This window comes from Oncorhynchus mykiss, chromosome 12, assembly GCF_013265735.2.
Source record: "Oncorhynchus mykiss isolate Arlee chromosome 12, USDA_OmykA_1.1, whole genome shotgun sequence".
NCBI lineage: Eukaryota > Metazoa > Chordata > Actinopteri > Salmoniformes > Salmonidae > Oncorhynchus > Oncorhynchus mykiss.
The window spans coordinates 80872764-80944852 of NC_048576.1; the positions used below are offsets into that span (position 1 = coordinate 80872764).

At 41.7% G+C, this 72089-nt stretch overlaps 3 protein-coding genes across 5 annotated transcripts in view; 2 read left to right on the forward strand and 1 right to left on the reverse strand.

Annotated features, from left to right (window-relative positions):
* Positions 1 to 6788: 6788 nt before the first annotated feature.
* LOC110538588 (cytohesin-3) lies at positions 6789 to 16003 on the reverse strand. 2 transcript variants are annotated; one of them, XM_036938661.1, is made up of 14 exons: positions 15758 to 16003; positions 15335 to 15401; positions 13093 to 13175; positions 12748 to 12812; positions 12060 to 12126; positions 10076 to 10194; positions 9864 to 9944; positions 9629 to 9741; positions 9270 to 9418; positions 9036 to 9147; positions 8779 to 8855; positions 8580 to 8651; positions 8119 to 8267; positions 6789 to 7936 (listed from the first exon to the last, which is right to left on the reverse strand). In XM_036938661.1, the coding sequence occupies exons 1-14, from the start codon at positions 15761 to 15763 to the stop codon at positions 7849 to 7851; spliced, it is 1248 nt and encodes a 415-aa protein (XP_036794556.1). In that variant the 5' UTR covers positions 15764 to 16003; the 3' UTR covers positions 6789 to 7848. The 2 variants fall into 2 exon arrangements, with proteins under 2 accessions (XP_036794556.1, XP_021481170.1); XM_021625495.2 differs by having other exon boundaries at positions 15335 to 15443; positions 15758 to 15954.
* Positions 16004 to 16760: 757 nt separating this feature from the next.
* Positions 16761 to 42430, forward strand: LOC110538589 (ras-related C3 botulinum toxin substrate 2). The gene is made up of 6 exons (XM_021625496.2): positions 16761 to 17029; positions 31343 to 31414; positions 31996 to 32113; positions 32717 to 32779; positions 41058 to 41217; positions 41551 to 42430. Exons 1-6 carry the CDS (start codon positions 16995 to 16997, stop codon positions 41679 to 41681), a joined length of 579 nt encoding a protein of 192 aa, XP_021481171.1. The 5' UTR covers positions 16761 to 16994; the 3' UTR covers positions 41682 to 42430.
* Positions 42431 to 70404: 27974 nt separating this feature from the next.
* The window catches only part of LOC110538590 (somatostatin receptor type 5-like), an 8539-nt gene continuing 6854 nt past the window's right edge, over positions 70405 to 72089 (forward strand). For both annotated transcript variants that reach the window (XM_036938663.1, XM_036938664.1), the window contains exon 1: positions 70405 to 72089. This exon is cut by the window's right edge and continues 4228 nt beyond it. In XM_036938663.1, the coding sequence (XP_036794558.1) occupies positions 71532 to 72089 (558 nt within the window). In that variant the 5' untranslated portion in view covers positions 70405 to 71531.

Here is a 72089-nt window from a genome sequence, read left to right on the forward strand (position 1 = left end):
AGTGATTACATGTCATGGCAGGAGTGTAGTGATCTCATGTCATGGCAGGAGTATAGTAATGACATGTCATGGCAGGAGTATAGTAATTGCATATCATGGCAGGAGTACAGTGATTACATGTCATGGCAGGAGTATAGTAATGACATGTCATGGCAGGAGTATAGTGATGACATGTCATGGCAGGAGTATAGTGATGTATAGTGATTACATGTCATGGCATGAGTATAGTAATGACATGTCATGGCAGAAGTGTAGTAATGATATGCCATGGCAGGAGTATAGTAATTACATGTCATGGCAGGAGTATAGTAAATACATGTCATGGCAGGAGTATAGTAAATACATGTCATGGCATGAGTAGTCATTACATGTCATGGCAGGAGTATAGTAAATACATTTCATGGCCGGAGTATAGTCATTATATGGCATGGCAGGAGTATAGTAATGACATGCCATGGCAGGAGTATAGTAATGACATGTCATGGCAGGAGTATAGTAAATACATGTCACGGCAGGAGTATAGTCATTATATGGCATGGCAGGAGTATAGTGATTCCGTGTCATGGCAGGAGTATAGTAATGACATGTCATGATAGGAGTATAGTAATGACATGCCATGGCAGGAGTATAGTAATGACATGTCATGGCAGGAGTATAGTGATTACATGTCAAGGCAGGACTATAGTAATGACATGTCATGGCAGGAGTATAGTGATTACATGTCAAGGCAGGACTATAGTAATGACATGTCATGGCAGGAGTATAGTAATGACATGTCATGATAGGAGTATAGTGACTCCATGTCATAGCAGGAGTATAGTGATAACATGTCATGGCAGGAGTATAGTAATTCCATGTCATGGCAGGAGTATAGTAATGACATGTAATGATAGGAGTATAGTGACTCCATGTCATAGCAGGAGTATAGTGATAACATGTCATGGCAGGAGTATAGTAATTCCATGTCATGGCAGGAGTATAGTAATTCCATGTCATGGCTGGAGTATAGTGATACCATGTCATGGCAGGAGTATAGTAATTACATGTCATGGCAGGAGTATAGTAATGACATTTCATGGCAGGAGTATAGTAATGACATTTCATGGCAGGAGTATAGTGATGGCAGGAGTATAGTGATGTATAGTGATTACATGTCATGGCAGGAGTATAGTAATTGCATATCATGGCAGGAGTGTAGTAATGAAATGCCATGGCAGGAGTATAGCAATTACATGTCATGGCAGGAGTATATAGTAAATACATGTCATGGCAGGAGTATAGTAATTTCATGTCATGGCAGGAGTGTAGTAATGACATGCCATGGCAGGAGTATAGTAATTACATGTGCTGCTCATTCTATGTACTACTGTCATGTTCCTTAGTGAGACTTGGTGTGAGACTGTGTGGACCGCCACTGCCTTATCAGTTAGAGTAGTGAGAGTCTTCAATGCCAGACCCACTGTTCCTTTAATATGAGCCTAATGTTGTTGTTTAGCAGGGGTGATTTGATACCACATAGCAGTTAGTGTCTCCTGAGTCCTGCCCGTCTCAGATGGCATTCACCACCTGTGTCAGGGAAATGCCAATACAGACTTGATCGTTCAGTCATTCGATGCTTGAAAACTGATCTTATGTTACTGCTCACATGTCATAAGAAATCAACATGTTGTATTGCTCTTCCCTGTATCACTGTCATTGAAACGGCTGCTTTTAAACCTAAATAAATGGATGGCTTTAAAAACACATCTATCCCAGGTATAGATCTATTCTGAATGTGTCTATCCTTCAGGTTACTATGGAGAAGGAAAAGTGATCAGCTCTCTTCTCTCACACAAGGTATCACCTTACCAAGGGCACTTTGTTAAATTGTTAGTGGACCGGCCCTTATCTCCACTGGAGTGTGTAGTGTCTGAATAATGGATGTTGTTTTAACAGATCAGACACCAATCACACACTTCTGCTGTTAACATGCAACAATGCATTGTCTCTAAACCTATGTGACATTATAAACATGTCACTGATCCATGGCTATATCTGTCATCTTAATAAAAAAGAAGCAATAGGGACTAAGACATATTTTGCTTATTTTCTATGCATAGCAATTACAAAGAGCAAAGGACATTTTCTCATTGAAATTATAGTGTGTAGTCTTGTATATAAAAATGCCAAATATGTATGAGACCACACATACTTCATGTAATTGACTGACTTCATATCTCTGATGTGTGACTGTTGTTTTATATGAAATCATAATATAAAAAATAATTTGTCTATTTTGTTTTGCAATCATTTACAGAGGACTTAGATAGTTTTGCTAAATCAAGTTCTCTTCTCCACAGTCATGTGATTTTTTGTTTTTGGAACTTGATAATATTTTTCTTGCGCAACCTTTAGATAACATTTCCTGCCACTATCTTATCTGTAGATTTGTCAAAGAAATGGATGACTGTGCAGGAGCTCCGCTTAATCATAACTCTGCTAGTTGTAGATATGGTTTGGGTGGTATACAAATGTTTTGGCTGGCGGTATAATAAGTGCAATTGATAGCTGTTTTTTGTTTTTTTTTCCTCTGGGTGCATCAGTGTTTTTATTCTCTCTCTCTGGGTGCATCAGTGTTTTTATTCTCTCTCTCTGGGTGCATCAGTGTTTTTATTCTCTCTCTCTGGGTGCATCAGTGTTTTTATTCTCTCTCTGGGTGCATCAGTGTTTTTATTCTCTCTCTCTGGGTGCATCAGTGTTTTTATTCTCTCTCTCTGGGTGCATCAGTGTTTTTATTCTCTCTCTCTGGGTGCATCAGTGTTTTTATTCTCTCTCTCTGGGTGCATCAGTGTTTTTATTCTCTCTCGCTGGGTGCATCAGTGTTTTTATTCTCTCTCTCTGGGTGCATCAGTGTTTTTATTCTCTCTCTCTGGGTGCATCAGTGTTTTTATTCTCTCTCTGGGTGCATCAGTGTTTTTATTCTCTCTCTCTCTGGGTGCATCAGTGTTTTTATTCTCTCTCTGGGTGCATCAGTGTTTTTATTCTCTCTTTCTGAGTGCATCAGTGTTTTTATTCTCTCTCTGGGTGCATCAGTGTTTTTATTCTCTCTCTGGGTGCATCAGTGTTTTTATTCTCTCTCTGTGGGTGCATCAGTGTTTTTATTCTCTCTCTGGGTGCATCAGTGTTTTTATTCTCTCTCTGTGGGTGCATCAGTGTTTTTATTCTCTCTCTGGGTGCATCAGTGTTTTTATTCTCTCTCTGTGGGTGCATCAGTGTTTTTATTCTCTCTCTGGGTGCATCAGTGTTTTTATTCTCTCTCTCTCTGGGTGCATCGGTGTTTTTATCCTCTCTCTCTGGGTGCATCAGTGTTTTTATTCTCTCTCTCTGGGTGCATCAGTGTTTTTATTCTCTCTCTGGGTGCATCAGTGTTTTTATTCTCTCTCTGGGTGCATCAGTGTTTTTATTCTCTCTCTCTGGGTGCATCAGTGTTTTTATTCTCTCTCTCTGGGTGCATCAGTGTTTTTATTCTCTCTCTCTGGGTGCATCAGTGTTTTTATTCTCTCTCTCTGGGTGCATCAGTGTTTTTATTCTCTCTCTCTGGGTGCATCAGTGTTTTTATTCTCTCTCTCGGGGTGCATCAGTGTTTTTATTCTCTCTCTGGGTGCATCAGTGTTTTTATTCTCTCTCTCTGGGTGCATCAGTGTTTTTATTCTCTCTCTGGGTGCATCAGTGTTTTTATTCTCTCTCTCTGGGTGCATCAGTGTTTTTATTCTCTCTCTCTGGGTGCATCAGTGTTTTTATTCTCTCTCTCTGGGTGCATCAGTGTTTTTATTCTCTCTCTCTGGGTGCATCAGTGTTTTTATTCTCTCTTTCTGAGTGCATCAGTGTTTTTATTCTCTCTCTGGGTGCATCAGTGTTTTTATTCTCTCTCTGGGTGCATCAGTGTTTTTATTCTCTCTCTCGGGGTGCATCAATGTTTTTATTCTCTCTCTCTGGGTGCATCAGTGTTTATATTCTCTCTCTGTGGGTGCATCAGTGTTTTTATTCTCTCTCTCTGGGTGCATCAGTGTTTTTATTCTCTCTCTCTCTGGGTGCATCTGTGTTTTTATTCTCTCTCTGTGGGTGCATCAGTGTTTTTATTCTCTCTCTCTGGGTGCATCAGTGTTTTTATTCTCTCTCTCTCTGGGTGCATCCGTGTTTTTATTCTCTCTCTGTGGGTGCATCAGTGTTTTTATTCTCTCTCTCTGGGTGCATCAGTGTTTTTATTCTCTCTCTCTCTGGGTGCATCCGTGTTTTTATTCTCTCTCTGTGGGTGCATCAGTGTTTTTATTCTCTCTCTCTGGGTGCATCAGTGTTTTTATTATCTCTCTCTGGGTGCATCAGTGTTTTTATTATCTCTCTCTGGGTGCATCAATGTTTTTATTCTCTCTCTCTGGGTGCATCAGTGTTTTTATTCTCTCTCTCTGGGTGCATCAGTGTTTATATTCCCACCCTTGTTTGAAGAGAAATTTATGCGAGAATTCACTTTTACAAAAAGCACATAGACATTTCTTTGGTTCACTCTTGCCTGTAAAGCTTTAGGGAAAGGTTTCATAAGATTGTAGCCTATGCTTACTGTACCTTCACTCAAACGGTGTACTGCATATTGTGTGTGGACATACAGTACTGTATATTTAACTGTGAGTGAGAGAGGACTTACAACATATACATACTGTGTATATTACAGTAGCCCTCTTCATGGATATTGCTGTCACATGTGGGGAGGGTTAGTGTATCACTCCCTGCATCAACTCTCTCCTCCCTGTATGTTTTGTCTCTCATATCTGCATAAGGGCTATAGTAACCTCAGAGCAGAACCACAGCCCTATGACAGACACACATGCACACAGGAACTGATGTGCACAGGAAGGATGCTTGTGTTTTTCATACCACAGGTGCAGGCCTCATTTCACAGTAGAAATACAGCACTTAAAGGAAAACCCCATCCAAAAACAATATTTTGTTATTTGTTTCATTAGTCCATTTCTAGTCCCAAAATGTCCCAAAAAGTTTTCAAAATGAATAACTTTCAAAATAGAGAAACACAGCCAGTATGATGCATCTTTCATCACATGATGCTAAAAACAACGCAGCACCTCAGTACACAGTACCTCAGGATGACCACATGACATGATTCAATGTTTCTTCATTAGGAGCTGTGCATATGGGTTGCTAAAGTATATTTTCCCATGTCATGGGAGACATAAAGCATATTGATGAGTGGTTATTAAACTCTGACACCTAATATGTATTGAAAACTGAAAACCAACAACAGATTATAATCTGGCACCATCTACTGGACATTTTAGAAATTCAAATAGTGATTCCTTTGATAATATCTTTGTGTTTTTCCTTATTTGTGTTGAACAAAATCAGATTGATTACATTTGTATCACTAAATAATAAAAATGGTTTAAAACTACTTAATTTGATTTTACACTGAACAAAAATATAAACGAAACATGCAACAATTTCAAAGATTTTACTGAGTTACAGTTCATAAAAGTAAATCAGTCAATTGAAATACATTTATTACGCACTAATCTATGGATTTCACACGATTGGGAATGAAGATACGCATATGTCAGTCACAGGTGTTTATCAGAAAACCATCAAATCTGGTGTGACCACCATTTGCCTCATGCAGCATGACAAAACTCCTTCGCATAGTTTTTAAAGCTGTTGATTGTGGCCTGTGGAATTTTGTCCCACTCCTCTGCTGTGCTAAATTGCTGGATATTAATGGGAACTGGATCACGCTGTTGGACACATCAATCCAGAGCGTCCCAAACTCATGCTCAATGGGTGACATGTCTGGTTAGTATGCAAATCATGTAAGAACAGGGACATTTTCAGCTTCCAGGAGTTGTGTGCAGATCCTTGCAACATGTGGCCGTGCATTATCCTGCTGAAACATGAGGTGATGGCGGTGGATGAATGGCACGACAATGGGCCTCAGGATCTCATCATGGTATCTCTGTGTATTCAAATTGACATTGATAAAAATGCAATCGTGTTCGTTGTCTGTAGCTTATGCCTGCCCATACCATAAACCCACTGCCATGGGGCACTGTACCCACACGACGCCATATGTCTGCCATCTGCCCAGTACAGTTGAAAATGGGATTTATCCGTGAAGAGCACACTTTTCCAGTGTGCCTGTGGCCATCGAAGGTGAGCATTTACCACTGAAGTTGGTTAAGATGCCAAACTGCAGTCAGGTCAAGACCCTGGTGAGGACGACGAGCACGCAGATGAGCTTCCCTAAAATGGTTTCTGACAGTTTGTGCAGAAACTATTTGGTTGTGCAAACCCATAGTTTCATCAGCTGTCCAGGTGGCTGGTCTCAGACGATCCCGCAGGTGTAGAAGCCGGATGTGGAGGTCCTGGTCTGGCGTGGTTACACGTGGTCTGCGGTTGTGAGGCCGGTTGAACGTACTGCCAAAATCTCTAAAACGACATTGGAGGCGGCTTATGGTAGAGAAACAAGCATTCAATCCTCTGGCAACAGCTCTGGTGGACATTCCTGCAGTCAGCATGCCAATTGCATGCTCCCTCAAAACTTGAAACATCTGTGGCATTGTGTTGTGTAGCAAATTATAGAGTGGCCTTTTATTGTCCCCAGCACAAGGTTCACCTGTGTAATGATCATGCTGTTTAATCAGCTTCTTGATATGCCCCACCTGTCAGGTGGATAGATTATCTTGGCAAAGAAGAAATGCCCACTAACAGTGATGTAAACCAATTTGTAAAAATAAAAATGTAGAACATTTTGAACTTTTCTGCAATCTTTTATTTCTTGACGCTACAAGGGACAATGAAACCAATGAGCAGTGCAATCAACATAGAGCCCTCCTGAAGAGAAAGGTCTTCAGTCCCACTTTTTAGGCTCGATTGATGTAATTATAATCTGCTACTATCTGTCATCTGTTGTGAAAGAAGTACACACATATTTATAATAAAATAAGCATGTATTATTTATTATTTATTCAACATTATTAAGGCATGTATACAGACGTGTGTATTATCACTGTCTGTACTTTAAAGGCAATGTGCAAAATAACTTTCTATTATAATACAGTATTTACAAAATACATATTTCAAAAAATATTTACACAATGCCTCTAAGGCAATGGAAGAACATCGCAACACTGAATCAGTGTTGAAGTTTTGTGTCCACGTAACAGGAATTCTATAGGCTTGGGAGAGGAAAAGGCTAGTAGTACTGAGGCTTACTGGGAACTGAAATCCTGAGCCTGGTGCAAGGTGAAAAGGTGGAGCATTTCCGTAATGCTTACCTGATAGTTCCTTTGTTCTATGCTCATGGTACAGAATCAACTATAACTATATACAACTACATTTTAGTAACTTTGCGTTATACATTACATGTTCAAATCTGCCCTTATAGAATGATGCATTATTCTTACAGTGCTACACACTTATTTTGGTTTGCAACTGTCTCCCACGTACTTTTAAATTCTTATTCTTATTCTTATTCTTCTTCTAAGAAATATTGACAGAAATCACTTTCTATTAGTAATTGAACAGACTGAGTGACTCTAACTTCAACCATAAAATTAGACCTACAGTATGAGGTATGGGGAGTTTCTGGTTTGACAGCTTTAAACCACACACAGGTCACAATGATCTTTTTTCATTCTGAGTTACAGTATTACACTAATGCTGTACTGTACAGCACTGTAACGTTAAGTGCCATGTCTATGTACTTGAACCAGTCTATCATTTCCAAGCATTTCTGCTACAGAGAAGGACCTCTACAGATCATTACCGGGCTCAATTCCCATGATGCTTTATATCATGTCTGATGTCTCAGTCCTGTGAAGCATTGTTGTTGTTGATGACTTTCCTCTTGCGCAATGACACCAGGTCATAGAAGGGATCCTTGGTGATACTTGCTCTGAGGGAAAGACAGAGAGAAGAATAAGACAAGTGTCCAAATGATAATCATCAAGTTCACTTTATCCTATTGATTGCCAGTTGTGTCCTGGTGCCCGGACACAACTGTCATTTGGGATGTCATGTGTGAAGTGTATGGCGTGTAGTACAGGTATGTGTTAAGCCTGGGTTGAGGTGTCTGACCTGATGGAGCCTATCCAGTCATCTCTCTCATCTGCTGTGGCTGCACTCATCCTGTAGTACTGGTGTTTCCCCTCCACCACCCTGCCTCCGTTCTCTGTCTTGCACGCCTTGATCTTCTGCCCTCTGGGGTTGTAGATCTCTAGACAATACTGCTCACAATGAAGCACACACATGCATACAAATGTTCACAAAACACCTGCCCAAGCCAAATTACTGGTAATAACTTCTTTTTTTTTTAAAGGAAATGATCCCATAGTATATTGGTCTAATTACTCCTAATCTTCCAGTTAAAACCTTCCTTTCTCATACGGAGGCTATGAGTCATACAGTGCCGTGACAGCTAAGAGAGTAGCTTCTGTAAATGTGACTTCTGCACAGACTATGAGACTGAAACACCATAGAACAGGTGGCACTGCCATAAACCTTAGAAAGAAGTATGCAGTCAGTGGAATACACTGTACCTGTTTGGTAGAGTCTTCTATCTCTCTTACACTGAGGTTCTCAAGGGGAATGATCCCAATGGGGTCTTTATCCTGAGGGAGGAGGAGAGAGAGATGCGTTGGTCAAGAACTATCACTTAGCAGTAACTACTAACATCTTTTATCCTAAATTACATTACTGGCAAACCCTATAACAAAGTTGGGGGTATAGCATACTCACTGTGGTATACTCAAAGTAGTACAGACAGTTGTCTGTCAAAATAAACCACCGCCTCTTCCATGTTTTCACCCTTCCTCCTGCAAAGAGGAAAGGTTAACATTTCATTACACAAATAAAACGTTTAATCATGAAACTCTCCATCCAACACGCTCCATAAAGGAAATCAGATCATTCAGTGGTAAGCTTGTTTTTAATGCTTGGTAATGGCACAATTATAAGACAATTCTCTCATCTAAAGATATTGCTAATCATCTCACCCATTTTGAGCAGCCAACCCTCTCTGTCCGGGTTGAAGAAGGTGTGTGTGAGGTCGTTCCCATCATCCTCTGGAATTTTGAACGGCTCGTTCCGAATGCTCTCATAGAGTTTCTGGATTTAATGAGGTAGTAGATGAGAGTTACTGTAACTACAGCTACAGACAACAACAACCAAATAGGGGTCACATTCTGAGAGTGGAGTTAACTCCTGACCTCTGACCCCTGAGGCCTCACCATGAGCAGGTCGTTGGGCAGGTCACCCCCGTTGTTGATGCCTCTGTTCATACTGAAGAAGCGCTCCAGAGTGGGCTTGTCCTTCACGTTGGGGTTATGGAGACTGGTGTTCAGCATGATGACGGCAAAGGACAGGATGTAGCAGGTGTCTGTTTGAAACACCCACACATTTCCTTACTGTTTGGTCAATGATATGTATTTGCATCCTTAATCAGCATCACCTTTGTGAAATGATTTGAATATGCCTCAAAATGTACTCCTCAACCCCCAACCCATCTGTCTTGCTGATCTGTCAGTGTAGGGAGTCAGCAGCATGGTAGAGGAGGCTGGTTCCTGTGAACTACAGTACTGTACAGTACCTGTTGACTGGAAGACCCCTGCATTACAGTCACAGTAGCGTGTAGCGAATGCCTCCATCATCCTATCAATCTTCTGGGCTTCTCCAGGGAGACGGAAACTCCACAGGAACTGCCTACAGGGATGAGCCAGGGAAGAGACAGGAATCAGACAGGATTGACTGTGGAAATTTATGTAATAATGAGAATATATTCATGTATGAGTGTAAGAGATACACCAGTGTAGTGCAGCACTAACCTCAGTGCCTGCACCAGATTCAGGTCGGAGAATTCGTGTAGTTCTACAAAGGCTTTCAGAGTTTGAAGGTGCATTTCCTCCCTGCATGAACACAAACAAGAGTCAAATCAGTGATATAGAGATTATTTAGTTAATGAGTGGTTATGACAGTCATCATTATCCCCATCAACAAAGCCATCATTATCCTGGTCATGTTCAGAAGCATTGTGTACCTCTCTCCTAAAAAGTTCCCAATGGCTGTCTTGTTCAGTCCTTCCTCTTTGTATAGGAACTCAGCCACTGCCTCTGCTGTCCACTCCAACAGGTCATTGTCAACCAGGTACTGAATACCCTGGAGGAAGAGGCCATGACAAGTCAATGAACATGTATGAACTTGGAAGATATGAATGCATTAACGCATATTTGTATGTGGAATAAAAAAATTGCAGAAATAATAATGAGGTCCAAAGCACTGTGATGTGCGGTAGTGGTCATGCACATATGAAATATTCTGTATGCATTGTCTGCCATTCTGAGAGAGCCACCAGAAGTAATATATCTTCTTATATCTAAACAATGCAGAGCTTCCAGCTAAAGAAACCAATGATCTGCTTGACTCGATCTCTAGCCTCTGCACACACCCACACATAGGCTTTTCTCCAGGGTGGTCATACAGGCCAGGCTTTTCTCCAGGGTGGCCATACAGGCCAGGCTTTTCTCCAGGGTGGTCATACAGGCCAGGCCTTTCTCCAGGGTGGTCATACAGGCCAGGCTTTTCTCCAGGGTGGCCATACAGGCCAGGATTTTCTGCAGGGTGGTCATACAGGCCAGGCTTTTCTCCAGGGTGGTCATACAGGCCAGGCTTTTCTCCAGGGTGGTCATACAGGCCAGGCTTTTCTCCAGGGTGGCCATACAAGCCAGGCTTTTCTCCAGGGTGGTCATACAGACCAGGCTTTTCTCCGGGGTGGTCATACAGGCCAGGCTTTTCTCCAGGGTGGTCATACAGGCCAGGCTATTCTCCAGGGTGGTCATACAGGCCAGGCTTTTCTCCAGGGTGGTCATACAGGCCAGGCTTGTCTCCAGAGTGGTCATACAGGCCAGGCTTTTCTCCAGGGTGGTCATACAGGCCAGGCTTGTCTCCAGGGTGGTCATACAGGCCAGACTTTCTCCAGGGTGGTTATACAGGCCAGGCTTTTCTCCAGAGTGGTCATACAGGCCAATCGTGTCTCCAGGGTAGTCATACAGGCCAGGCTTTTCTCCAGGGTGGTCATACAGGCCAGGCTTGTCTCCAGGGTGGTCATACAGGCCAGGCTTGTCTCCAGGGTGGTCATACAGGCCAGGCTTTTCTCCAGGGTGGTCATACAGGCCAGGCTTGTCTCCAGGGTGGTCATACAGGCCAGGCTTGTCTCCAGGGTGGTCATACAGGCCAGGCTTTTCTCCAGGGTGGTCATACAGGCCAGGCTTGTCTCCAGGGTGGTCATACAGGCCAGGCTTGTCTCCAGGGTGGTCATACAGGCCAGGCTTGTCTCCAGGGTGGTCATACAGGCCAGGCTTGTCTCCAGGGTGGTCATACAGGCCAGGCTTGTCTCCAGGGTGGTCATACAGGCCAGGCTTTTCTCCAGGGTGGTTATACAGGCCAGGCTTGTCTCCAGGGTGGTTATACAGGCCAGGCTTGTCTCCAGGGTGGTCATACAGGCCAGGCTTGTCTCCAGGGTGGTCATACAGGCCAGGCTTGTCTCCAGGGTGGTCATACAGGCCGGGGGGACTTTATATTATGGTTTTGGCCTCTCGTCAGATGAGAGGAAAGGAGGGGTGTTTGTGGTTTGAGCAGGAGTGTGCGCCTCCACTTCTCTTCACGGAACAGGATGTGGTTCTCTCTCGTTTTCTCTGCCTCCGCACAGTTGCACTTCTGCACATAAGTCACGTCACTCGCTCAGCATTCATTGGTTTGTGTCAGATGATTTGTTCTGTCATCTTGCAGTTAACTATTTAAACTTCTAGCTGTGGCAAGCCTCTGTCAGTAGAGATGTGATAATTATACAGATATTTACTACTTAAATGTTATAATTGAAGCACTTCACATTTCGGTACATATCTGATCCGTATGTATTTGTGTTTAGTGTATTCCATATTGAGTAATGTTATGACTTTGTCTTACCAGAGAACCTCACCAGGAAAAACGAAGGGCTCTAATTACAGTGTGTGACATGGGCTCACCTTTTTAGGGTCCATGTTGAATTTCTTTTTCCCACTTAAGAACCTCTTGTTTCTCACAACATTTTTGCTGAAGAGAGACAAAGACAAAACATAATAAATATTGACAAAGGATAATTACACCACTTTTGCCCATGAGCGTTATACTAGCTACAGTATGTGTCCACTGCATAAGAGATGACACAGTGAGAGTGAGACAATTAAAGGAAGCTGGGGTTGTCCTGCCTGGAACATGTCTCAGTGTTTCATGCTGCTGACATATAAGAGCTTTACCACATTCCTGTAGCTGCTAGTGAAGAAACAGGAAACACACATATACAGAGGGGCCTTACAGATGGGGGGCAGAATCTGTTCTTGTTCTTGAAGACAACGCCCCCAGAGCCCACTTATAAGGACGAAGAGGTGACCACAGTAGGGGAGGGGGCGGGGGGGTTCAGGGGGTGCACCTCTACTCCCCGCGGCCTCCATGCCTTTCTTAGTCTGAGTTAGGGAGGGATAGGACGTCAGAGGAGCCTCTTTGTCAAGATGGATGTCAGGGAGTATTGTTGATCTGGTGTTTGTGCTGTGATAGATTCAAAAGAAGCTACGACACACTGCCAAGTGTTACTGTAGCTAACTCTCCCACAGAGGAAGAGGCCTACTGGTCAATGGTAACCTATCCGAATGAGCCATTGTGCAAGCTCTAACTTACTTCTCCTCGTCCGCCTCAATGTTGTGGATTTCCGTCATGACGCTGTCGATCTCCAACCTCAGCTTCTACACAAGGGGAAATGATGTCAAAGGGATGAGATGATAATGTGTGGTATTTTAGCCATAGCCGACTCAAGCCCTTGGCACATACAGAGGTACAGGGTCAGTCTACACATAAAACTGGATGTTTCTGAGATGTTGTAACTTTTGAGGGAGGCTTTTGTAAATGTAATAACTGTTGTAGGTAATGTCACAATACAGCTAGTTTTATTCTGGCAAAATGCAGTTTCATAAAGCATTTTGACTGTGCAAAAAGAGCCCTCGTTGAGAGCATGATGTACTATACCTGAATGTCATCTAATAGGTCACTCTTATGAAACTTCATGGTGTCTATCTCCTGCCTCTCCATTGAGCTAAGCATTGTGGAAGCTGTATAATTGATTATACACACAAAAACAAACATACAGACAAAACCATCATTATCATCCAATGCATAAATGAAGCAGTCAGGCAAAACCCCTGAGATCTAATTGAGACATCTTCCTGTATACACTGAAAATATCAAAGGTGTCAGAAATGTGCCTTGACAACCACCCTCACACCAACCCTAGCATACAGTAACTCAACATACTGCACTTCTCAGCACTAGCTAAATATAACTGCTGAACTTCAGCTTTTTATAGAATGAGCCCCAGTAATGTCCATTAGTAAGTGATCTGCTCTAGTCTTGTCCTCATAACAGCTTCTCACGGTTTTTAGATGAGGGTTATTCATTACTCCCTTTTCAGGTTATAACTAGACAACACAACATTAACTAGACAATACAACATTAACTAGACAATACAACATTATAACTAGACAGCACAACATTAACTAGACAATACAACATTATAACTAGACAACACAACATTATAACTAGACAAAACAACATTATAACTAGACAATACAACATTATAACTAGACAACACAACATTATAACTAGACAACACAACATTATAACTAGACAATACAACATTATAACTAGACAGCACAACATTATAAATAGACAAAACAACATTATAACTAGACAATACAACATTATAACTAGACAACACAACATTATAACTAGACAACACAACATTATAACTAGACAATACAACATTATAACTAGACAACACAACATTATAACTAGACAAAACAACATTATAACTAGACAAAACAACATTATAACTAGACAATACAACATTATAACTAGACAACACAACATTATAACTAGACAAAACAACATTATAACTAGACAAAACAACATTATAACTAGACAATACAACATTATAACTAGACAACACAACATTATAACTAGACAAAACAACATTATAACTAGACAATACAACATTATAACTAGACAAAACAACATTATAACTAGACAATACAACATTATAACTAGACAACACAACATTATAACTAGACAAAACAACATTATAACTAGACAATACAACATTATAACTAGACAACACAACATTATAACTAGACAACACAACATTATAACTAGACAATACAACATTATAACTAGACAACACAACATTATAACTAGACAACACAACATTATAACTAGACAATACAACATTATAACTAGACAACACAACATTATAACTAGACAACACAACATTAACTAGACAATACAACATTATAACTAGACAACACAACATTATAACTAGACAGCACAACCTTAACTAGACAATACAACATTATAATTAGACAACACAACATTATAACTAGACAACACAACATTAACTAGACAATACAACATTATAACTAGACAACACAACATTATAACTAGACAATACAACATTATAACTAGACAACACAACATTATAACTAGACAACACAACATTAACTAGACAATACAACATTATAACTAGGCAACACAACATTATAATGACACAATACAACATTATAACTAGACAATACAACATTAACTAGACAGTACAACCTTAACTCATAATACAACATCACCAAACTCCATCTATCTTGGCAATTAGATTGTTGAACACTATAGTGTAAGCAACACCTCTGAACGTTACTTGATAGTCAGTAATGAGAACTTGAAGTATATAAAGGCTATTTGACAACAATAAATGTCTCTATAAAGTCAGGTGATGCTATAATAAAGTGAATAACATTCATCACTGTGGTAAAAGTGATCAAAACAAACCATTTGAATCCGTTGAACACTGCTGACTTTATATATATATATATATATATATATATATATATATATATATATATATATATATATATATATATATATATATATAGGTCAAGGTAAAGAGATTGAACACACAATAGTCACTGTAGACTGTAGTGAATATCTATTGTGAAGACAGGTACTATATCAGTACACTTTCTTATTAGTGTATTTCATTTTCATTTCTCAAGTAAGATATTCACAGCAACAACTCAAACCCCCATTGTCTACTGACACTTCAACACTTCATCATCTTACATAAAGACACTCATGTATTGTTCATGGTGTTAATCCCCAGATAATATAGCCTAATTAGGGATGTTGTTAAATTGCAAAATGGACTGTAAAAACGTAAAAACCTTACATTTTCCCCAGAGGAAGCTGTCTTTTCTTTGGCTGCCCATGTTGAAGGTGTTGGAGAGAGACTGTGGCTGTACAGGAAACATGTGTCAGTGTTGAAGTCATGTAGCCTACTGCAAGAAGGGCAGTGTCAATAGCATCCTCAAAACATAATGAACTGACCACCTAAAGTCAGTGCTGTTACGGAAAAAATTTGCATATACTGCACAAGTAAAGAAGATGTGTGTGTGTGTGTGTGTGTGTGTGTATTGACTGGTGATACCAGTTCGAGATAGATCTAATGCACAATATCAATAATTATTCAGCAGTCAGTGTGAAAATGTAGCCAACATAAGTGACCTTAAGTCATTTGAAAATCCCTTGTGCTGAACTCAAACAAACACAGATTGAAACTCTGGGGAGACTAATAGATCAACCAACTGCTTACCTTCATAAATAGATGTATGAGGTCATGAGAGAGTAATTACGTTCTGACAACACTCATGTAGACATGTACAGTAGATGGGAAGAGTGCTTCAGGCAGGGGTGGAAGCCACTTCTGACGCCTCAAATCAAGTACCATGCACAGACCTGCGCAACTCAAACTGTCAGTGCGTTTGTAAATTCAATCTGGAGTGCCAGAGGGCGCTCAGTGTGCTCTGAGCGTTTGTTTCGCTCTTGGGGGGAGGGGCGTTCAAAGCGCACACTGGACGCTCTTGCCAATGAGTATGGTTGATCCGAGTGTTCTGACCTCACAATGGCAGTCATGCACCCAAGCTAATAGGCTAAAGTTGGCTAGCTTCCTAGCTACTTCCAGTCATGAACGAGAGAACGCCTCGATCTGACCATTTTACTCACCCTAGCAAAGCTGGTTAGGCTGTTTTCATGTTTTCTAGAGCGTTCGTGACTGTAACTTTGCTGATGGCAACAATTTAATAATTTTTCCCCGACGTTTACCGACACCGGTCATATTCAACGGGTGTTGCATGTTCGTAAATTCATCAATTACTCTGCACTACTGCACACTCAGACGAGAGTGATCTGAAATCGGAATAGATAGCAAGAGCACATTTTACGAACGCACCCCTAGGCATCAAAAGTGATTTTTATAAATCCACTACTTTTTGAAATTATATAATTCCCTGACTACTTCTTAGCTAGGTATAAAATAAGCCTTTTCAGATTTTTTATGTTCATTTGCAGATTTCTGCAACAATAAAACATAGAACTTCTGTGAGTAAAGGCTAGTTGTCAGCCCCGTTTATATAACTAGTGTGAATATAGAGTACTTGTCAAACGCTGCTCCCAGTTTCTTGATATAGGGCACCATCTAGTGAAAATAAAATGGAAGTGCATAACACTGTCATAGCCTAGGTGAAAAAAAAGTGTGTTCGCGCTGGGACAATAAAGTCATAGCCTAGATATGCTTAAATGTCAGTGTGAGTCATAATGTCAGCTTCTGAAAGCTTCACTGAGTATTTTGTTAATCAAATTTGAAGGACATTAATATCACAGTTTCACATAGGCCAACCGCATTCAACTGCGCTGCGCATGAGTAAACGCGAGAGTCGAGGCGGTGGGCAAGATAAGATAGGCAAACGTATTTCCTGCACTGTACCTGATTCTACATCGTTGTCTTGCCTACTAAGTGTAAACTCACAAGTTGTTAAATCAGCCCCTGGAAAATGCAAGCCATCAAGTGTGTGGTGGTTGGAGATGGGTAAGTTCTTTAAGTTATGTATGCGCGCATGGATTTGGGTGTGTTAAAAAGACATTTAGAAAAACTCTATTTAGCCTTCTTTCAATTGTCTATTAATTGGGAGATTAATTTTTCTCTGTGTATTGTACTACACATTCTTGTGTCAAGAGACAACTTCTGCTTTTTATGAATTAATTGAATTAATTCGTTTCATATTGCATATGGGAGCTGCAACAATTGGAATGTATGTAGTTTTTATTTCAATTTGGTTGTCATACTCTTAACAATGAGGTTATTGTATATAGTTTACACTGTTCATACTTTCCTGACAGCTGTGTTCTGTCAGCTTGATAGACATGAGGGGGGTAAAGGTTGTAAAAGGTGCCACAGTACAATCTAACCTTGTTCTACTCTGTATTAGCTAGACAAAGAAATAATACTTTCAAGTAACAGTCCTTTTGTGTACATTATTAACCTTGATGTCCAGAAACTCAATAGGTCTTTACCACAGAGTCAATACAACAACATAATGACGCCCTCAAGGCAGGAACTTCCCAGTAGAGCAAACCTCTAACTGTAAAACAGGCCACACAATTAACACTTTAAATTCCTAATTCGCATGTGCAGTTTTAACATCAGGTTGAGGAATGTATGTTGACTTGACAATGACATTGTTCAACAGCCCTTAAATCAATAATGAAGAGACAGTGTAGCAATACACACTGAATTCAGTAGACAGGAAGGAAGTGCCTACAAGCTTAGAAAAAAAGGTGCTATCTAGAACCTAAAACGGTTATACGGCTGTCCCCATAGGAGAACCCTTTGAATAACCCTTTTGGTTACTGATAGAACCCTTTTGGGTTCCATGTAAAAACCCTTTCCACAGAGGGTTCTACGTGGAACCCAAAAGGGTTCTCCTATGGGGACAGCCCAAGAACCCTTTTGGAGTGTATGCAAGATTGGTGACAAGTTGAATAAGACAAAATGGATGCTGAGATGCTAGCTGGAGATTGGGATCCGTGGGTGTAATGTCTGTAGGAGAGAGGGGATGGAGAGTAGTTGGTGATAATGAGGGCCTCAATTAAAGAGAACATTTACAAAGACACAGACAGACAGCAGTCAGTGAGGTCAATGCAGCCTTTTCCTGTTCTCCGTTCGTTAAACCTCTTCTCGTTTTGTAAAAGAGAAGTTCTGTTATGCTGCTTTTATCCTCCAGTTTTAGTTTTGAAGTTCCTCTTTAGTCTGTGGTGCACTCTGTCTGCACAGTCTCATGGTTAATAAAGGAACCAAAGCACAGCTGCCACCTGTAACACAGTCACCTTAACACCCACAACACCATTCTCCTACACGGTCGATGCAAAGACCAAAGACACCTTTTTGCTTGTTCTTTGTATTTCGACAAAGTGCAGTTACATGTATACAGCAAATGGCCTGTATTCAACAGGAAGTTTCAACAGGAAGCTTTAGAATAGTAAGTGAAGTGGATTTACACCCAGTAGCAGAATGGCATTTCATCATGGGTCCCTGATCTGTACTACACAGAAATGCATAATTATGAATACGAATGTCATTCTCTTTTTATTTTTATTTTTTATTTCACCTTTATTTAACCAGGTAGGCAAGTTGAGAACAAGTTCTCATTTACAATTGCGACCTGGCCAAGATAAACCAAAGCTTTACAACAACACAGAGTTAGTTACACATGGAGTAAAACAAACATACAGTCAATAATACAGTAGAAACAAGTCTATATACGATGTGAGCAAATGAGGTGAGATAAGGGAGGTAAAGGCAAAAAAAAGGCCATGGTGGCAAAGTAAATACAATATAGCAAGTAAAACACTGGAATGGTAGATTTGCAGTGGAAGAATGTGCAAAGTAGAAATAAATAGGTACACAAGTAGAAATATGCATATTTGTGTATCATTCTACACACTGGCTATTTTGTTTATGAGCTCCGCCACCAAACAAAACTACATTTTGTTGCTCTGGACCGGACCAAGTCTGAACCAATTATAGAATTCTAAGTTTCACAAGTTTGGAAATTAAAGTACAGAACAGTAATTAATGGGATATTTTTGACTGTGCTCATTTGACAATATCACAATATTATTTTTGGGCTAGTTGGCTGTACCTGAAATAAAACTCCAGTGTTTTAAAGAAAATGGGGAGCCAATTTGTTTTCAGCACTTTTATTTCCATGAATGATAAAAAAAACAACTTGTTTTCTCATGGCTCTCTCATGTCCTTCTGCAGCAGACATATGGTGAGCAATATGTTTTGACCATGAAATCGCAATAAAATCACAGTATTGAATTGCAATACATATAGAATTGTGAGGATCATGAAAATTGCAATACATAATGTATTGGCACCTAAGTATCGTGATAATATCGTATCGCGAGGTCCCTGGCAATTCCCAGCTCTACACAGTAGAGTTCAGTACAGTACAGTACAGTGTCGTAGAGTAAATTACAGTGTAGTAGAGTATAGTACAGTACAGTACATTATAGTGTACTCAACTCTAGTGTGTTCTACTGTGTATTGTACTGAACTCTACTCCTCTCTATTCTACTACACTGTACTGTACTGACCTATACTCAACTATTATTTACTGTACTGTACTGACCTATACTCAACTATTATTTACTGCACTGTACTGTACTGTACTGACCTATACTCAACTATTATTTACTGTACTGTACTGTACTGACCTATACTCAACTATTCTTTACTGTACTGTACTGAATTATACTCAACTATTCTTTACTGTACTGTACTGAACTATACGCAACTATTATTTACTGTACTGTACTGTACTGACCTATACTCAACTTTTATTTACTGTACTGTACTGTACTGACCTATACTCAACTATTATTTACTGTACTGTACTGTACTGACCTATACTCAACTATTATTTACTGTACTGTACTGACCAATACTCAACTATTATTTACTGTACTGTACTGTACTGACCTATACTCAACTATTATTTACTGTACTGTACTGACCTATACTCAACTATTATTTACTGTACTGTACTGTACTGACCTGACCTATACTCAACTATTATTTACTGTACTGTACTGTACTGACCTATACTCAACTATTCTTTACTGTACTGTACTGAATTATACTCAACTATTCTTTACTGTACTGTACTGAACTATACGCAACTATTATTTACTGTACTGTACTGTACTGACCTATACTCAACTATTATTTACTGTACTGAACTGTACTGACCTATACTCAACTATTATTTACTGTACTGTACTGTACTGACCTATACTCAACTATTATTTACTGTACTGTACTGACCTATACTCAACTATTATTTACTGTACTGTACTGTACTGACCTATACTCAACTATTATTTACTGTACTGTACTGACCTATACTCAACTATTATTTACTGTACTGTATTGTACTGACCTGACCTATACTCAACTATTAGTTACTGTACTGTACTGACCTATACTCAACTATTATTTACTGTACTTTACTGACCTATACTCAACTATTATTTACTGTACTGTACTGACCTATACTCAACTATTATTTACTGTACTGTACTGTACTGAACTATACGCAACTATTATTTACTGTACTGTACTGACCTATACTCAACTATTATTTACTGTACTGTACTGAACTATACTCAACTATTATTTACTGTACTGTACTGTACTGTACTGAACTATACGCAACTATTATTTACTGTACTGTACTGACCTATACTCAACTATTATTTACTGCACTGTACTGTACTGATCTATACTCAACTATTATTTACTGTACTGTACTGGCCTATACTATTATTTACTGCACTGTACTGACCTATACTCAACTATTATTGACTGTACTGTACTGACCTATACTCAACTATTATTTACTGTACTGTACTGACCTATACTCAACTATTATTGACTGTACTGACCTATACTCAACTATTATTTACTGCACTGTACTGACCTATACTCAACTATTATTTACTGTACTGTACTGACCTATACTCAACTATTATTTACTGTACTGTACTGACCTATACTCAACTATTATTTACTGCACTGTACTGACCTATACTCAACTATTATTTACTGTACTGTACTGTACTGTACTGACCTTTACTCAACTATTATTTACTGTACTGTACTGACCTATACTCAACTATTATTTACTGTACTGTACTGTACTGTACTGACCTATACGCAACTATTATTTACTGTACTGTACTGACCTATACTCAACTATTATTTACTGTACTGTACTGAACTATACTCAACTATTATTTACTGTACTGTACTGTACTGACCTATACTCAACTATTATTTACTGTACTGTACTGACCTATACTCAACTATTATTTACTGTACTGTACTGTACTGTACTGACCTATACTCAACTATTATTTACTGTACTGTAGTGACCTATACTATTATTTACTTTACTGTAGTGACCTATACTATTATTTACTGTACTGTAGTGACCTATACTATTATTTACTGTACTGTACTGAACTATACTGAACTATTATTTACTGTACTGTACTGACCTATACTCAACTATTATTTACTGTACTGTACTGACCTATACTATTATTTACTGTACTGTACTGGCCTATACTCAACTATTATTTACTGTACTGTACTGGCCTATACTCAACTATTATTTACTGTACTGTAGTGACCTATACTCAACTATTATTTACTCTACTGTAGTGACCTATACTCAACTATTCTTTACTGTACTGTACTGAACTATACTGAACTATTCTTTACTGTACTGTACTGAATTATACTAAACTATTATTTACTGTACTGTACTGAATTATACTGAACTATTCTTTACTGTACTGTACTGAATTATACTCAACTATTATTTACTGTGCTGTAGTGACCTATACTCAACTATTATTTACTGTACTGTAGTGACCTATACTATTATTTACTGTACTGTAGTGACCTATACTCAACTATTATTTACTGTACTGTAGTGACCTATACTCAACTATTATTTACTGTACTGTAGTGACCTATACTATTATTTACTGTACTGTAGTGACCTATACTCAACTATTATTTACTGTACTGTAGTGACCTATACTCAACTATTATTTACTGTACTGTACTGAATTATACTCAACTATTATTTACTGTACTGTAGTGACCTATACTCAACTATTATTTACTGTACTGTAGTGACCTATACTCAACTATTATTTACTGTACTGTAGTGACCTATACTATTATCTACTGTACTGTAGTGACCTATACTCAACTATTATTTACTGTACTGTAGTGACCTATACTCAACTATTATTTACTGTACTGTACTGAATTATACTCAACTATTCTTTACTGTACTGTACTGAATTATACTCAACTATTCTTTACTGTACTGTACTGAACTATACTGAACTATTCTTTACTGTACTGAATTATACTCAACTATTCTTTACTGTACTGTACTGAACTACACTGAACTATTCTTTACCTCACTGTACAGTACTCTACTGTAATGTACTGTACTGTGCTGTCCAAACTTTTGAACCAGTCATGCATGTCTATGTTTGGAACAAATGAAGGCCGGTCCAGACGTCTGTGGGTGTTAAAATTAAGGCCAGGTCGGACTAACAAAATGAAGCAACTTTTCAACGATCATGGACGTCCAGTGTCAGTTAGTGCTCAGTGGGTGAGGTGGCTGGTTACAGTACATGGACGTCCAGTGTCAGTTAGTGCTCAGTGGGTGAGGTGGCTGGTTACAGTACATGAACGTCCAGTGTCAGTTAGTGCTCAGTGGTGAGGTGGCTGGTTACAGTACATGGACGTCCAGTGTCAGTTAGTGCTCAGTGGGTGAGGTGGCTGGTTACAGTACATGGACGTCCAGTGTCAGTTAGTGCTCAGTGGGTGAGGTGGCTGGTTACAGTACATGGACGTCCAGTGTCAGTTAGTGCTCAGTGGGTGAGGTGGCTGGTTACAGTACATGGACGTCCAGTGTCAGTTAGTGCTCAGTGGTGAGGTGGCTGGTTACAGTACATGGACGTCCAGAGTCAGTTAGTGCTCAGTGGTGAGGTGGCTGGTTACAGTACATGGACGTCCAGTGTCAGTTAGTGCTCAGTGGGTGAGGTGGCTGGTTACAGTACATGGACGTCCAGTGTCAGTTAGTGCTCAGTGGGTGAGGTGGCTGGTTACAGTACATGGACGTCCAGTGTCAGTTAGTGCTCAGTGGTGAGGTGGCTGGTTACAGTACATGGACGTCCAGTGTCAGTTAGTGCTCAGTGGGTGAGATGGCTGGTTACAGTACATGGACGTCCAGTGTCAGTTAGTGCTCAGTGGGTGAGGTGGATGGTTACAGTACATGAACGTCCAGTGTCAGTTAGTGCTCAATGGGTGAGGTGGCTGGTTACAGTACATGGACGTCCAGTGTCAGTTAGTGCTCAGTGGGTGAGGTGGCTGGTTACAGTACATGGACGTCCAGTGTCAGTTAGTGCTCAGTGGGTGAGGTGGCTGGTTACAGTACATGGAAAGAGAGGGGGCCCATGGGTCGGGCCATGGGTCGGTGTCAGTAAGAGCTGGTAGAGGTGACATTAACTGGAGAGAGAAGAGAAAGAGGGAGAGAAGAGAAAGAGAGAGGGAGTGGTTGTCCAAACTTTTCACAGAGAGAGAGAGAGAGATAGAGAGAGATAGAGACAGAGAGAGAGAGATAGAGAGAGATAGAGAGAGACAGAGAGAGAGAGACAGAGAGAGAGAGAGAGATAGAGAGAGACAGAGAGAGAGAGAGAGAGAGAGACAGAGAGAGAGAGAGAGAGAGAGAGAGAGAGACAGAGAGAGAGAGAGATAGAGAGAGACAGAGAGAGAGAGACAGAGAGAGAGAGAGAGATAGAGAGAGACAGAGAGTGAGAGAGAGATAGAGAGAGACAGAGAGAGAGAGACAGAGAGAGAGAGACAGAGAGAGAGATAGAGAGAGACAGAGAGAGAGAGACAGAGAGAGAGAGAGAGATAGAGAGAGACAGAGAGAGAGAGAGAGATAGAGAGAGACAGAGAGAGAGAGACAGAGAGAGAGAGACAGAGAGAGAGAGAATGACAGAAAAATATAAATACTTTACAAAGGTACACTTCATAAAAGGTTTATGCCCCTATCGTCCTGACTGTCACTCAGTGTCACCACCCTGCCTCCTGCCAACTCTGACACCCCGGTCCCCCTATGTGGAGAACCCCTGTAGATCAGGAGACTAGCTTTTGAAACTGTGACGGCTTACTTGTTTGAATGCAGTCATACAGTATGTATACGTGGGGAACATAGATATGTTTTTCCTGTAGGCTACATCAAGGCAGAGGTGACAGAAACGAAATAGGACACAAATAGGCCAACAACTTCATTCTGGAGTGTGGCATTTAGGTGTAAGTGTGATTTTGACATCTATATCCTCCTCGGTTGTTTTTTGTTTTAGGCCTTCTGACTGAGTGAGAAGTGAGAGCATTTAAAATGAACTCTGCCCAGCCAGTGGTAATTAGGTTGGTCTTTGAAGTCAGATGCTGTATATGTTGGATTCCCACAGTGAAGTATCATTGAAAAGCATTCATGTGCTGTAACTTTTAACTACTGTAGCATGATTGGCACTTTTTAGTCTTTTGTTCCGTTGTAGAACTTTCAATGACGGCCTAGGAACGGTGGGTTAACTGCCTTGTTCAGGGGCAGAACAACAGATTTTCACCTTGTCAGCTCGGGGGATCCACTCTTGCAACCTTACAGTTAACTAGTCCAACGCAATAAAGACCTGCCTCTCTCTCGTTGCACTCCACAAGGAGACTGCCTGTTACGCGAATGCAGTAAGCCAAGGTAAGTTGCTAGCTAGCATTAAACTTATCTTATAAAAAACATTCAATCATAATCACTAGTTAGCTACACATGGTTGATTATATTACTAGATATTATCTAGCGTGTCCTGCGTAGCATATAATCTGACTGAGCATACAAGTATCTAAGTATCTGACTGAGCGGTGGTAGGCAGAAGCAGGTGCGTAACATTCATTCAAACAGCACTTTCATGCGTTTTGCCAGCAGCTCTTCGTTGTGCGTCAAGCATTGAGCTGTTTATGACTTCAAGCCTATCAACTCCCAAGATGAGGCTGGTGTAACCGAAGTGAAATGGCTAGCTAGTTAGCGCGCGCTAATTGTCGTTGTGTTGCTGGTTCGAGCCCAGGGAGGAGCGAGGAGAGGGACGGAAGCTATACTGTTACACTGGCAATACTAAAGTGCCTATAAGAACATCCAATCGTCAAAGGTTAATGAAATACAAATGGTATAGAGGGAAATAGTCCTATAATTCCTATAATAACTACAACCTAAAACTTCTTACCTGGGAGTATTGAAGACTCATGTTAAAAGGAACCACCAGCTTTCATATGTTCTCATGTTCTGAGCAAGGAACTGAAACGTTAGCTTTCTTACATAGCACATATTGCACTTTAACTTTCTTCTCCAACACTTTGTTTTTTCATTATTTAAACCAAATTGAACATGTTTCATTATTACCTTGAGGCTAAATTGATTTTATTGATGTACTATATATATTAAAATAAGTGTTAATTCAGTATTGTTGTAATTGTCATTATTACAAATAAATAAATAAAATAAATAAAAATCGTCCGATTAATCGGTATCGTTTTTTTTTGGTCCTCCAATAATCGGTATCGGCGTTGAAAAATCATAAACGGTAGACCTCTAGCTAAAAGGAATACCTTTTAGATGCACCATAGAATATAGCATTTCACATGGTTCCATCAGGTTCATGTAGTAAGTTATCACAATGCCATCATTGGATTCAGGGCTTCCATCCACCCCTGTCCCTTGTCCATCTGTGTGTGGGGGTAAGAAGAGAGAGGGAGCCTCATGCAGGAGGAGCAGATGGAGAGTAGGAAGCACGGGGCCCCTACACTTAGACCACAGTCAACAGCATGTGTGTGTGAGTCAGAGGGTAGCAGAGATAGAGACTGCTCAATGACACACTAACTCACCACTGAGAGAGGGAAACAGACACTATCACACTATCCTGCATCTCACTCTCATATCACCTCTCTCTCTCTCTCTCTCTCTTTCTATCTCATATCACGTCTCTCTCTCTCATATCACCTCTCTGTCTCTCTCTCTCTCTCTCTCTCTCTCTCATATCACATATCTCTCTCATATCACCTCTCTCTCTCTCTCTCTATCTCATATCACGTCTCTCTCTCATATCACCTCTCTCTCTCTCTCTCTCTCTCTATCTCTCTCATGTCACCTCTCTCTTTCTCTCCCTCTCTTGACTTCAGTTAGTGTGGACAGAACTGCTTTTTTGCACCTAATATAATATACAGTAAGTTATTACTAATCATGTCTTCCACAAGGGTATAAACTATGAATGTTTCTCCAGTTCTTTTCAATGGCATCTATATCAGGTTTCTTCTACCCAACCTTGAATGCTAACCTAATGATGTTCAAGGTGGAGCCAATCTGTAGAAGAAGCTGATGGTAGCCTGCCTACGTATAGCCCGGGGTGTCACTTTCTAACCTTGCCCTAAAAATGTAACTCTGGGAGCACTCCTCAGACTAGCATTCCTTCCCTCCTGTCTGTACATGCAGGTGCGTGCTTCTTATTGGAATTTTACTGCAAAAACCTTGACTGTGTTTTTAGCTGCTGCCTGTCAGAGGTGTTTTAGAACACTGACAAGAAGCTAGAGAAAGCAGATTACTGCTTCTCATAATGTAGGCAAGTTTGAAAGAAGCCAGGCCCCATCATGCTGTTCATTCAGCACATTGTACATAGTTAAATGTCTATGGCCATTCATCATACTGTAACAAGCAATAAGGACAGTATATTGGCATCTTCTTTGCACAGGGAAAACCAAAAAATGAGTTGGCGTGCTGTTGTTGTACCATTTTATCATGAGTGGGAGTGGACCATGATAGATACCAAGCTGAATTTAATGATGGTATTCTGGCGAAAATATGTAAGAAAAATGTAAAGAATTGACTTAATATGCAATTTTACGTTTCTTACCACATTAAGGCAGCTAACCTTTACAAAAAAATAAAAAACATTTTTCACCACTGGTCTCCCATCCATGGACGGACCAGGACCGACCCTGCTTAGCAAACCGACAGTCGGATGCAGGGTGCTATCCTGCTGGAATGAATGTGCCGAAACTTGCAACTGGAATCTGTACTTGACTTTCCTCTTTCTATTTCTGCCAACGTTTCCCTTTACTCCACTACATTCCTAAAGAAGATGATGTACTTTTTACTCCATACATTTTCCCTGACACCCAAAAGTACGTGTTACATTCTGAATGCTTAGCAGGACAGAAAAGGTTCCAATTCACACACTTACAGTATCAAGAGAACATCCCTGGTCATCCTTACTGCCTCTGATCTGGCGGACTCACTAAACACTCATGCTTTGTTTGTAAATTATGTCTTAGTGTTGGAGTGTACTCCTGGCTATCCGTAAATTAAAAATATGAAAAAAATTGTGCTGTCTGGTTTGCTTACAGTTTTTTCCAACTGCTTACACAAGTTTTCAAAACTGTCTCCTTTTTTCAAATCTCTACACACAATTCCCAAAACTGCACACACAAAATGCAAAATGCCTCACATCTCCTTCAAAATGTAACACTGCATTCAAAATGCCACAAACACATGTCGGAATGAAGCATTTGCATCAAATGGCAAACACTGCTTTCATAATAGTACATTTTTGGATATACCATGTAAACACTGTTGTTCTAAATCTAAAGCTCTTTGGTCTTTCATAGGCTTATATCTACATTTCAATACAATGTTCTACAGTGAAAGTAATCGGCTGAGAGGGGTAACAAGTACACTGTAAACACCAATGCAATGTAGAAACAGAAAATATTTATTAGGCCAAACATTACTGTTGTATACAGTAGCATACAACAAAACCATAAACATATGTAAACCAAAAGTATATTCTTTAGAATACAGTAAAGAACCTCCATGTCCCCACATAGACCATATTTATAATTGCAGTCTCTTGTACATCGGTAAACAAGCATCCTCGTCCTCCATGATGTCTTTGCCTTTCTACTCTGTACAGAATTCAAACACAGTATGTGTTCAGCATAGGAACTGTAAACAATGTACACAAAAATGTAGTACAGCATGATAACCAACCTTATTCATTCAGTGCAGTGCAGTAAATGGATGGCTTAGAGTTACAAATGTTTATGCAATACTATGAAGTCATACGTATTTTACAGTACATTACTGTAATGCTAAAATAGTCATTAGATAGTTGCTTACCTGTTCTCATTTCTGAAGGTTCGAATTATGGACGCCACTGTAAATCGACTCAAATTGGGCTGGACTCTCAGTCTAGCCTCTCTCATGGTCAACCCGTGGTTGATCACATGATCAACACATTTTGCCCTAATCTCATTAGAGATGCCTCTCCTTCATTCTCTTCTTTGCCCTCGTCCTCTTCCTCTCCCTCCTACTCCTCTTGCTCTCTGTCCATTGTTGGCATCCATTGTTCAAAACAGGTAATCTGACCTTTGACCTATTTATAGGCCTATACTACAGTAAAGCAGTGATTGGTTAGTGATCAGTTAAGCTATTAGTGTTTGCACATGTGAGGAGTGTGTGTGTGTGACCTGGTGAATAAGTGTAGCATTTTGATTGGTTGTGTTTGGAAAAGGAAAGCAAGTCACTTCTTGTTAGATTTTTGTGTTTTAGGTTGAGAATTGTGTGTAGTATTTTGAAAAAAGTGTTTTATGCAATTGACAACTGAGTCAAAGGCTAAGAAATAGCTTATGGTTTTTCACATTTGGTGTGTAGTTTTCACTTTGAGTGAGAGGTTTCAAAAATCGTGTGACATGAAAATATTTTGTGTGTAAGCAGTTGGAAAAAACTGTAATATAAGTACTTTTTAAAATGATTCATTATTTTACTTTTGATGCTTACGTATATTTTAGCAACTATATTTACTGTTGATACTTAAGTATATTTAAAACCAAATACTTTTAGACTTTTACTCAAGTAGTATTTTACTGGGTGACTTTCACTTTTGCTTGAGTCATTTTCTATTCAGGTATCTTTACTTTTAGTCAAATATGAGAATTGAGTACTTTTTCCACCACTGGAAAAAGGCCGAGAAAGCAAAGGCCAGGGTAACATAACCAAAAATAGGTAGAATTGTTTAATTTAATTGCATCCATTTACAATTCATTTTCCCTCGCTTTGACAATTTTTTTCCTTGCATTATTTTGTTTTGCTATCAATACTTTTGGATTTATGTTTTGCTTTCAATATTATTATTTTTGTTTGCAATACTAAGAATTTTGTTCTTGACTTCAGAAGTTTTGCTTGATGTTACAGTTTTTTCCAACTGCTTACACACAAAATCTTTTCATGTCACACGATTTTTGAAACCTCTCACTCAAAGTGCAAAACTACACACCAAATGTGAAAAACCATAAGCTATTTCTCAACCTAAAACACAAAAATCTAACAGGAAGTGACTTGCTTTCCTTTTCCAAACACAACCAATCAAAATGCTACACTTATTCACCAGGTCACACACACACACACCTCACATGTGCAAACACTGATAGCTTAACTGATCACTAACCAATCACTGCTTTACTGTAGTATAGGCCTATAAATAGGTCAAAGGTCAGATTACCTGTTTTGAACAATGGATGCCAACAATGGACAGAGAGCAAGAGGAGTAGGAGGGAGAGGAAGAGGACGAGGGCAAAGAAGAGAAGGAAGGAGAGGCATCTCTAATGAGATTAGGGCAAAATTTGTTGATCATGTGATCAACCACGGTTTGACCATGAGAGAGGCTGGACTGAGAGTCCAGCCCAATTTGAGTCGATTTACAGTGGCGTCCATAATTCGAACCTTCAGAAATGAGAACAGGTATGCAACTATCTAATGACTATTTTAGCATTACAGTAATGTACTGTAAAATACGTATGACTTCATAGTATTGCATAAACATTTGTAACTCTAAGCCATCCATTTACTGCACTGCACTGAATGAATAAGGTTGGTTATCATGCTGTACTACATTTTTTTGTACATTGTTTACAGTTCCTATGCTGAACACATACTGTGTTTGAATTCTGTACAGAGTGGAAAGGCAAAGACATCATGGAGGACGAGGATGCTTGTTTACAGATGTACAAGATGTACAAGAGACTGCAATTATAAATATGGTCTATTTGGGGACATAGAGGTTGCCTCTGTCCAAGGTTGGATACGCCATGCTAGGAGATTCTTCCCTCGATGTTTGGCAAGAGAAAACCTATCTTGTGATGTGGCCGAAGTATCGTGGCCAGACTCAGGCCAGAGAAGAGTAGCTTAGCACTGGTGACTGCCCCCCCCCCCCCCCCCCCCTACCAATTCCTGTACTGTGCTCCCTTGGGACACCACACACACAATTGTGTTCTTTACTGTATTCTAAAGAATATACTTTTGGTTTACATATGTTTATGGTTTTGTTGTATGCTACTGTATACAACAGTAATGTTTGGCCTAATAAATATTTTCTGTTTCTACATTGCATTGGTGTTTACAGTGTACTTGTTACCCCTCTCAGCCGATTACTTTCACTGTAGAACATTGTATTGAAATGTAGATATAAGCCTATGAAAGACCAAAGAGCTTTAGATTTAGAACAACAGTGTTTACATGGTATATCCAAAAAATGTACTATTATGAAAGCAGTGTTTGCCATTTGATGCAAATGCTTCATTCTGACATGTGTTCATGGCATTTTGAATGCAGTGTTACATTTTGAAGTAGATGTGAGGCATTTTGCATTTTGTGTGTGCAGTTTTGAGAATTGTGTGTAGAGTTTTGAAAAAAGGAGACAGTTTTGAAAATGTGTGTAAGCCGTTGGAAAAAACTGTAAAAGAAAATGAATATGGTTTCACTTGTGACATTTTACCTCAATATGAAAACAGCTACAGTATCTCACATGTGAAAATGCAGTTTTCACATGTGAAACTGCGAATTTGACATGTGTTTTTTGAGTAAGAGAAAGGAGTTACTCTGACAGCTGGCAGCTACCCTGTATAATGACTATAGGTTCTCTCAGTGTGTGTGTGTGTGTGTGTGTGTGTGTGTGTGTGTGTGTGTGTGTGTGTGTGTGTGTGTGTGTGTGTGTGTGTGTGTGTGTGTGTGTGTGTGTGTGTGTGTGTGTGTGTGTGTGTGTGTGTGTGTGCTCGTGCGCACGAGAGTGTTTCAATGTGCTATTGCAGCAAGAAAATGTGTGTGTATGTGTTGGCACACAACTGATTGCCCAATGTCTGTTTCAGTGCTGTGGGAAAGACATGCCTGCTCATCAGCTACACAACCAACGCCTTCCCTGGAGAGTACATCCCCACAGTGTAAGTACTGGACCACAGACAGACACAGTGGACATGATATGGCTGGTACAGTGACAAATGTGTGGGCTGAATGGACAAACATCATACAAAATGCAACCAATAACCAGAAATAGGAAACAATATTATATTCACAATAATTCTAGGGATTGGTATGCTAGATATTGACTTTACTTTCACAAACACCTATGGTATGCAGTTTTTATACATTCAGTGGCCCGTTTATTAGGTACACTATCAAGTACGGGGTCGGACCCCACTTTACCTTCAGAACAGCCTGAATTCTTTGGGGCATGGCGTTCAATTGTTGATCAATTGGTGTCAAGGGACCTAACGTGTGCCAGGAAAACATTCCCTACACCAGTACCGTTAACACCAGGCTGGATGGGTCCATTGATTCAAGTTGTCTTGATGCCTGTCTGCCTGCTTTATATAGCAAGCCACGACCATGTGACTCACTGTCTGTAGGAGCGATCCATTTTCGTGAACGGGGTGGTGCAACTAATAAACTGTATACTGTTTATTCTGTGTAAGGTTTTCCACTGTGATATGTTCTAGATGTAATGGACTCATTTGTCTTGCAGGTTTGATAACTACTCAGCCAATGTGATGGTGGACAGTAAGCCAGTGAACCTGGGACTGTGGGATACAGCAGGACAGGAGGACTATGACAGACTCAGACCTCTGTCCTATCCTCAGACGGTAACACACACACACATACAGATTCTCTATTACAAATTATATACAGTGGGGTCCGGAATTATTGACACCCTTGATAAAGATGAGCAGTAATGACTGTATACTGTCCAATTAATAATGGATGCTGCCATGATTATGAATAATCCTGAATGAATCGTGAATAATGATGAATGAGAAAGTTAGAGGATCAAAAATCATAGCCCCAAAACATGCTAACCTCCCCTGTTGTTGGTAATGTCTTGGGGGTATGATCTTTGACCCTCTGTAACTTTCTCATTCATCATTATTCACGATTCATTCAGGATGTAAGCTGTTGACTACTTTATTTATAAGAATCTTTAGGGGTGTCTTTAAATTTGACGACTACTTTTTTGAGAAAAACATAATATTACTAGTTAAACTAAATCTCTTTTAGCAATTGTATTAGCATAAAATAATATAATTCCCACGTTGTTTGGAGCACACAATGTAGTTCAGTATTTGCATACTGCATTTTATATAGTCATCATCGCTCATATTTATCAAAAGAGTCAATCATTTTGGACCCCACGTCTTCCACTACTCTGATACACCTTTCTAACCTTCGGTACTATGTTTGTCCCCTAGGATGTGTTCCTCATCTGTTTCTCTCTGGTGAGCCCAGCATCGTTTGAGAACGTCAGAGCCAAGGTGAGTGGATGCTGTGTGATCTTCATGGCTGTTGTGCTACAGTGTATAGGTACATATAGTATGCAATACACACATATTCTATTTGATCCGCCGCCGCCGGTAAAATGCCTGTCAAGATTAAGATAATGAAGTGAGTCTAAACACATAGAGAAATCAATCCATTTCAAAAGGATAGGCTACTCTGGTTTACCTGCTTTCAATAGAACATCCAAGTGTACCCTATAATAAAACAAACATATTGCAGATTCGGGCATTTACGGTACAGTAATAGGATATGGACAATATCCTAACTATGTCTGAGTAATGCTATTGTCAATAGTTGTTTTGTGATCTGCTGCTTTCAGCTCTACCTATTGTTGCAGAGGCCATGGGTTTAGTCGCTTCAGTCAGACAGTCATGAATAAAATATTTCAAATCCAAGGACTAGAACAGCACATCTATTCAGGTAGCACCTTGCATCCCGTTGGATTCCAATGAACCTCACTCCATTTGGATAGGAAATAGAGGTCTGTTCATCAATAGAAATCATATTCAATCATATTCATTCAGGTTTACGTCAGAGAGAAGTAATCATCTCTTCTTTAACGGAGTCAAACATGGATGTCCCATGTGAAATTAACTTGCCTAATGATGAGACCTCTACCTACTCCCCCAGGTAACTGTCAGGGTCTGTGTCTTTTCACTGCACGGGGCACACAGTTCACATGTCACCTTGGCAGCTCTCAGCTACTGCTGAACGAAGCTGTCCTTGAGCCCTCTATCGCTCTACTGCCGTTCTGGATGGAAAGGAGAATATAGTAATTGTCCCATCCTGTCTCTCCATCTCCATCTCTCCAGAAGTCATGGGTTTGAAACTGACACACTACTATAGAAGTTGAATTCACATCAAAGAGTTATAATATCACCAAAAAAGCCTGCCAAACATTACTTTCAAACACTTTTATTGTTGATTCTTCTCATACCATTGCCTCAGCCATAGGCTTTGTCAAGAAGTTCTGGGAAATGGTTAAAGACCTGGAGAATAAACCCTCCTCCTCACCAAGAGAGTACCTCAAGGCTTGATCCTAGGTCCCACGCTCTTCTCAATTTACATCAACAACAAATCAAATAAAATTTTATTTGTCACATACACATGGTTAGCAGATGTAAATGCGAGTGTAGCGAAATACTTGTGCTTCTAGTTCCGACAATGCAGTAATAACCAACGAATAATCTAACCTAACAATTCCACAACTACTACCTTATACACACAAGTGTACAGGGATAAAGAATATGTACATACAGATATATGAATGAGTGATGGTACATAACGGCATAGGCAAGATGCAGTAGATGGTATAGAGTACAGTATATACATCTGAGATGAGTAATGTATGGTATATAAACATAACGTGGCATAGTTTAAAGTGGCTAGTGATACAAGTATTACACAAAGATGGCAAGATGCAGTAGATGATATAGAGTACAGTATATACATATACATATGAGATGAGTAATGTAGGGTATGTAAACATTATATTAAGTGGCATTGTTTAAAGTGGCTAGTGATACATTTTTTACATCAATTTCCATCAATTCCATTATTAAAGTGGCTGGAGTTGAGTCAGTATGTTGGCAGCAGCCACTCAATGTTAGTGGTGGCTGTTTAACAGTCTGATGGCCTTGAGATAGAAGCTATTTTTCAGTCTCTCGGCCCCTGCTTTGATGCACCTGTACTGACCTTGCCTTCTGGATGATAGCGGGGTGAACAGGCAGTGGCTCGGGTGGTTGTTGTCCTTGATGATCTTTATGGCCTTCCTGTGACATCGGGTGATGTAGGTGTCCCGGAGGGCAGGTAGTTTGCCCCCGGTGATGCGTTGTGCAGACCTCACTACCCTCTGGAGAGCCTTACGGTTGTGGGCGGAGCAGTTGCCGTACCAGGCGGTGATACAGCCCGGCAGGATGCTCTCGATTGTGCATCTTTAGAAGTTTGTGAGTGCTTTTGCTGACAAGCCGAATTTCTTCAGCCTCCTGAGGTTGAAGAACGCTGTCTGTGTGGGTGGACCAATTCAGTTTGTCCGTGATGTGTACGCCGAGGAACTTGAAACTTACTACCCTCTCCACTACTGTCCCGTCGATGTGGATAGGGGGGTGCTCCCTCTGCTGTTTCCTGAAGTCCACAATCATCTCCTTTGTTTTGTTGACGTTGAGTGTGAGGTTATTTTCCTGACACCACACACCGAGGGCCCTCACCTCCTCCCTGTAGGCCGTCTCGTCGTTGTTGGTAATCAAGCCTACCACTGTAGTGTCTTCCGCAATCTAGATGATTGAGTTGGAGGCGTGCATGGCCACACATTCGTGGGTGAACAGGGATTACAGGAGAGGGCTGAGAACGCACCCTTGTGGGGCCCCAGTGTTGAGGATCAGCGGGGTGGAGATGTTGTTACCTACCCTCACCACCTGGGGGCGGCCCGTCAGGAAGTCCAGTACCCAGTTGCACAGGGCGGGGTCGAGACCCAAGGTCCCGAGCTTGATGACGAGTTTGGAGGGTACTATGGTGTTAAATGCTGAGCTGTAGTCGATGAACAGCATTCTCACATAGGTATTCCTCTTGTCCAGATGGGTTAGGGCAGTGTTCAGTGTGGTTGCGATTGCGTTGTCTGTGGACCTATTGGGGCGGTAAGCATATTGGAGTGGGTCTAGGGTGTCAGGTAGTGTTGAGGTGATATGGTCCTTGACTAGTCTCTCAAAGCACTTCATGATGACAGAAGTGAGTGTTACGGAGCGGTAGTCGTTTAGCTCAGTTACCTTAGCTTTCTTGGGAACGGGAACAATGGTGGCCCTCTTGAAGCATGTTGGAACAGCAGACTGGGATAAGGATTGATTGAATATGTCTGTAAACACACCAGCCAGCTGGTCTGCGCATGCTCTGAGGACGCAGCTGGGGATGCCGTCTGGGCCTGCAGCCTTGCGAGGGTTAACACGTTTAAATGTTTTACTCACGCCGGCTGCAGTGAAGGAGATCCCGCAGGTTTTGGTAGTGGCCCGTGTCAGTGGCACTGTATTGTCCTCAAAGCGAGCAAATAAGTTATTTAGTCTGCCTGGGAGCAAGACATCCTGGTCTGCGACGGGGCTGGTTTTCTTTTTGTAATCCGTGATTGACTGTAGACCCTGCCACATACCTCTTGTGTCTGAGCCGTTTAATTGCGACTCTACTTTGTCTCTATACTGACACTTAGCTTGTTTGATTGCTTTGCGGAGGGAATAGCTACACTGTTTGTATTCGGTCGTGTTTCCAGTCACCTTGCCCTGGTTGAAAGCAGTGGTTTGCGCTTTCAGTTTTGCGCGAATGCTGCCATCAATCCACGGTTTCTGGTTTGGGAATGTTTTAATCGTTGCTGTGGGTATAACATTGCCAATACACTTTCTAATGAACTCGCTCACCGAATCAGCGTATTTGTCAATGTTGTTGTTGGATGCAATGCGGAACATATCCCAATCCACGCGATCGAAGCAGTCTTGAAGCGTGGAATCAGATTGGTCGGACCAGCGTTGAACAGACCTGAGCGCAGGTGCTTCCTGTTTTAGTTTCTGTCTGTAGGCTGGAAGCAACAAAATGGAGTCGTGGTCAGATTTTCCGAAAGGAGGGTGGGGTAGGGCCTTATATGCGTCGCGGAAGTTAGAATAACAATGATCCAGGGTTTTACCAGCCCTGGTAGCACAATCGAAATGCTGATAGAATTTAGGGAGTCTTGTTTTCAGATTAGCCTTGTTGCTAGATTACGGAAACATAATTTATTGATTGGCAGGTAAGGGTGCTCTCGAGCGGCTAGGTGTTCTTTACCATTCGGCCATCAGATTTGCCACCAATGCTTCTTATAGGACACATCACTGCACTCTATACTCCTCTGTAAACTGGTCATCTCTGTATACCCGTCTCAAGACCATTGGTTGATGCTTATTTATAAAACCCTCTTAGGCCTCACTCCCCCCTATCTAAGATACCTACTACAACCATCATCCTCCACATACAGCACTCGTTCTGCCATTCACATTCTGTTAAAGGTCCCCAAAGCACACACATCCCTGGATCGCTCCTCTTTTCAGTTCGCTCGGGCTAGCGACTGGAACGAGCTGCAACAAACACTCAAATTGGACAGTTTAATCTCAATCTCTTAATTCAAAGACTCAATCATGGACACGCTTACTGCCAGTTGTGGCTGCTTTGTGTGATGTATTGTTGTCTCTACCTTCTTGCCCTTTGTGCTGTTGTCAGTGCCCAATAATGTTTGTACCATGTTTTGTGCTGCTACCATTTTGTGTTGCTACCATGTTGTTGTTATGTTGTGTTGCTGTCATGCTGTGTTGTCATGTGTTGCTGCCTTGCTATGTTGTTGTCTTAAGTCTCTCTTTATGTAGTGTTGTGTTGCCTCTAATGTTGTGATGTGTGTTTTGTCCTATATTTATATTGTTTTTATTTTAATTTTTAATCCCAGGCCCCCGTCCCCGCAGGAGGCCTTTTGCCTTTTGGTAGGCTGTCATTGTAAATAAGAATTTGTTCTTAACTGACTTTCCTAGCTAAATAAAGGTTAAATAAAATAAATACAATTTAAAAAATGACAGCTAAGTGTCTGACTCCTCTGACTTCACAGTCAACCATTTGAATTGATCTGATTAGTTTGGGAACTGTTGGAGAGGACAGCATTATATCAAGAGCAGTGGAGGCCAAAAGACAATGAAGTTTGATAAATCTGCTTTACTTAATATGACATTGTCAAAACAACCCTAATATGGTCCAGAGTGGTCTGAAGGCAGATCTAGTAGGTCGCTGGAAAGTATTAATGTGTCATTTATTCTACTACATAGATTTCAAGTGCTCAAACTAAGAAGGAGGGGAAAGAAAAATGCTCTTGCTATTGGCAATTATTGAAAAGACCAGTGTCCATTCCAATTTGTGCCATTTCGAATCGCACCGCTTTCCCAAATGACTTTACTCAGCCCTTTAATTTATGATTAGCTTCAAACAATAGCAATCTTGCTTCTCCAGCCCTTATGCAAATGTTTGCCACTTTTCACATTTCAAGAACAAACCTCTTTAGTTGTTTTTCCTCCTCTCTCCATCTTTCTCAGTCTGTTTTTTCATGGCATGTTCCCAATGAGTCTCCATGGTAACATTGACCATGTATGCAAATGGAGCCTTAATAGATTACCAGGCTTTCAGGTGACATTAGGATCTATTTAACATGGAAGGTAGGCTACAGACTGTGTGGGGGAAGAGTCACAGCCAGAGTCACAGCCATGTAGCATGTTGCTCACACTAACCCACCCATGTCACTCTGGTATTTGCCTGTCAAAAGGAGATTCAATTGACCTGTGTTATCTCTGATTATTGCCACGGTCCAGTTTTATTTGTTAAAGTGACATCTCTTACCTGTCCTGGTATATAGAAAAGCATCCTTTCATCTCTCTTCCACAGAGTCTGTAGGGTCAGGGCAGAGGTAACCCCTTAGTTCCTGAATAGTGAAAGCCTTTTATTGTAAAGCTGCTCTTCTCCAATGAGTCCTCCTAAGGAGCTAAGACTCTGTGAGATCAACCACAGTCCTTTGTGTGGCATTCAAGGTTTGATGGCAGGAAGGCCAAAGAGTGCAGAGGAGTGGGTGTTTGTCCCCATAGACAATGACTAAATAATGGCTACCCTGCAATGAAAGAGAGACAGACACGAGAGGCAGAAAAACCTTGGTACCAATGGCAATGGTACCGAGAATGCAATGGTACCAAGAATTCTTGATGCATTTTTCACAGAATGTAGTGTGTGTGTGTTTTCTCGGTAGACTCGGTGAAATACCTGAAATGTGTGTGTGAGTGTGTGTGTGCATACAGTACAGTGGGGCAAAAAAGTATTTAGTCAGCCACCAATTGTGCAAGTTCTCCCACTTAAAAAGATGAGAGAGGCCTGTAATTTGCATCATAGGTACACTTCAACTATGACAGACAAAATGAGGAAAAAAATCCAGAAAATCACATTGTAGGATTTTTTATGAATTTATTTGCAAATTATGGTGGAAAATAAGTATTTGGTCACCTACAAACAAGCAAGATTTCTGGCTCTCACAGACCTGTAACTTCTTCTTTAAGAGGCTCCTCTGTCCTCCACTCGTTACCTGTATTAATGGCACCTGTTTGAACTTATTATCAGTATTAAAGACACCTGTCCACAACCTCAAAAAGTCACACTCCAAACTCCACTATGGCCAAGACCAAAGAGCTGTCAAAGGACACCAGAAACAAAATTGTAGACCTGCACCAGGCTGGGAAGGCTGAATCTGCAATAGGTAAGCAGCTTGGTTTGAAGAAACCAACTGTGGGAGCAATTATTAGGAAATGGAAGACATACAAGACCACTGATAATCTCCCTCGATCTGGGGCTCCACGCAAGATCTCACCCTGTGGGGTCAAAATGATCACAAGAACGGTGAGCAAAAATCCCAGAACCACACGGGGGGACCTAGTTAATGACCTGCAGAGAGCTGGGACCAAGTAACAAAGCCTACCGTCAGTAACACACTACGCCGCCAGGGACTCAAATCCTGCAGTGCCAGACGTGTCCCCCTGCTTAAGCCAGTACATGTCCAGGCCCGTCTGAAGTTTGCTAGAGAGCATTTGGATGATCCAGAAGAAGATTGGGAGAATGTCATATGGTCAGATGAAACCAAAATATAACTTTTTGGTAAAAACTCAACTCGTCGTGTTTGGAGGACAAAGAATACTGAGTTGCATCCAAAGAACACCATACCTACTGTGAAGCATGGGGGTGGAAACATCATGCTTTAGGGCTGTTTTTCTGCAAAGGGACCAGGACGACTGATCCGTGTAAAGGAAAGAATGAATGAGGCCATGTATCGTGAGATTTTGAGTGAAAACCTCCTTCCATCAGCAAGGGCATTGAAGATGATACGTGGCTGGGTCTTTAAGCATGACAATGATCCCAAACTTACAGAAAAGTTTGACCTCTGTCATTGCCAACAAAGGGTATATAACAAAGTATTGAGATAAACTTTTGTTATTGACCAAATACTTATTTTCCACCATAATTTGCAAATAAATTAATAAAAAATCCTACCATGTGATTTTCTGGATTATTTTCTCTCACTTTGTCTGTCATAGTTGAAGTGTACCTATGATGAAAATTACAGGCCTCTCTCATCTTTTTAAGTGGGAGAACTTGCACAATTGGTGGCTGACTAAATACTTTTTTGCCCCACTGTATGTGCGTGCTTCACTGTCACTGTTCTCATTACTATACATTCATGCTCTATAAAAAGGAAACATTTTCAACCTTGACATTCCCTCCACTCTGCTGTAACAGCTAATGATGGCTTGCAGGATGGATCCTATATTGTATTAGAGATGCCAATAATTACTGACGTATAAACATACGTAGAGCTGTTAACCAGGTGTTAAGCAGAGAAGCTGATGAAAGGCCTCCAAATGAACAGAGGCACACTAAAATAAGCGAAGGTGACTCACTAACGTCATTCATAAGCATTCATTTCCTATTCTGCAAAAGCATACACTGCTCTCTTGTTTCTATCAGTCACTCAATGTGGAAGAATGAACTTCCCTTTTCATTGAGTGACTGATAGAAACAAGAGAGCAGCCATTTTATTTGAATAGTGTGTAATAATAATGACGGTAATGATAGTAGTAATAATAATAATAGTAATAGACAGAGTATCCTAGATTTTATGTGTGAGGAGCTATACCAGGAATCAACCTCTGCATTGACTGGCTACTCCATAATACAGTAGTAGAACCAGAGGGTAAGAGACGAAGCGAGAGGCTTGACTCTGCCCCTAAATCTGTCCACAAAATCTGTCCACAAGTAGGGATTTTTATAATGAGTGTCGAATTTCGTCAACTAAAAAATGTCATTCTAATTTGTTACGGGAGCCTTATTTGATCGAATAGACATTTTGTAATGTTTAGGTTGTTACGAATGTTCTGAAATAAGTGGACACACGTGGCATTCCTGCAACTTTGGGAAAAAATATTTTATTTTATGTGTATGTGCCCTCTCATTGGTTAGAATGTTCCCGTCTGACCCCGCCTCCTCCTGTATGCAGTCCGCTTTGCGGACATTTATTCTCATTATTAAAGTGGTCAGTCCAGTATCTTGTCAGAATACAGATCATCTTTGGTAGAATTAAGGATGAGCTGTATCACAGAAAAGGAAGTGAAAAGTAATTCAGTACCATGTTGACCTACTCTGTGTGTGTGTGTGTCTGTTTGCTCCCACTAGTGGTACCCTGAGGTACGACACCACTGCCCCTCCACACCCATCATCCTCGTGGGCACTAAGCTGGATCTGAGGGACGAGAAGGAAACCATTGAGAAGCTGAAGGAGAAGAAGCTAGCGCCCATCACCTACCCACAAGGCTTAGCACTAGCCAAAGAGATAGGTATGTAGGTCTCTGAGATCCTGAATTAGTGATCGTGCATCAGAGATCTACCGTGATTGGTATACAGTGGTCACATATACAGTGGTCACTCTGGGTTTGTGATTGGATATGACTTAATCAGCGATTGATTGATTATCTGTCATTTTAATGATTGTTGTTCACAGAGCTGTACAGTATAATGGAACACTTTGTATTCTGCTCTTAGTCCTTATACTGCATAGTTGTTGAGATTTCATGTCGCCCAAGTCATCGCCCGCCAGCCGTGCATTATGCCAGATAAACAGTCTATCCTCTTCATGTCCCTCATACATCTTTTGTGTGTTTTCTGGGTAGACTCTGTGAAGTACCTGGAATGCTCTGCCCTGACCCAGCGGGGGCTGAAGACGGTCTTTGACGAGGCCATCCGAGCGGTGCTGTGCCCCCAGCCCACCAAGGTGAAGAAACGACCTTGTCTACTCATCTGATCTCAGACCTGTGGATAGACCAAGAGGGAAGGGCTCAGGAATCACACAACAGCAAATGTTGATTTTAGTTAAATACAAAGTTTGGCAGTTTTACAAAGTGGTCTAATGTTCAGATGAGTCAACATATGTAGTGTTGAGTCTTGCCATCTGTAGTGTATATCCAGCTATAATTACAGTATATAGTGTATGCCTAAATCCCAAATGAATGGAAGATAGTTGGACCGTCGGATTGTACCATTACAGATGGTGCCTACCTTTCCCACTGGTTGGGGATTGAGGCATATAGCTGGATCTACGATTCTTCTCAATGTTAGACCACTGTTCAGGTCTGAAAACAACCATCAGACTTTCTGGAGCATCAATATAAATGTCCTTAATATTTTCAAGACAAATCCTGGATATGTACACATGGATAAGTGTTTTAGATTCATATATTGGTATTTGGTTTTGGTTTCTGACTCATTTTCTTATACACTTCTTCTATATGGTTTGTTAATGCAGTGACTGGTCCTTACTGTACAAGAAAGACACTGAAAAATACATAGACCAAACATTACAGTGTGTATAGTCAGAAATGTATTGCACCATCCTAATGTAAGAAACTTTCTAGAATGATCATGTTGTTTCCTCTATAAAATGTATTTTTCATATTTTGACATGATACAGCATTCTACTATATTTCTAAGGTACCGTATTACTTTTCTCTCTATTACAATTTAATTTAACACAAAATAAAACATATGGGTGTGTTTGTGTGTCCCCTTGCCCTTAGAACAGCCTCAATTCGTTGGGGCATGGACTCTACAAGGTGTCGGAAGCATTCCACAGGGATGCTGGCCCATGTTGACTCCAATGCTTCCCACAGTTTTGTCAAGTTGGCTGGACATCCTTTGGGTGGTGGACCATTCTTGATACACACGAGAAACTGTTGAGCATGAAAAACCCAGAAGCGTTGCAGTTCTTGACACAAACCGGTGTGCCTGGCACCTGCTACCATACCCCGTTCAAAGGCGCTAACATTTTTGTCTTGCCCATTCACCCTCTGAATGGCACACATACACAATCCATGTCTCAATTATCTCAAGACTTAAAAATCCTTCTTTAACCTGTCTCTACCCTTCATCTACACTGATTGAAGTGGATTTAACTAGTGATAATAATAAGGGATCATAGCTTTCACCTGGATTCACCTGGTCAGTTTATGTCAAAAATGTTTTGTATACTCAGTGATAAGTACAGCATGCCAGCTTTTATTTGAGGGTATTTTCATACATACATGACCTGTTTTGCCATTTGGGAATGAAAGCACTTTATGTTTCTCGTCCCTCCATTTGAAGAAATCCTAAGTATTTGGACTTAAGTCAAAAGTTTAGCATTTGGTATCATTTTCCTTGCACACAATGACTACATCAAGCTTGTGACTTTTCAAATGTGTTGGGTGCTGGCCTCCCGAAAGGCATTGCATCACAGTGCTTGAGGTGTCACTACAGACCCGGGTTTGATCCCGGGCTGTGTGGCAGCCGGCTGCGACCGGGTTTGCCCGGCCGGGATGTCCTTGTCCCATTGTGCTCTAGCGACTTCTGTGGTGGGCCGGGCATATGCATGCTGACACGGTCGCCAGTTGTACGGTATTTCCTCCGATACATTGGTACGGCTGGCTTCCAGGTTAATCGAGCAGTGTGTCAAGAAGCAGTGCAGCTTGGCAGGGTTGTGTTTCGGAGGATGCATGAGTACATGAGTTGCGGTGATGGGACAAGACTGTAACTAACAATTGGGTATCATGAAATTGGTGAGAAAAAGGGGTAAAAAGTTTTTAAAATGTAATAAATTGTTGGGTGCTTTTGTGGTTAGTTTTGGTTGTGTTTCTGATTATGTTTTGGAACTGGATGGTGAATAATGTCTTGTGCCAATATGTTTCATGTTGATGCTACCATGATTATTGCTAATCATGAATTAATCGTGAATGGGGCATAAAGATCATACCCCCCCCCCCCCAAAAAAAATGCTTATTTAGATGAATGCCATTATTTATGATTCATTCATGATTTGTCTTAATCAGGGCATTATCAGGATTCATTTATAAGTGTTCAGAAACATCTAATCAAGGAATACTAGTAGACCGGCGACGCCGACTGCCGAGCGCCGCCCGAACAGGGAGAGGAGCCACCTTCGGTAGAAGTCGTGACAATACTGTATGGGACCAAATACTAAACTTTTGACTATTTGAATACACTATAAGTGAATTTGTCCAAATACTACTGACTTATTCTCATGGGTGGACTAGATACACATAGTGTTTTCATTTCTAAACGGTAGAACAGATAGTAATATATATGAGAATACCCTCAAATATAAGGGTATTTGAAACATTTCATCTCAAATCCCAAATTCTGGAGTAGAGCCAAATAAAAAAAATACTGTCCAAATACATATGGAGGGGAGTGTGTATACCAGTATACAAGTCCTACTGGGGCCTATTTTTACAACAGCTACCTAGACATCATCTCCCCTCCAGGGCTACAGCATAGTACTGTGATGTGTCAGAAACTGACATGCACTACCACAGAAATCCACTCTGTCTTAAAATAAACTCGTATTTTCTCTAGTAGCCTCGGGTATTGATTCCAACCACAGGCATCACTCTCTCATGTTGCCTGTAGGGGAATAGAGGAGTTGCAGAGAGGCAGGATGAAGAGGTTTATTCCTCTGACTCATGACAGGTATGTATGCTGAACCCTTTGATCCATCCTTCTTGCAACTAGACTCTGAGCAAACAGGCATCTCACAATCAAAAGTTTGATACAAAATAGGAAATGGCTTTGGCAATTCATCATTTTCACACATACAGTTAAGGGTTTATTCAAACACCCATGTTATGTACGGGTGCTTTGGCTGTTCTCTCCTCCTCAGGTACAGCACAGTAGGTTACAATACAGTGTGTGACTGGATGCTGCTGGAACAGTTGTTTCAGTAATCAAACATGAGCTCTGTGTGGAGTCCTAATGATAAAGGCTGTCATTGAATCACTACTTGAAAGCCTGCTGTGACTGTGTTGCTTTTAGCCAAAGATGTAGATTTAGATGTAGACCAGGGCTCTCCAACCCTGTTCCCGGAGCGGTAGGTTTACACGCCAACCCTAATCTAGCGCACCTGATTCTAATAATTAGCTGGTTGATAAACTGAATCAGGTTAGTTACAACTGGGGTTGGAGCGAAAACCTACAGGACTGTAGCTCTCCAGGGTTGGGGATCCCTGATGTAGACAAAGACACACTCCGTAGAGCTAAGTGTCAATAAAGCTTTGAGAGAAATTAAGTAAATCATTAAGACTAGCTTTTTGGCTGAGACTTTGGTGTGCCTGCGTTCAACAACAGATGATTGAGAACAGGGAACCTGGAGCAGGCTCCTTATCCACTGTAGAACCACTGGTCCACAACCGCTCCAGGCACTGTCTGATAAGCTGATTTGGATGGTGATTAAGTTTCAAATCAAATGTTGTTATTGTATCTGTGAACACACAGCTCAGCTCAGCCTCTAGGTCCTTGTGAGACCAGCTCTGATCTGCCACATGTGTGTCACTGTGTGACTGCCTGGTAAAGAAACTTCAATCAGACACCCTCCCATGGACATCAAAGGGTGTTAAGCCAAAGTACAAACGCTGCTGTCACTAAGTTCACAGCTCCAGCTCTCAGCCACATCAGGACGTGTTTGACTGAGCCTGGAGTTAGACGAAGACACATTGAAGCAGATGATATTGTGGGTGTAGCGAAATACTTGTGTTCCTAGCTCCAACAGTGCAGTAGTATCAACAATACACACAAATCTAAAAGTAAAAATATATAAATGTTAGGACGAGCAATGTCGGAGTGGCATTGACTAAAATACAGTAGAATAGAATACAGTATATGCATATGAGATGAGTAAAGCAGTATGTAAACATTTTTAAAGTGACTAGTGTTCCATTATTAAAGTGGTCAGTGATTCCATGTCTATGTATATAGGGCAGCAGCCTCTAAGGTGCAGAACTGAGTAACCGGGTGGTAGCTGGCTAGTGATGGCTATTTAACAGTCTGATGGTCTGGAGATAGAAGCTGTTTTTCAGTCTCTAGGTCTCAGCTTTGACGCACCTGTACTGACCTCGCATTATGGATGGTAGCGGGGTGAACAGGACGTGGCTTAGGTGGTCGGTGTCCTTGATGATCTTTTTGGCCTTCCTGTGACATTGGGTGCTGAAGGTGTCCTGGAGGGCAGGAAGTGTGCCCCCGGTGATGCGTTGGGCAGACCGCACCACCCTCTGGAGAGCCCTGCGGTTGCGGGTAGTGCAGTTCCCGTACCAGGCGGTGATTCAGCCCGACAGGATGCTCTCAATTGTCCATCTGTATAAGTTTGTGAGGGTTTTAGGTGACAAGCCAAATTTCTTCAGCCTCCTGAGGTTGAAGAGGCGCTGTTGCACCTTCTTCACCAAACTGTATGTGTGGGTGGAAGATTTCAGATTGTCAATGAGGTGTCCGCCGAGGAACTTTGAAGATTTTCACCTTCTCCTGTAATGAAGAGACATTACAGGTTATAGTGGAGTTAGATGAAGAGACATTACAGGTTATAGTGGAGTTAGATGAAGAGACATTACAGGTTATAGTGGAGTTAGATGAAGAGACATTACAGGTTATAGTGGAGTTAGATGAAGAGACATTACAGGTTATAGTGGAGTTAGATGAAGAGACATTACAGATTATAGTGGAGGGAAATCAGGCCACAGACAGTGCATTCCTGTTGACTTGGGCCTATTGACTATAGCTAGAGCCTAGAGTTATTCCTGGTTACGACACATGGTAAGAAAGAGCTCAGTCCTAACAAGACACCAGACATATAAACATGTGGCTTTCAGAGAATAAGAAGGGCAGTATAAGTCAGGGCGGTCCCATGGGACCATGCTCAACGATGCTGTGAGGAGTGAGGAGGATCAAGGAGGCAGTTTCCACCGTCACCTCGTATCACAGAGCCTCACTGAGCTAAAGACAGAAAAGCAATCAGCTGAAGTCAAAGCTGATTCTGCACACAGACACTCTGTGGGTGCAATTGATGCACAATGCCCCAAACAGTTTCTTAGATTAAAGGGGAGGGGTCAACTGAGGTTAGTTCCCAGGTTCAGGACTCCGCCACCGGCTGCAAATGAGAAAGCCTGGCTCCATTCGAGGCGGAACATTTAAGGAATTACAATGAGCAGATCTCATTGCGATGCAGAGGGAAAACAGAGCATGTGAACACGTTGATGCTGTATTAGGTGGTATTGTGGCCAGAGGAGTTTTGGATCAGATCCATCTCATAATGTTGAAGGCTGCTGGTTATGTAAAACACCTTGGGGAAACAGATCATAATATTCACCTATACAAAATGGTTGAATGTACTGTACTGTAGCTTCATTCACTGTAATTTCATTGTTGTGTTTCCAATTGTCTGAGGGGACAATGTTTGAAGGTCATCTCACACATTCAACATAATAGCGTACTGATTCCCCACATGACAGCTTTTGAATCATTGCTATGCCAACATTTGACAGAAACTCTTCCACAAAAACTGTACATGATGCCTCCTGGCCTGATCTCGCAACATGGGGGTCTCAATGCTAACCGTCCCTGTCTCCCTGCAGTTTCCTCTGGTATATATCCTATACTGAAAACTGAAACAACATGCTCTATTTGAAATACAATAGGCAGAATCAAAGGTAGTAACAAAAATAGTGTTAGTCCATATCTCTTAACAGCATAGACACTATGTGTCATACTGAATAATTAATATAACATATTATCTCATCATTACACTATTGGTATAATACACAATCAAATCATTTTTTCAATCTCTATTTGAGATATGGTTTGAGATTCACTCTTCAACTGTGGTAATCTCTCGGCACGACAGTACCCAAATCTTCTTCTTTCATCCTTGTTCTATTGAAGCCTCCAAACTCTAGTGTGTGGAATCTCTCTCTTTCCTAACAGGCTGAGGGGGAGAGAATGAGGATATTTGTTAATTACTTTTCCCTCCTTCTTTTCCTGACCCAGGATGACCTTGTACAACCTTTCCTCAGAGACGTCATTATTACATAACCACAACAGAAACCTAGTATGTAGGCAACTCTTCCCTCCAATACGGCTCAATCGCTGACTAAAATATGTGTGTGTGGTATTAACATGGGGGCATGGGTCTAAGCAGGTTATGTGTGTTTCCAGCATTAGTTAAACCAGAAGAGGTTTATTAAATGACAAGTTCCATACTTCCAGCCCTCAATCTCCCTTTCTGTCCCTCTGTTGCTGACCCTGGGGCCAGCTGGTGCAAGGCCACATGATCCTCTCTGGCACTCCACTGAAGATGCTGCTATGTCATATTGGAAATAGTAATTGCTTGAATAACAGAAGTAGTTGAGCGAATGAGAGGAGGCTAGTCTCTCTCATTAAGAGGAGTGTGGGCACCTGCATTTCACACTCATTTGAAGGATGAAAGAGAGCACTGCCAAGCATTCAGAACAACCCACCACCAAACATGAATACACACATAGATACAAACTGTCGGTAGTAATTTCTTTATAGATTTAGATGGGTCTTGGATAAAAGACTAAGCAAGGCTGTTTGAGGATGAGATAACGAGAGGTACGTTTCATTTCAATGATGAGAAAGTGGCATTGCCTTCAGGCTAACTTGAACCTGGACTCGCTGGTCACCATTGGACAGTTTAGATATATTTGAGGGAGATACAGTGCCTTGCGAAAGTATTCGGCCCCCTTGAACTTTGCAACCTTTTGCCACATTTCAGGCTTCAAACATAAAGATATAAAACTGTATTTTTTTGTGAAGAATCAACAACAAGTGGGACACAATCATGAAGTGGAACAACATTTATTGGATATTTCAAACTTTTTTAACAAATCAAAAACTGAAAAATTGGGCGTGCAAAATTATTCAGCCCCCTTAAGTTAATACTTTGTAGCGCCACCTTTTGCTGCGATTACAGCTGTAAGTCGCTTGGGGTATGTCTCTATCAGTTTTGCACATCGAGAGACTGACATTTTTTCCCCATTCCTCCTTGCAAAACAGCTCGAGCTCAGTGAGGTTGGATGGAGAGCATTTGTGAACAGCAGTTTTCAGTTCTTTCCACAGATTCTCGATTGGATTCAGGTCTGGACTTTGACTTGGCCATTCTAACACCTGGATATGTTTATTTTTGAACCATTCCATTGTAGATTTTGCTTTATGTTTTGGATCATTGTCTTGTTGGAAGACAAATCTCCGTCCCAGTCTCAGGTCTTTTGCAGAATCCATCAGGTTTTCTTCCAGAATGGTCCTGTATTTGGCTCCATCCATCTTCCCATCAATTTTAACCATCTTCCCTGTCCCTGCTGAAGAAAAGCAGGCCCAAACCATGATGCTGCCACCACCATGTTTGACAGTGGGGATGGTGTGTTCAGCTGTGTTGCTTTTACGCCAAACATAACGTTTTGCATTGTTGCCAAAAAGTTCAATTTTGGTTTCATCTGACCAGAGCACCTTCTTCCACGTGTTTGGTGTGTCTCCCAGGTGGCTTGTGGCAAACTTTAAACAACACTTTTTATGGATATCTTTAAGAAATGGCTTTCTTCTTTCCACTCTTCCATAAAGGCCAGATTTGTGCAATATACGACTGATTGTTGTCCTATGGACAGAGTCTCCCACCTCAGCTGTAGATCTCTGCAGTTCATTCAGAGTGATCATGGGCCTCTTGGCTGCATCTCTGATCAGTCTTCTCCTTGTATGAGCTGAAAGTTTAGAGGGACGGCCAGGTCTTGGTAGATTTGCAGTGGTCTGATACTCCTTCCATTTCAATATTATCGCTTGCACAGTGCTCCTTGGGATGTTTAAAGCTTGGGAAATCTTTTTGTATCCAAATCCGGCTTTAAACTTCTTCACAACAGTATCTCGGACCTGCCTGGTGTGTTCCTTGTTCTTCATGATGCTCTCTGCGCTTTTAACGGACCTCTGAGACTATCACAGTGCAGGTGCATTTATACGGAGACTTGATTACACACAGGTGGATTGTATTTATCATCATTAGTCATTTAGGTCAACATTGGATCATTCAGAGATCCTCACTGAACTTCTGGAGAGAGTTTGCTGCATTGAAAGTAAAGGGGCTGAATAATTTTGCACGCCCAATTTTTCAGTTTTTGTTTTGTTAAAAAAGTTTGAAATATCCAATAAATGTCGTTCCACTTCATGATTGTGTCCCACTTGTTGTTGATTCTTCACAAAAAAATACAGTTTTATATCTTTATGTTTGAAGCCTGAAATGTGGCAAAAGGTCGCAAAGTTCAAGGGGGCCGAATACTTTCGCATGGCACTGTATGTGATAGTTGTGCTTGTTTTGATTAATCTTGTTGTACTGTATGTGTTGTATTGTGTTGATGTTATTTTGCTTTATGTTGTATTGAATTGTGTGTTCATGTTCACAGGGCTCCCTTGAGAATGAGACCCTGGTCTAAATGGTGACCCACCTGCAAAAGTCCAATAAAACAAATTATAAAAACAAATGAGGTAAGAGCACTTAACTAGAAATCTTCTTGGAAATAGTATCATACACATACAGTATGTTTCATGTTTTTTTAGTAGCACAGCAAATACTAAATCTCTCATCAAAGCAAAGTATGTAAATTGATTGCCCCCCAACTATCTTCAGAGTTCGTTCTGTTAGGTGACCTAAACTGGGATATGCTTAACACACCGGCAGTCCTACAATCTAAAATCAATCTCACACAGATTATCAAGGAACCCACCAGGTACAACCCTAAATCCGTAAACATGGGCACCCTCATAGATATTATCCTGACCAACCAGCCCTCCAAACACACCTCCGCTGTTTTCAATCAGGATCTCAGCGATCACTGTCTCATTGCCTGCATCTGCTATGGGTCTGCGGTCAAACAACCACCCATTATCACGGTCAAATGCTCCCTAAAACACTTCTGCGAGCAGGTCTTTCTAATCGAACTGGCTCGGGTATCCTGGAAGGATGTTGACCTCATCCCGTCAGTAGAGGATGCCTGGTTGTTCTTTAAAGTAATTTCCTCACCACCTTAAATAAGCATGCCCCTTTCAAAAAATTTAGAACTAAGAACAGATATAGCCCTTGGTTCACTCCAGACCTGACTGCCCTCGACCAGCACAAAAACATCCTGTGGCGGACTGCACTTGCATCGAATAGTCCCCGCGATATGCAACTTTTAAGGGAAGTTAGGAACCAATACACACAGTCAGTCAGGAAAGCAAAGGCTAGCTTTTTCAAACAGAAATTTGCATCCTGTAGCTCTAACTCCAAAAGTTTGGGACACTGTAAAATCCATGGAGAATAAGAGCACCTCCTCCCAGCTGCCCACTGTACTGAGGACAGGAAACACTGTCACCACCAATAAATCCACGAAAATCGAGATTTTCAATAAGCATTTCTCTACGGCTGGCCATGATTTCCTCCTGGCTACCCCAACCCCGGCCAACAACTCCGACCCCCCCCCCCCCCCAGCTACTTGCCCAAGTATCCCCAGCGTCTGCTTCACCCAAATCCAGATAGCAGATGTTCTGAAAGAGCTGCAAAACCTGGACTTGTACAAATCAGCTGGGGCTAGACAATCTACACCCTCTCTTTCTAAAACTATCCGCTGCCATTGTTGCAACCCCTATTACCAGTCTGTTCAACTTCTCTTTCATATTATACGAGATCCTTAAAGATTGGAAAGCTGCCACGGTCATCCCCCTCTTCAAAGGGGGTGACACTCTAGACCCAAACTGTTATAGACCTATATCCATCCTGCCCTGCCTTTCTAAAGTCTTTGAAAGCCAAGTTAATAAACAGATCACTGACATTTTCGAATCCCACCGTACCATCTCCGCTGTGCAGTCCAGTTTCCGAGCTGGTCACGGGTGCACCTCAGCCACGTTCAAGGTATTAAACGATATCATAACCTCCATCGATAAAAGACAGTACTGTGCAGCCGTCTTCAACCTGGCCAAGGCTTTTGACTCCGTCAATCACCGTATTCTTATCGGCAGACTCAAAAGCCTTATTTTCTCAAATGAATGCCTCACCTGGTTCACCACCTACTTCTCCGATAGAGTTCAGTGTGTCAAATCGGTTGTCTGGACCTCTGGCAGTCCCTATGGGGTTACCACAGGGTTCAATTCTCGGGCAGACTCTTTTCTTTGTATATATCAATGATGTCGCTCTTGCAGCTGGTGACTCTCTGATCCACCTCTATGCAGACGACACCATATACATCTGGCCCTTCGTTGGACAGTATGTTAACAAACCTCCAAACGAGCTTCAATGCCATACAACACTCCTTCCGTGGCCTCCAACTGCTCTTAAATGATAGTTAAACTAAATGCATGCTTTTCAACCGATCGCTGCCCGCACCCGCCCGCCCGCCTAGCATTACTACTCTGGACAGTTCTGACTTAGAATATGTGGACAACAACAAACCCCTAGGTGTCTGGCTAGACTGTAAACTCTTCTTCCAGACTCATATTAAACATATCCAATCCAAAATTACATCTAGAATCGGCTTACTATTTCGCAACACAGCCTCCTTCACTCATTCCGCCAAACATACCCTCGTAAAACTGACTATCCTACCGATCCTCGATTTCGATGATTTAATTTACAAAATAGCCTCCAACACTCTACTCAGCAAACTGGATGCAGTCTATCACAGTGCCATCCGTTTTGTCACCAAAGCCCCATATACCACCCACCACTGCAACCTGTATGCTCTCGTCGGCTGGCCCTCTACATATTCGTCGCCAGACCCACTGGCTCCAGGTCATCTATAAGTCTTTCCTAGGTAAAGCTTCGCCTTATCTCAGCTCACTGGTCACGATAACAACACCCACCCGTAGCACGCGCTCCAGCAGGTGTATCTTTATGGTCATCCCCAAAGCCAACACCTGCTTTGGCCGCCTTTCCTTCCAGTTCTCTGCTGCCAATGATTGGAACGAATTGCAAAAATCGCTGAAGTTGGAGACTTCTATCTCCCTCTCCAACTTTAAACATTAGCTATCTGAGCAGCTAACTGATCGCTGCAGCTGTACACAGCCCATCTGTAAATAGTCCATCCAATCTACCTACTGTACCTCCTCCCCATATTGTTTTTATCTACTTTTTTGCTCTTTTGCACACCAGTACTTCTACTTGCACTGCATCTATCACTCCAGTGTTCATTTGATAAATTGTAATTACTTCGCCACTATGGCCTATTTATTGCCTTACCTCCTCATGCCATTTGCACACACTGTATATATACTTTTTTTTCTATTGTGTTATTGACTGTATGTTTGTTTATTCCATGTGTAACTCTGTGTTGTTGTTTGTGTCGCACTGCTTTGCTTTATCTTAGCCAGGTCGCAGTTGTAAATCAGAACTTGTTCTCAACTGGCCTATCTGGTTAAATAAAGGTGAAATCAAAATAAATAAATAAAATAAACTTAGGCTTCCAACTAAAGGGGGAGAACATTGACATTGCTCTGAGACAAATTGAAAAAATGTTGCTGCATTACTCAGCAAGCTTTTTGCACAATGTTATGATTGCCTCGAGAAAATGACGTAGAGCGTGATAGTGTGTGCGTATGTGTGTGCATATGTTTGTGTCCATGTGCGTTTGTGTGTGTCATTCAAGGCTGCCTAATGTTTTGAGGTGAGCCAGCGATTGCGTCTCTTTAGCTGAAAGGAAGAGGAAAAAGATAGAAAACAGAAAAGAAGTCCTCCTGGGTCTAGAATTCTGTTTCTATAAAGTACACACTCCTACACACAGCTCACTACTCCATTTCATACCTTATTTGTCAATGCCATCGCAGGCGGAGTAACAATTGAGCCATTTCTTACACAACACCTCCCACGCAACCACAACTTCCATGGTCCTGAGAACACTGAGCAGCTTGCTTTGGATCATCTCCTCATGCACAGAATGTCAATCACTCTTTTGAGTGAAAAAATCTAATTAGGACACATGATGTGTAACTGAGGATGCAGTGTCCTCAGCAGACTTTTGGGCTCTGGGAGAAGAGATGGGGAACACAGGAAGTTGTGACGTGTGCAGTAACTTTGGTTTGGTTGCTTCGGTTTTTAATTTACCTGCTTACCTCCAATGGGCTAGAAGGGACTGCTGGTTTATCATTTACAACCAGAATTTCTTCTAATGATGGCGGTAGGAGAGAGATGGGTGACCTTTCAGGCATTGTGGGGGAGGTCTCTCCCTGTCGCAATATCTCTGTAATGTACAGAGGTCTGCTACCACTGGGGATATGCATCAGGGAGGAAATCACCCAATTAGTTGACTGACCACTCTTTATGGCCAATGGACAGGGACGGACTGGGAACAAAAATCGTTCCAGACATTTAGAACACATTGGCTCGTTTTGTTCTTTGAGGCCCCCACACCAGCCCATTTTTTTCCCCTTGAGGCCCCCATTATAAGCCAAGTAGTGACCATTTTGTGCAAAAATAACACAATTTAGACAGGCCCAGCCTGCAGTCTCGGCCAAATGTTCTTGGTTTCTGACTTCCATTATATTGGCTCTTCACAGATATGTACAGCAAATGAGTGGATTCCTGGTGAGGATAGAGTGATTTGCCTGAGAGAGAGCACTGGAATTGTCCGTATGACAGCAAACTAACAGAAGAAAAGCAGATATAGATTTGTTTTTAACTGCCAGCATTAGCGTCTCTGTTTTAACTGGTGGTCTTGTCAAACATATTCTCCAATAGGTTCTATTGTGCCATTATAAACCAGTAATTATCAGATGTTCTCATGCTATAAACGTATGTGACTGATTAATGTGCTGGAACATTTCTCCTGAAATCCTTTGGGAAAAAGATCGCCACACCTTCTACGTTAACAATAGCATACTTCGGTTATTATCAAAAGGGCATACACCAGGCTACAGATTAAGTGGGCAGAGACTGGTGGAGTGCAATGTCCAATTGACTCTAGATGTAATTCAAAGAGTAGAATCCCCAAAGCCCCCCATCTCTCTCTCTCACACACACACAAACACACAGTAATTTATTCCAACACCTCCTACTTTTTTCTCTGGAGCGCCTGCGAGCAGAATACCCGTTACCTAGTTACAAGCGAGTGATGGTGCAACGAGTAGCCTAATGTAATGTTGGTGGCTTTCAGTGCAGGCTACCTCTCGGACTGTGAACAGTCAGGTGGAAGTGCGCGTAAAAGAAAGTTAATTCCGTTATAAAATATTGTTTTTATATTGGACACACTAAAGAAAAAACAATTGTGTACCCTATTATTTGCAAGTAACATTTTTTGGGGTAATTTCTCAAGAGAAAGCACAACTTCACCATTATTTAATCACCCAGCTGTGGATACTTACCGAAAAAACGTGTTTGCAAAAGTGAAAGGTAAGATTTTTTTTTTAAATGGTTTTTGTTTAGTCTATTTCTAGAGCAATATACACTGAGTGTACAAAACATATAAGAACACCTGCTATTTCCATGACATAGAATGAATGACCAGGTGAATCCAGGTGAAAGCTATGATCAATTATTAACATCACTTGTTAAATCCACTTCAAATCAGTGTAGATGAAGGGTAGGAGACAGGTTAAATAATGATTTTTAATCCTTGAGACAATTGAGACATGGATTGTGTATGTGTGCCATTCCAAGAGTGAATGATTTAAGTGCCTTTGAACACAACCTGGTCTCAGAGCATTTCTTATTATTCTGTTTGTAAACCCAAGACACATCATTTATTATATGTTACGTTTTGTATGGTATGAATTCCATCAACCATTTCGTATGATATGTTATGAAATATGATTTATATTATGTCACAAATTTGCAAACGTACCATAAGTTACGGATTTGCCAAACGTACATTATGTTACGAATTTGCATATCATATGATCTGTTACAAGTTCTAGCTAGTTGGCTAACAATAGCTAGCTCGCTAACATTAGCTAGTTTAGGGGTTATGGTTAAGGTTAGGGTTAAGTTCAGGAGTTAGGTTAAAGGGTTAAGGTTAGATTTAAGGGAAGAGTTAGTTAAAATAGTTAAGCTTAGGGTTAGGTTGAAGGTTTAGCTATAAGGGTTAAGATTAGGGTCAGAGTTAGCTAACATACTAAGTAGTTCAAAAGTAAATAAAAAGTAGTAAGTAGTTGAAAAGTTGCAAATTAGCTAAAATGCTGAAGTTGTCCGTGATGAGATTCAAACTCGCACCCTTTAGGTTGCTAGACGCATGCTGTTTATCACAGTGTCTCGCCAACATTCCCTAGGTGTAAAATACCTGCAAGGTGTTCTTGCAGGCCATGCCCACTCCAAACACCCCTCACCCCCTGCTCACCTCCTCCCACCAGCTGAAAAAGACATAAAATGATATATATTTTTTTTACTTATTTAGTTTTGATAAGAAAAAAGTTGGGGGCTGATGTCTGCTGGAGATTGATGTACAAGCAGATGGACAGAGCGCAGAGTTGAGTCAATCTGAGGATGTTTTTAGCACTCAGTCTGGGCGATTGGTGGAAAATCTGGGACAGAGGGCCCAGGGGCGATCAAAATAAAAAAATTAGAGCTCAGTTAATGTTAAAGACCATACAAGAGCACTCACTAATGAGCATGATGAGTTCCATCTGTCTGTCCATAGCTCTGGAGGGACAGTATGTGAGTCAGCAAGCCCTGAAGAGCTATACCCTGTAGAAAAACACCCACAGGATTAGGTTCAAAATAATAACATTAATAAATCATTCAAAATGAATTTATAGACCTGCTGGATCATCACTCTTTAATTTATTCAAGGCCTCTTGGCAGATTTCAATATGTGGGTTGGACCTTGCTAAGATGGAAAATCTGGGAACCCAGCAGTCCCCCCCCCCCTCCCCCACCTCCCACACACATGCACACTCAGTATGTGTGGCCATGTGGCATTTACAGTCCATACAGAACAAACACACAATATTAGGAACTTCTGTAGATGGTCCAATGATGTTTGTTGTTTTTAGAAAATAATGAATGGCTTTTATTAAGACATCATCTTGAGACTACACTGTTAGAAAAAAAAGGGTTCCAAAGGGGTTCCTTGGCTGTCCCCATAGGAGAACCATTTTCAGTTCCAGGTAGAACTCTTTTGGTTTCCATGGAAAGTGTTCTACATGTAACCCAAAAGGGTTGTACCTGGAACCAAAAAGGGTTCATCAAAGGATTCTCCTATGGGGACAGCCGAAGAACCCTTGTAGGTTCTAGATAGCATCTTTTTTTCCAAGAGTGTATATTATGAGTTGTCGGTAGAGCAGTGTCATAGTTCTGTGACTGTTGGGATGGGATTTTTAGATGAAGGCAGAAATATGGAAGCAGATAAGGTATGTAAACATCTTTGCATGGCAATGACATTGACCTTGGTTCTCACGTGGTCCTGTTTGCATTCAACACTGAAGGAGACTGATTCAAATGGTGTGTCCAAGCCATACATGGTGGTTATGTATAGATGTAGGCTCTTCATTTGAGCCAGTTTGCTACAGCAGGAAAGTCCTGCAGCAAAAAGAAATGTGGATTATCATATGGATTATAGTTCATGGACATTTTTTTGTCAAAACACCTATGTTTTACCTCACAAGTGTGATCATTTATTAGTTAATGTGCTGTGATCACCTATCTGTCAGGAGAATCTTTTGGCCAATTTGTGCTTGAATGCTTTCTGATTGGTAAAAATGGTTAGCTGTATGCTAAATTTCAGGGACACTGAAGTCTTTCTGTACTGATAGATACATTATTTTGTTCAGTTCCTTTATTTCCTCAAACAATGTGGCCTCTAAATCATCAGCTTTTATTGACTCTGACAGTGGCACGACATGGAAAAACAAGATTGATATTTATGAGGCAAGAATCTTTGAGATTGCTTTCCGTTTGAAGGGGAAGATTAGATTGGGTAAAAAAAATGGGACTGATACTTAATTAAAAACTGAATGGCCCTTCTCTTTTTTTCAGGGATTTTTTGTGTTCCCTAGAGGGTCACAGCTTGCAAAAAGCGTTATCTGCAAATGTCAGCAGGCAAAAATAACAGAAAATAACAGTTCAAGGAAGCAGTGATTATACCTCTCAGGTAGCAAAGGAGGGTGTTCTACATCTAGTCATCCAGTTAGTGGGACCAAATAACAGCTGAGAATCTTCATTCCCATGGACAGCTATTATCACCACTTTATCTGAGATTCTTAGAAATAGCCCGGCTAGTCTAGTGTTCAGCAGCCATATAACACTGTGCGTATGATTCTGGTTCAACTGCAAGTTACCCAAGTTGATGATCACTTGTGATTTATCAGGCCTTTGTTAATGACTGCAGCTATGAAGCTTATGAAATATGTAACTGAAATTATTTAAGCCAGTTCATGCATTAAAATGTATTCTGGAGATACTCTGTTTTTAATTTTTTAAATTCTTATGCGTCCCTTAATTGTGTACTTCTTTTACCGTTGCTTGTTTTAGGTTATTTTTAGCCATTGGTGGAGCGTCAGGTACTATCTACAAATGTGGTCAGCTTTTGGGGAGTGACAAGTCATTTATGAAGCATTTATAAAAGTAGCTATATATAGTGCACACTTTAGATTAGGAGCTGCAAAATGGTTGATTAATAATTAATAAATGGTTTCTAAGCAGCTACATTAATCGTCATCTGAGGTATTAATAAGTGCATGTAGACCTACTCACATTTATAAATGCACTCATTAAGAATTCCTAAATATCCCATTCATGATATACATTGCATTCAGAAAGTATTCATACCCCTTGACTTATTCCACATTTATATGTGTTACAGCCTGAATTCAAAATGGACTAAATTGATATTTTTTCTCACCCATCTACAAACAATGCACCATAAAGACAAAGTGAAAACCTGCTTTTTGAAATATTAGCAAATCTATTGAAAATGAAATAGAGAAATATCTCATTTACTTGAGTATTCACACCCCAGAGTCAATACTTTATAGAAGCACCTTTGGCAGCGATTACAGCTGTGAGTCTTTCTGGGTAAGTCTCTAAGAGATTTCCACACCTTGATTGTGAAACATTTGCCTATTATTCTTTTCAAAATTCTTCAAGCTCTGTCAAATTGGTTCTTGATCGTTGTCAGACAACCATTTTCAGGTCTTGCTGTAGATTTTCAAGTAGATTAGGTCAAATCTGTAACTCAGGAACATTCACTGTCTTCTTGGTAAGCAACTACAGTGTAGATTTGGCCTTTTGTTATAGGTTATTGTCATGCTGAAAGGTGAATTAATCTCCCAGTGTCTGGTGTAAAGCAGACTGAACCAGGTTTTCCTCTAGTCCTTAAACAAATACAAGCATACAAATAGCATGGTGCAGCCACCACTATACTATGGAGAGTGATGTAATGTGTAATGTGTTGTTTTGGAATATGCCCCAAACATAACACTTTTTAGTCAGGACAAAAAAATAATTAATTTGCCACATGTTTTGCAGTATTACTTTAGCTCCTCGTTACAAACAGGATGTAAGTTTTGTAATTTTTCTTATTCCGTACCGGCTTTCTTCTTTTCACTCTGACAGTTAGCTTAGTATTGTGGATTAACTACAATGTTGTTCATCCATCCTCAGTTTTCTTCTATCACAGCCATTAAACCGTGTACCTGTTTAACAGTCACCATTGGCCTCATGGTGAAATCCCTGGGCGGTTTCCTTCCTCTTCGGCAACTGAGTTAGGATGTGACTGGGTGTATTGATACACTATCCAAAGTGTAACTAATGACTTCACCATGCCCCCCCCCCCCCAACTATCAATAGGTGTCCTTCTTTGTGAGGCATTGGAAAACCTTCCTGGTCTTTGTGGTAGAATCTGAGTTTGAAATTCACTGCTCGACTGAAGGACCTTACCAGTGGCTTCCCTAAAAAAAAATACCTAGAAGAAAACATAAAATAACTTTTCTTTCGTCTCTCTGTGTTTCATAATTTTCCTTCAATTCGCAAGAGCCTGAATATCTTTCACCGGAGAAAGCATCTTAGCCAGCGAAACAGCGCCTCTCTGTCTCTGTAAGTGTAGGCCATCTATCCGATTCTGTCTGGTCAAAAAGTGTATGACATTGTTGTCTCCCGTAGCTTTTAATGCACAGTAAGACAGAATTTGGCCTCCCTTGATAAAATAAAGTATAAAATTATAGCCTATTAGTGTTGAGCTAAACTGAGTGAGCACAACTGTGAATGGTCCTGGCACACCAAAACAAAGTGTCAAGAGAAGCCAATTTGGATTTGGCTTCACTCAAATCACATCGAGATCAATACATCATTATCAGAACCAACTTGAATTGTTGCATCTCATTCTGTTGTTGTCCTCTGGTGGCTAACTAGCTAGGTAAAATTGTCCCATTCCTAAATTATCCATGGATGGAGATAAGGATTTGGACTTGTGGTTTAACCTAAATCTCCATACTGGCCAATGTAAGCTCAATATGTAGCTAGATGTAGAAGGTTAATGTTAACTAGCTAACATGGTCCATGAAAGGAAGTTAGGCTAGCGAGCAAGCATGTTAGCCAGGTAGCCTAGGACATAGACATTTCGTCAACATGAAAGAGAGGAGGATAGCATTGGCATTTCTCTAAAAGTAGGGTGAATCAACATACACACATAAATCAGAACCATGGACAGCCACATCATATTTAGGTTACATTAATTGGATTAAATCATTTTTGGTATCTTTTAGTTGTAACTACATACATTATGCTTTGTGGACTTCACCCGGACAGAGGTTGCTCTCTGGTTTTGTGATGAAACAAAAGTTGTGTTGAATTTATTCTGCCACTGTGTCCTCTTATTGTCTAGGTCTTAGGCCTATATATAACGGCCGCAAGGCATACTGTATGAACTAACAGGTTATAGAGCAAACAACACAATTATCACAACACATAGGTTGTAATATGCCTTTTTTTCTGGCTTGGCTTCCCAAGTGATTTTACCCACCCATTGCTACTGGACCTTAGAGATGATTATATGTGTGGGGTAGAGAGATGCGGTAGTCACTCAAAGATCATGGTAAACACTATTATTGTACACAGAGTGAGTCCATGCAACTTATTATGTGACTTGTTAAGCACATGTTTACTCCTGAACGTTTTTAGGCTTGCCATAACAAAGGGGTTGAATACATTTTAACTGAAGACATTCAGCTTTTCATTTGTAATTCATTTGTAAAAATGTCTAAAAACATAATTCCACTTCAACACTATGGGGTATTGTGAGTAGGCCAGTGAAAATAAATATTTTTTAATCCATTTTTAATTCAGGCTGTAACACAACAAAATGTGGAAAAAGTCAAGGGGTGTGAATACTTTCTGAAGGCACCATATACACTGCTCAAAAAAATAAAGGGAACACTTAAACAAAACAATGTAACTCTAAGGCAATCACACTTCTGTGAAATCAAACTGTCCACTTAGGAAGCAACACTGATTGACAATAAATTTCACATGCTGTTGTGCAAATGGAATAGACAACAGGTGGAAATTATAGGCAATTAGCAAGACACCTCCAATAAAGGAGTGGTTCTGCAGGTGGTGACCACAGACCACTTCTCAGTTCCTATGCTTCCTGGCTGATGTTTTGGTCACTTTTGAATGCTGGCGGTGCTTTCACTCTAGTGGTAGCATGAGACGGAGTCTACAACCCACACAAGTGGCTCAGGTAGTGCAGCTCATCCAGGATGGCACATCAATGCGAGCTGTGGCAAGAAGGTTTGCTGTGTCTGTCAGCGTAGTGTCCAGAGCATGGAGGCGCTACCAGGAGACAGGCCAGTACATCAGGAGATGTGGAGGAGGCCGTAGGAGGGCAACAATCCAGCAGCAGGACCGCTACCTCCGCCTTTGTGCAAGGAGGAGCAGGAGGAGCACTGCCAGAGCCCTGCAAAATGACCTCCAGCAGGCCACAAATGTGCATGTGTCTGCTCAAACGGTCAGAAACAGACTCCATGAGGGTGGTATGAGGGCCCAACGTCCACAAGTGGGGGTTGTGCTTACAGCCCAACACCGTGCAGGACGTTTGGCATTTGCCAGAGAACACCAAGATTGGCAAATTCGCCACTGGCACCCTGTGCTCTTCACAGATGAAAGCAGGTTCACACTGAGCACATGTGACAGACGTGACAGAGTCTGGAGACGCCTTGGAGAACGTTCTGCTGCCTGCAACATCCTCCAGCATGACCGGTTTGGCGGTGGGTCAGTCATGGTGTGGGGTGGCATTTCTTTGGGGGGCCGCAAAGCCCTCCATGTGCTCGCCAGAGGTAGCCTGACTGCCATTAGGTACCGAGATGAGATCCTCAGACCCCTTGTGAGACCACATGCTGGTGCAGTTGGTCCTGGGTTCCTCCTAATGCAAGACAATGCTAGACCTCATGTGGCTGGAGTATGTCCAGTTCCTGCAAGAGGAAGGCATTGATGCTATGGACTGGCCCGCCCGTTCCCCAGACCTGAATCCAATTGAGCACATCTGGGACATCATGTCTCGCTCCATCCACCAACGCCATGTTGCACCACAGACTGTCCAGGAATTGGCGGATGCTTTAGTCCAGGAGCATTCCCAGGCATTTCTCATCAGGAGCATTCCCAGGCATTTTAGGGAGGTCATACAGGCACGTGAAGGCCACACATACTACTGGGCCTCATTTTGACTTTTTTTAAGGACATTACATCACAGTTGGATCAGCCTGTAGTGTGGTTTTCCACTTTAATTTTAAGTGTGACTCCAAATCCAGACCTCCATGGGTTGATAAATTTGATTTCCATTGATCATTTTTGTGTGATTTTGTTGTCAGCACATTCAACTATGTAAAGAAAAAAGTATTTAATAAGAATATTTCATTAATTCAAATCTAGGATGTGTTATTTTAGTGTTCCCTTTATTTTTTTGAGCAGTGTATAAATAGATTTATAAATATCAAACCATTAGTCAGCCATTAACAAATACCTTATAAATCATCTTATGAGTTGATAATAATTTCTTTACAACTGTTTTATAAGTACAACAGTAGAACATTATTAATAATTTACAAATTGTGAATATAAATTACTCTTTAGAGATTGCTTATTGACAATGTAGGAACAATGATTAATGAATGGTAATTGAACTCTCTTTAAACTGTTTATAAATGATTAATTAAGGGATCTTTATCTCTATGAACTTCATGTTGTGACCATTATCTCAGATGGGCAAGAGGAGAAATGACAGAAAGTGTTCAGCATTGAGTCAAGGCCCTCGAACAATCGAAGAGCATCAAAATAGACTGGCATCAAAGGCTGTGACACATGTATCAAAGAGCATGACGAAGCCAAGAGTAGGACTGGGTGGCAGTTGTCAAAAAACATTGGATTGCTGTTGTTTTTTGTTGTCATTGTCGTCCCATTTATATCATGCCCAAGAAAACGAGAGCACTCCCTGTCCCTCAATAACCTTGACATAGCAACATATCCTCATGACAGAAAGCGCCTTTGGAAACATAAAAAAATACACTCAGTTCCCAGTTTATTAGACACCACCCCATTCAATAAAATGGTTCACTCCTACAGACAGTGAGTCACGTGGCCATGGCTTGCTATATAAACCATGCAGACAGGCATCAAGGCATTCAGTTACTGTTCGACTGAACGTTAGAATGGGAAAAACTAGTGATCTAAGCAACTTTGAGCATGGTATCATTCCAAGATTACGTAGCAGTCAGGTGTCTTTGTCTTCGTCCTGTCGTGTCACATGTATATATCTTTTTCCTTTGCATTTTCTTCGTATATATTTCGTATATATTTTTTAACCTCAACTCCAACATACTCTCCTGCAACCCGGCTCACCCAATGGGGTGATCTGCTATTTTCTTTAACCAGAACCCCCAACAGAACCAGAACCCCCAACAGAAGCTAGCCAGATTACTAGCTAGTAGTCAGCTAGCCACTGCTAGCGGTCATCAGCTAACATTTAGCCAGTCTTCACAGCTCCTGCCAGTCTGCACAGCTCGATTCAACCCAGCGCATACCGAACCCTTTTTCCCCACATCTCCGGATTCCTACCACAAGCTCTGAACCTTTTCACCTGGATCATCGCAGCTAGCTAGCTGCTATCCGAGTGGCTACTCCTGGCTAACGTCTCTGTCCCAAAGCAAGCACCAATTAGCCTGGAGCTCGCCTTTGCTAGGCCCATCTCCCAGCAAGCTGAAGAGGTCCATCAGCCGCTCCCCGCCGATCCTTCGCGACTGGTCTACCGACGTAATCCACCCGAGGGGGTTTTCAACAGGCTCCTCCGTTGCGACGTCCCCTGAATGTCCATCTGCTAGCCTGCTAGCCGCGGCCCACTAGCTGTCTAGAGCATATCGACTGTTAGCTGAAGAGGCCCATCAGCCAATTGTCTTGGGCTACAATACCTATTTTGCCAATTGGCCTGGACCCTTTTACCACACGGAGCCCTGCCGATCCATCATGACTGGTCTGCCGACATAACCGCCCGAGAGGGCTACAACTGACCCTTCCGTCGCGACATCCCCTTAAGGCCCTTCTGCTAGCCTGCTAGCCCCTGCCCGCTAGCTGTCTGAATCGCCGTGTCTCCAGCCCGGCTAGCTACTCACTAGACCCCATGACCACTCGGCTACGCATGCCTCTCCCTAATGTCAATATGCCTTTGCCCTTGCTGTTTTGGTTAGTGAGTATTGTCTTATTTCACTGTAGAGCCTCCTACTCAATATGCCTTAGCTAACCCTTTTGTTCCACCACCCAAACCTCACCTGGTTTAAATGGTGTCTCTAAAGACAATACCTCTCTCATCGTCACTCAATTCCTAGGTTTACCTCCACTGTATGCACATCCTACCATACCCTTGTCTGTACATTATCCCTTGAGTCTATTCTTCCGTGCCCAGAAACCAGCTCCTTTTACTCTCTGTTCCGAATGCACTAGACTACCAGTTTTTATAGCCTTTAGCCGTACCCTTATCCTACTCCTCCTCTGTTCCTCTGGTGATGTAAAGGTTAATCCAGGCCCTGCAGTGCCTAGCTCCACTCCCATTACCCAGGTGCTCTCATTTGTTGACTTCTGTAACCGAAAAGGCCTTGGTTTCATGCATGTTAACATTAGAAGGATCCTCCTTAAGTTTGTGTTATTCACTCTTTTAGCACTCTCTGCCATCCCGGATATCCTAGCCATGTCTGAATCCTGGTTTAGGAAGGCCACCAAAAACCCTGAAAGTTCCATTCTTAACTATAACATTTTACGACAAGATAGAACTGCCAAAGGGGGCTGAGTTGCAATCTACTGTAGAGATAGCCTGCAGAGTTCTGTCATACTATCCAGGTCTGTGCCCAAACAATTTGAGCTTCTACTTTTAAAAATCCACCTTTCCAGAAACAAGTCTCTCACAGTTTCCGTTTGCTATAGACCACCTTCTGTCCCCAGCTGTACCCTGGACACCTTATGTGAATTGATTGCCCCCCATCTATCGTCAAAGACGGTACTGTTAGGTGACCTAAACTGGGACATGCTTAACACCCCGGCCATCCTACAATCTAAGCTAGATGCCCTCAATCTCACACAAATTATCAATAAACCTACCAGGTACAACCCTAAATCCGTAAACACGGGCACCCTCACAGATATCATCCTATTCAACCTACCCTCCAAATACAACTCTGCTGTCTTCAACCAGGATCTCTGCGATCACTGCCTCATTGCCTGCATCTGTAATGGATCTGTGGTCAAACGACCACCCCTCATCACTGTCAAACATCACTGCTAACATCACTAAAACACCTCAGCGAGCAGATCTATCTAATCGACCTGGCCCGTGTATCCTGGAAGGATATTGACCTCATTCCATGCCTGGTTATTCTTTAAAAGTGATTTCCTCACCATCTTAAATAAGCATGCCCCATTCAAAAAATGTTAAACCAGGAACAGATTGGAAGGAACAAGATAGCCCTTGGATCTCTCCAGACCTGACTGCCCTTGACCAGCACTAAAACATCCTGTGGCGGACTGCATTAGCATCGAATAGCCCCCGCGATCTGCAACTTTTCAGGGAAGTTAGGAACCAATATACAGAGGCAGTTAAGAAAGCAAAGGCTAGCTTTGTAAAACAGAAATTTGCATCCTGTAGCACAAACTCCAAAAAGTTCTGGGACACTGTAAAGTCCATGGAGAATAAGAGCACCTCCTCCCAGCTGTCCACTGCACTGAGTATAGGAAACACTGTCCCCACCGATAAATCCATGATAATTAAACATTTCAATAAGCATTTTCTATGGCTGGCCATACTTTCCACCTGGCTACCCCTACCCCAGTCAACTTGGCCAAGGCTGTCGACTCTGTCAATCACCACATTCTTATCGGCAGACTCAACAGCCTTGGTTTCTCAAATGACTGCCTCGTCTGGTTCACCAACTACTTCTCAGACAGAGTTCGGTGTGTCAAATCGGAGGGCCTGTTGTCCGGACCTCTGGCGGTCTCTATGGGGGTGCCACAGGGTTCAATTCTCGGGCCGACTCTTTTCTCTGTATACATCAATGATGTCGCTCTTGCTGCTGGTGATTCTCTGATCCACCTCTACGCAGATGACACCATTCTGTATACTTCTGGCCCATCTTTGGACACTGTGTGAACTAACCTCCAGACGAGCTTCAATGCCATACAACACCCCTTCCGTGGCCTCCAACTGCTCTTAAATGCAAGAAAAACTTCACTGCCAACGTTCACTGCCCGCACCTGCCTGCCCGTCCAGCATCACTACTCTGGACGGTTCTGATTTAGAATATGTGGACAACTACAAATACATAGGTGTCAAATACATACATGGTTAGATTGTAAACTCTCCTTCCAGACTCACATTAAACATCTCCAATCCAAAACGAAATCTAGAATCGGCTTCTTATATCGCAACAAAGCATCCTTCACTCACACTGCCAAACATACCCTCGTAACTGACTATCCTACCGATCCTTGACTTTGGCGATGTCTTTTGAAGAACATATCAAGACAATTTCAAGGACAGCTTTTTTCCATCTACGTAACATTGCAAAAATCAGAAACTTTCTGTCCAAAAATGATGCAGAAAAATTAATCCATGCTTTTGTCACTTCTAGGTTAGACTACTGCAATGCTCTACTTTCCGGCTACCCGGATAAAGCACTAAATAAACTTCAGTTAGTGCTAAATACGGCTGCTAGAATCCTGACTAGAACCAAAAAAAATGATCATATTACTCCAGTGCTAGCCTCCCTACACTGGCTTCCTGTCAAAGCAAGGGCTGATTTCAAGGTTTTTACTGCTAACCTACAAAGCATTACATGGGCTTGCTCCTACCTATCTCTCTGATTTGGTCCTGCCGTACATACCTACACGTACGCTACGGTCACAAGAATTTCCCTAGAAACAGCTGGAGGCAGGGCTTTCTCCTATAGAGCTCAATTTTTATGGAACGGTCTGCCTACACATGTGAGAGACGCAAACTCAACCTTTAAGTCTTTACTGAAGACTCATCTCTTCAGTGGGTCATATGATTGAGTGTAGTCTGGCCCAGGAGTGGGAAGGTGAACGGAAAGGCTCTGGAGCAACGAACCGCCCTTGCTGTCTCTGCCTGGCCGGTTCCCCTCTGTCCACTGGGATTCTCTGCCTCTAACCCTATTACAGGGGCTGAGTCACTGGCTTACTGGGGCTCTCTCATACCGTCCCTGGGAGGGGTGCGTCACCTGAGTGGGTTGAGTCACAGATGTGGTCATCCTGTCTGGGTTGGCGCCCTACCTTGGGTTGTGCCGTGGTGGAGATCTTTGTGGGCTATACTCAGCCTTGTCTCAGGATGGTAAGTTGGTGGTTGAAGATATCCCTCTAGTGGTGTGGGGGCTGTGCTTTGGCAAAGTGGGTGGGGCTATATCATTCCTGTTTGGCCCTGTCCGGGGGTGTCATCGGATGGGGCCACAGTTTCTCCTGACCCCTCCTGTCTCAGCCTCCAGTATTTACGCTGCAGTAGTTTATGTGTCAGGGGCTAGGGTCAGTTTGTTATATCTGGAGTACTTATCCTGTCCTATTCGGTGTCCTGTGTGAATTTAAGTGTGCTCTCTCTAATTCTCTCTTTCTCTCTTTCTTTCTCTCGGAGGACCTGAGCCCTAGGACCATGCCTCAGGACTACCTGACATCCTTGCTGTCCCCAGTCCACCTGGCCGTGCTGCTGCTCCAGTTTCAACTGTTCTGCCTTATTATTATTGGACCATGCTGGTCATTTATGAACATTTGAACATCTTGGCCATGTTCTGTTATAATCTCCACCCGGCACAGCCAGAAGAGGACTGGCCACCCCACATAGCCTGGTTCCTCTCTAGGTTTCTTCCTAGGTTTTGGCCTTTCTAGGGAGTTTTTCCTAGCCACCGTGCTTCTACACCTGCATTGCGTGCTGTTTGGGGTTTTAGGCTGGGTTTCTGTACAGCACTTTGAGATATCAGCTGATGTACGAAGGACTATATAAATAAATTTGATTTGATTTGATTTACAAAATAGCCTCCAACACTTTACTCAGCAAATTGGATGCAGTCTATTACAGTGCCACCCATTTTGTCACCAAAGCCCCATATACTACCCACCACTGCGACCTGTATGCTCTCGTTGGCTGGCCCTCGCTTCATATTCGTCGCCAAACCCACTGGCTCCAGGTCATCTATAAGTCTTTGCTGGGTAAAGCCCTGCCTTATCTCAGCTCACTGGTCACCATAGCAGCACCCACCCATAGCACGCGCGCCAACAGGTATATTTTACTGGTTACCCCCAAAGCCAATTCCTCTTTTGGCTGCCTTTCCTTCCAGTTCCAGTTGGAAAGAATTGCAAAAATCACTGAAGCTGGAGACTCATATCTCCCTCTCTAACTTTAAGCACAAGCTGTCAGAGCAGTTCATAGATCACTACACCTGTACATAGCCCATCTGTAACTAGCCCATCCAACTTCCTCATCCCCATACTGTTATTTATTTATTTTGCTCCTTTCCCCAGTATCTCTACTTGCCCATTCATCTTCTGCACATCCATCACTCCAGTGTTTATTCGCAGTTGCAAATTAGATCTTGTTCTCAACTGGCCTACCTGGTTAAATAAAGGTGAAAAAAAATGTTTAATTAAAGTATGATCGTCGGTGCCAGGCGCGCCAGATCCAATATCTCAGAAGCAGCCGCCCTCCTGGGATTTTCACGCACGAGAGTGTCTAGGGTTTACAAAACATTCAGTCAGCAGCAGTCCTGTGGGCAAAAACAGCACATTGATGAGAGATCAAAGGAGAATGGCAAGCTAACAGACGGGCCATAAACAGGCAAATAGCGGTGCAGTACAACAGTGATGCGTATCTCGAAATGCACATTTTGTCAATCCTTGTCACGGATGGGCTTTTGCAGCAGACAACCACATCGGGTTCCACACCTATCAGCTAAAAGCAAAGCGACTCCAGTGGGCACGCCATCACAAACACTGGACCATTGAGGAGTGGAAAAACATTGCCTGTTCCGACAAATCCCAGGATTTGGTGTAAACAGTATGAGTCCATGGCCTCATCCTACCTGTTGTCAACGGTACATGCTGGTGGCGGTGGTGTGGTATGGTGAATGTTTTCCTGGCACACGTTAGGTCCCTCGATATCAATTGAGCAATGATTCCATGCCCCAAATAATTCAGGCTGTTCTGTAGGCAAAGGCCAGACCCAGTACTAGATGGGTGTACCCAATAAACCATGTATGATCATGTGCATTAGTGATCATCTTTAAGAGGCATGTGTCTTCTGTTCTTCCCAGCTATGGAACACAATTGATCTGACTAAGAGGGCTGATTGCATGGATGCAGCTCTGAAGTAGTCACTTAGCTTTTATGTCTCTTTTCCCATGGTAACTCCGCACTGCCGCACTGACTGGCCAGACTCGTTTAGAAATATTTGTTCACTGGACAAATGGCTCCCGAGTGGCAGTAAAAGAGAATGACATTGATTAAAAGATGTGTGTGGTCTGCATTCATACTATATTCCTGCCTTCCCCATGGTACCCTGACCAGCTCAGAACCCCAATTTGTAATCTGTGCAGAGAAGAGAAATGCTGGAGATAAGAGAGTCTTCAGAAAAAAAACTGTCCCATCGTGCAAAGACCATTCCACTAACAATATGTTAATAACTGAAGGAAATCAAGGCATTAGTGACAATGTTATGTTCATAACCCAAGGATAAAGATACATGCAATGGCATCCCTCTCTTCTCCATGTGGAGCTGAAGACTTCAGAGCGTGATCTTGTTAGCCCATCATGTGTGCCCTTGATTTGGTTCTGTTTGATTTATGGAAGCAATCCCAACGTGCTCCTTCTCCCTGGTGTCTCCGCAGCTCGGGGAAACCAGCACCAATGTTGGAGGATGGTAAATGTATGCACCTCGCATGAAAATAATCAAACCATTTAGAATATAGAAATTGTGCGATGTAGGAAAATGCTCTTAGTCAAAATGAATAATTTAAGAAATATACACTGAGTGTACAAAACATTAAGAACACCTTCCTAATATTGAGTTGCATCCCCCCTTTTCGCCCTCCGAACAGCCTCAATTCGTCGGGGCATGGACTCTACAAGGTGTCGAAAGTGGATGGATGTCCTATATGTGGTGGACCATTCTTGACACACACGGGAAACTGTTGATCATGAAAAACCCAGCAGCGTTGAAGTGGATTTAACAAGTGACATCAATAAGGGATCACAGCTTTCACCTGGATTCGCCTGATCAGTCTGTCCTAATGTTTTGAACACTCAGTGTATATACTGCATTATATTTCTCTTCAACCCCTAAAACATTGCTGTTACAGCTTCTTAGCATAAATAGATGAATCCAGGGTCATTCCTATATGTGTTTTCATGGGATCTACACAGTATGATGGAAGGAGGTAGATAGAGAGAGAGAAAGCCAGGTGTTAATTTGTTCCAGAACCCCTGCACGTCATCAGTAGTGGATGTTTACCCAGCGTGGCATTGCGACTCCACAGCTAGATACAAAAAGGGCCCTCCAAAGCCTTTGAGCTTACCTGAGATTTCTCCTGTCTCACATTAACTGTGCACACATACACACACTCCATATTTACATTCACACAAGTACATACACACAGATGACAGCATATGTGTTGGCAGAAGAGGTACACACAGTGGTCTGTGGTGCACCAGAGTACCTAGTTACCAATAAAATGTCAATTATTAGCCCCAGCAGTGTCTGTTTGTGGGAACACACTCTGTTTAATTTGTCTGAGGGGTCAATAGCCACAAAGAGAAGCCAAACACAGGTGTTGCGATCTGGTCAATTTCTCTCCATGCCCTCACTCCTTGTCTGGCCTTAATTATTTCCTGTCTGACTCATGCTGGGCTGCGTACCTAGTATCCCGTTTGGGTGTCCTTCTTCATCATTTCATACTTATCATTTCATTTAACCTCCACCACCTGCTGCTCTTTTTTGTTTTGTTTCATCTCCACTCTCATTGTTTCCCCCAGCTCTTCATTTGTCTTGAGACTTGTTTTAACAGCAGCTTTTCACACAGCCAGACACTGACGTCTTCTTCTCTCATGTACCTCATGCTTCTGGGAATTTACCAAACAAGGCTTTCACCTGAATGAAGTGCAAGAACACAATTAAAGCTGTTTGGAAAACCCTCAATGACGTATTGTCTGGCTACTATTGTGCCTTGGCCCTGAAAGAGCCCATAACAGGCATAACAGACATAAAGCCGCTGTCAAGTCTGTCACATCCCTTTTAATTTGTGTCTCTCCTTCTCTCCATTGAGCTACAGATGCTTCTCAATAAAATATGACATATGAAAGGTCTCCTCAGTTTAACAAGTCTTTCTGGTCTCTCCACAGGACAGATGGGTGGGAGTTGAGAGAGACAGACAGACATCCCCCTGCTCCTCCATCTCTCCTGCCTGGACTTCTGCTCACTGCCCCCTCAGAGATGGCAGAGGACATGTGGGAGAACAGAACAGTCCCCAGCCCTTACCCCCACCTCCCCCTGTCTTTGCTACTATGCAACGACACCTTCCTCAATGACACCCTCCTCAACGACACCCTCTTCAACTGTATCAACTCCACCAACATTCCAGAGATGCCATTAGGACCCAGTGTAGCAGGGGTCCTCATCCCACTCATCTACATCATCGTCTGTGTCATCGGCCTTGGCGGGAACAGCCTGGTCATCCACATTGTGCTGCACTACTCCAAGACGGAGTCTGTGACTAACATCTACATCCTGAACCTGGCCATCGCTGATGAGCTCTTCATGCTGGGCCTGCCCTTCCTGGCTGTCCAGAACACCCTCCAGTTTTGGCCCTTTGGCTCCTTTATGTGCCGCCTGGTCATGACCGTGGAC

Excerpts from the sequence above, each read along its gene's own strand:
- LOC110538588 (XM_021625495.2), bottom strand. The coding sequence starts at position 15,416 with ATGTTTCCTGTACAGCCACAGTCTCTCTCCAACACCTTCAACATGGGC. Across the intron at positions 8,652-8,778 it reads ACTACTTTGAGTATACCACA|GATAAAGACCCCATTGGGAT; the intron begins GTGAGTATGCTA and ends CTCCTCCCTCAG. Across the intron at positions 7,937-8,118 it reads GACTGGATAGGCTCCATCAG|AGCAAGTATCACCAAGGATC; the intron begins GTCAGACACCTC and ends TCTTTCCCTCAG.
- LOC110538589 (XM_021625496.2), top strand. The coding sequence starts at position 16,995 with ATGCAAGCCATCAAGTGTGTGGTGGTTGGAGATGG. Across the intron at positions 17,030-31,342 it reads TGTGTGGTGGTTGGAGATGG|TGCTGTGGGAAAGACATGCC; the intron begins GTAAGTTCTTTA and ends TGTCTGTTTCAG. Across the intron at positions 31,415-31,995 it reads GGAGAGTACATCCCCACAGT|GTTTGATAACTACTCAGCCA; the intron begins GTAAGTACTGGA and ends TTTGTCTTGCAG.